General features: G+C 31.8%; 2 protein-coding genes and 1 non-coding gene across 3 annotated transcripts; 1 reads left to right on the top strand and 2 right to left on the bottom strand.

Annotated features, from left to right (window-relative positions):
• Positions 1-12,074: 12,074 nt before the first annotated feature.
• Positions 12,075-12,181, top strand: LOC139886968 (small nucleolar RNA R71). Its single transcript, XR_011772824.1, has one exon. It is a non-coding gene; the product is annotated as a small nucleolar RNA R71 (small nucleolar RNA).
• A 22,364-nt stretch (positions 12,182-34,545) lies between these two features.
• LOC139867408 (zinc finger CCCH domain-containing protein 24) lies at positions 34,546-40,076 on the bottom strand. The gene is made up of 14 exons (XM_071855777.1): positions 39,562-40,076; positions 39,315-39,407; positions 38,994-39,233; positions 38,487-38,559; positions 38,230-38,362; positions 37,977-38,130; positions 37,811-37,885; positions 37,600-37,722; positions 37,189-37,359; positions 36,497-36,631; positions 35,802-35,897; positions 35,492-35,713; positions 35,040-35,083; positions 34,546-34,956 (listed from the first exon to the last, which is right to left on the bottom strand). Exons 1-14 carry the CDS (start codon positions 40,057-40,059, stop codon positions 34,707-34,709), a joined length of 2,307 nt encoding a protein of 768 aa, XP_071711878.1. The 5' UTR covers positions 40,060-40,076; the 3' UTR covers positions 34,546-34,706.
• An 8,011-nt stretch (positions 40,077-48,087) lies between these two features.
• Positions 48,088-57,687, bottom strand: LOC139867417 (zinc finger CCCH domain-containing protein 24-like). The gene is made up of 16 exons (XM_071855786.1): positions 57,109-57,687; positions 56,845-56,937; positions 56,476-56,742; positions 55,357-55,429; positions 55,111-55,243; positions 54,857-55,010; positions 54,682-54,765; positions 52,117-52,239; positions 51,418-51,585; positions 50,788-50,922; positions 50,528-50,623; positions 50,184-50,354; positions 49,633-49,676; positions 49,298-49,543; positions 48,961-49,047; positions 48,088-48,860 (listed from the first exon to the last, which is right to left on the bottom strand). The coding sequence occupies exons 1-16, from the start codon at positions 57,604-57,606 to the stop codon at positions 48,434-48,436; spliced, it is 2,799 nt and encodes a 932-aa protein (XP_071711887.1). The 5' UTR covers positions 57,607-57,687; the 3' UTR covers positions 48,088-48,433.
• Positions 57,688-72,089: the final 14,402 nt, after the last annotated feature.

Below are 72,089 nucleotides of genomic sequence, written 5' to 3' on the forward strand. Positions count from 1 at the left end.
TACATTATACATACGATACATGTATAAGCATTATAGATGATAAGTATATATATCAAAGAATGTTACGTATAGTTATCGTTTTGAAAACTTAAGTTAGTAGTTTCAAAATATACTTATAACTCATTGTCATTAGTACACAATGAGATGTTAAACCATCCTTAGATCATGTTAAATATATATAAATACATATATATACATAAACATATAATTATCGTATGTTATATAGTTCGTGATATCATCGGTCATATTGGACGGTCAAACGTTGTGTAAAACTCTTTTCAAAAACACAAGTCTTAACAATTTGGATTGCTTATCATGTTGGTATGGTTTAATTTATGTAAATATTAATCTCATAAGTATAATTTGGTCGGAAAATTCTGGGTCATTACAGTACCTACCCGTTAAAGAAATTTCGTCCCCGAAATTTGATAGAGGTTGTTATGGATAACAATAAGAAGGTTTTCATGACAAATATAAGGTGATAATGGAGTTTTATCATCATTGAGTAATGTAGATAAAACGATTCGATTATGCGAAGAATATAAATGAGACTATCGTAAAAGAGTGAGATGAGTAAAATATATTCGTCTTAACTGATGACGTAGTTATGATTGATTTCCGGGATTTAAGGAATTTAAAGAGAATCTTACGTAATAAAATTTGGTCCTTTGGTGATTAAGGAAATCAAGATCTTCTTTGATTATATGCAATAATCTGTTTCGATTGCTCTGTCAGATATTTCACTATAAATTCACCCCTTCATTTCCTTATTTTCCACGACTCACACCTTCTATTCTTTCTCCCTTGATTCTTACTTTAAAGCATTCATCAATATGCTCCATCCAGTCCTGATTCTTGATATACTCCTAACTTTTATATCTGTCATTCTTCTTTTTCATCTACCACCAGAAGAATCTATTTACTTCTACTATAATCTTGTGTTTATAGTGTTTCTAATTCTCCCGTGTCTCTATATTGATATCTGTATCGATATACACGGTTTGTAATTTCGGGGTTATTATCGAAGTTTATATTCTTCATTATTTTTCGGAGCTTCATACTTTCGTTTTCTCTTCCCGACTTTGAGTCAAGCGAGTAATGGTCCGGAATTCGTAGATATGAAATTCAGAATGAACATAGCTAATGCTCTAAGAAGAAAATGGTAATAGAACGATTTTGATTTGTTAAATTACCAGAATACCCTGGAGAAGACCGAGTCATCCAGAAAAATATTCTCTTGATATGTTTAGAGATTAGATAGAATGTAAGAGTCGTGTAAATGGCACATGATGACGGTACTGTGAATCATCATGCTTCATTAGAAACTCAGCATGACTTACTGTAATATAATGACGTTGATCAAGTGTTATTATATTATACTAATCCATGCTTCAGTTCCTAACACTACTTCAAAATATTCATATTTTAAACTCGAAGGTTTCAGAATTTAGAAACTAACACAGTTTCTTTTATGTTGCAGATATTACGAAGAGATAAATGATCTCAGATAAGAATAGTTGTGAAAATATCGCCAGAAATATGGAGGATATTTATAATAGAACATACGAGAATATCTTAGAATTTCTAATATCAATGGATGATGAAGAAGATTTGTCTGTGAAGGTTTAGAATGAGAAATAAGATGTTTGCTAACGATTTCAGCAGGCACAGAATCATTTGGATTCTTTGAAGGCAAACTTATTCTTTGTGATTTATCCACGGCTTTCTTCATAGTTTCACATAATCCGCTTTTCGGTACTAAATTTTCTATCGAGCGTTTCTAACACTCCTTTCTTTATCATCAAACTTTTGGCCATTAAGATCATCTACAACATGCTGCTTCGTCAGCATTTTCAAAGTTAACTGATCTGGGTCATCGGTTATCAACCGAGGTAGTTTCAGGAGAATTGTGTTTTTAGAATGATTAATCGCTGATGGTAATATTGTGGAATATAAAAGGTTCCCCAGTAACAATAAAGAGTACGCATATATATCGCGGTTATAATAAAGTTGTTTCGGATGAAAAGTCGGAGTTGACTTGCTGGAGCTGTGACAAAATTAGCTACTTTGGAAAGGGATTGCAAAACGATCTTCGGTAATAACAATGTCAAAGGAACTAGAACAGATACATGTCAAACGTTTACTCAGTTTTCGAGGGTTTTTCAGGTGCATAACTATATGCATCAATCTTTTCTTCCGTAGATGAAGTGCGGTTGGTTTATCCTCTCGATTGAGGTGTTTTTAAGAATCATGATAGATTTGAACGCTGATTGTAATCGTCGAGATACAATGAGGTTTAAGATGAAATCAAGTGGCAATCTTGAAGAAATGTTTAGTTTCATATGTTATAATCAATATTTTAATTCATTTTAATTGTCCAATGTCATTAGTCCACAGTCGATAGTCCACAGTAACAGTCCAATAATTCATATATAGTTTAATATATAATATACGAATTAATTAATACGTGTCGTGACCCGTATACCTCTCAGACTCGATCACAACTCAAACTATATATATTATTGTAGAATCAACCTCAACCCTGTATAGAGAACTCGATCATTACTGCATATAGAGTGTCTATGGTGATTCTAAATAATATATATAGATGCGTCGATATGATATGTCAAAACATTGTATACGTGTCCCGATATTTAAAGTGCGTAAAATAATTACAGAAATTAAATGACGATAAATAAAAGTGCGATAATTAAATTGCGATAAATAAACTGCGATAAATAAAATGTAATCAGTTAGCTAGGAATAGTTAGCTGGAACAGTTAGCGTGGATTATTTACAAAATTTTTCATAGTTAATTTGTTTGTTTCTAACAGATTTTATTTTGTCATATGTTTTCTTCATATGCCACTTGTTGGATTCTGGGAAGTCAAAATCTAAATATGAAATTGAATGAAAATGGTTATTCTATGGTGAATGGATACGTATATCGGTAGTTGTAAGTAGGATAGTAAATGACTGTTGAATCAGCTTCGATGAATGTACAATGTAACTTATTAAGATGAAATCTAATTATTCCTCGGGTATTACCTACCCGTTAAAAAAAAAAATTTCACCATTAATATTTTGTACAAAAGAACTTTTAATTACAATCTTTATGAAAACATATATACATATATATTTTCTTCAGATGAAATCATGAATTTAACGAGTTAATATGATATTAATCTCTTTTGCTTTTCGGTTTGAGCTAGAATAAGAAATCTCTAAAACTTTTTGAAACCACATATTCTTCGCAGAATATCAATGAAGTTATGGATCAATACTTCATCGTTCATTATTGTTGGTACTCCTTGGTATCTATGGTGCGTATGATGTTGATGTTTGTGGGACAGATTATGATGTCGAGACGTGTGATGCGGATGTTGTTTGTTAGTGGTGATGATGGTATTGTTGATGTTATTGATGGTGGTGCTGATTATGCTGCTGGTGCTGCTGCTGGTGTTTGCAACCTTCGCACCATGTTCTCCAAAGCCGTCACGCGAGCGCGAAGTTCGTTAACTTCTGCTAGTACACCGGGATGATTGGCGGTTGGAGCGAGCGAATGAACAAGATTTGTAATATGGGATAGTATATAATCGTGACGAGATACTCTAGAAATGAGAGAGAAAATGGTGTTTCGAATAGGTTCGCCGGTAAGTGCTTCAGGTTCATCGCCAAGAGGGCAATTTGGTGGATGGAATGGATCACCTTCTTCTTGTCTCCAGTGATTTAGTATATTACGAACCCATCCCCAATTCATCCAGAATAGATGATAGGAAATTGGTTGATCCATTCCAGTGACGCTGCTTTCGGAGCCCGAATGGAAATCCATATCGGCATAACTGTCGGAATCTGAAGAATTCGAACTAGATGCGGAATCCATCTTGTATAATGGGGAAAATGAATTTTTGGTATGGAATAGATTATAGGAGTTAGATTTGGTACTCTTCAATACATAATTTACATATGTATATATAATACCAAAATCCCGTAAATTACGGAGAATCTTTGAAAAGATATCAGTCAAAGTTCGCAATAACAGATATGCTAAGATAAGAATTCGTCTATACACTATCAATGCAGTAAATGCAGTAAAACGTGTCTAGACTTATGAATGATAAGCAGGTAATTTCCTAAGGATGATAAGCAGATAATTTCCAACTAGAAATGATAAGCAAAACTTTTGACATGTAGACACGGTCGAAGTCCATACTCATTAATGCATCCTAACAACTACAAGTTAGACACACTAATGCAAGACCTGGTTCGCTACGACCACCGCTCTGATACCAACTGAAAGGACCCGTCCTAATCCACCTGGACGAAGTCATCAACATTTGGTCCCATTGCGATGATCGGCTCCAAGTAATGTCCTTATATTGAGCAAATGCACAGCGGAAGACTTAATTCGTACCTGAGAATAAACATGCTTTAAAGTGTCAACCAAAAGGTTGGTGAGTTCATAGGTTTATCATAACAATCATTTCAATATGTTAATAGACCACAAGATTTTATAATCATAAACATAATACACTCGCAAGTGTATGTAAAGCATTCTAAGTGGTTGAGCACTTGGTAACCATACTTAACATTTAATCAACGTCGCATATTCCCATTATTATGAAATCTCACTACACCGTACCAAGTGTAGCCTACAAAACGAAGTACTGTGCAACCGTTGAATACTGATCGTCCAGTCCGGTTGGGGTTGTCAGGCCCGATGGATCTATCAACAGGATTCGCGTTTACAATACCCATGTAAATAGTAGTTACCAAGCTACAGGGAAATATGCCAGTGGTACAACTCAACATAGAATATATTTTAAGTACTTGTGTCTATCTCGTAAACATTTATAAAAACAGCGCATGTATTCTCAGCCCAAAAATATATATTGCAAAAGCAATTAAAAAGGGAGCAAATGAAACTCACTTTTGCCTTGAAGGTATTTAATTCGACTTGGTCTCCGATAGATATCACGAACCTAATCATATATATAATATATCAACATATTTTCTTTTTAAGTAATCGTTACATATATATATACTTTTAATACTTTTAATATTTTCTTAGTCCGTAGTTAGCAGTCCGATGTTAGTGGTCCACAATTAGTTGCTTAAATAAAATAAATAAAGACCCCATCATATTCGTATTGATCAGAATTAATCTCGACCCATGGTACCATGTTGTCAAATGACGTGTTGCGTACATAAAGTACCGTGTTGTCAAATGACGTGTTGCGTACAATCATGAGGTCTTATGATTAATCTTCTCGTGTTGTTTACGGGTGGTCCTGAAATATATAAAATCAAATCATAAGTAATTATATATAAAATATCATATTAATTAGAAAAGATATGATTAATTTACTTTTTCTCCAAATATTTTCGTAGCTAAACTAGCTTCGGATACCCAATCTTGTTTTAGTCGTAGTTTCTTCATTACAACTCCGTTTTTGTTGGTTCAACTTGCCACTTCCTTGGATCGAGTCAAATTTTAAGAATATGAACTGAAAATACCTTAATTTGTATTCAAAATCATAGGTTATAGGTCAAACTTTGGTGAAACTTATGAAAGTGATCATTTTCCATCATAAAAATAACATTTAATGATCATTTTTCTAAAAATACTTACACTTTGAGTTAAACCATGAAATTTTTATGTGTTAACATATTCATAAGAAATATAATTTTTCCAGAATATTAACTTCCAATTCAAAGTTCAAGATGGTTTTTAATTATCCAACCCAAAACAGCCCCCGGTTGCACTCCGACGACGTAGATTCAGTTTTTAAGATGTTCTTTGTAAAACCAAGTTATATCTTGTCAGGTTAGCATATCATTATGATATATTACAGGTCTTGAAGTGTTTTAAAAGTCAAGTTAGAAGGATCTATTTAGTTTGCGAACAAGTTTGAAATCATTCAAACTATGTTCTTGTTGTTAAAATTTTATACCACAAAATAAGATAACTATATGAATATGAATTGAATAAGATTATGAACAAGGTTACTACCTCAAGTTACTTGGACCAAGTTACTGCAAAATATAAGAAATAATCTTGGAATCAAAGAGTGGTGGAGTTAGATCAAAAGGTTAGAAGTAAACTTCTTCAAATGGGTGGTTATTTTGATATGTTCTTGAAAGAGTTTTCTTATGGTGTTTAAGGCTTGTAATTGAAGCTAAATGATGGGGAAAATGCTTGGAGATGATCAAGTATGAAGTTAGGAGTATTTTGAGAGAGAAATGAGGGTGTAGGTATGAGAAAATGGAGTGAAGAAATGGTGTTCATTTATAAAAACGTTTTTAGTTTATAAAGAAAGAAAAGGATTCCTAATTTTGTTTTCTTACTAATAATTCATACTACTTGACAAATTCTAGTTACCTCATATCTAGGGCAGTAATAATGTTGATTAGGATGTTGATTTGATGTGTATATACCAATAGTAAATACGTATAGAAGCTGGGTATGATACGGGTACATATAGCCTAGATATACGTATAGAAATCTTGAGGAAACGGAACGAGAATTCAAATATAGCTATATTTTGTGAATATTCTTATATTGTTTTATGTATTTAAGTCCTTAAAAGTGATTAAATACATTATATATATGATACATGTATAAGCATTATAGATGATAAGTATATATATCAAAGAATGTTACGTATAGTTATCGTTTTGAAAACTTAAGTTAGTAGTTTCAAAATATACTTATAACTCATTGTCATTAGTACACAATGAGATGTTAAACCATCCTTAGATCATGTTAAATATATATAAATACATATATATACATAAACATATAATTATCGTATGTTATATAGTTCGTGATATCATCGATCATATTGGACGGTCAAACGTTGTGTAAAACTCTTTTCAAAAACACAAGTCTCAACAATTTGGATTGCTTATCATGTTGGTATGGTTTAATTTATGTAAATATTAATCTCATAAGTATAATTTGGTTGGAAAATTCCGGGTCATTACAACTTGCTCCTAAATCTGCGAGTCCATTATACATAGCACCATCGTTAAGCAAGCAAGAAATGATAAATTCACCTGGGTCTCCTACTTTAGTAAGTAGAGTTGGTTTGTTACCCTTTTCCAAGTGATCTTTTCTTGGTTCTTTCACTTCTACTTGAACTTCTTGTTCACATTTTTCTTCATTTCTTGGAATGGGAGGTTTGTATAAGAATTCTTCTTCATCACTCCAATTTGAAGCTTCCCCGTCTTCTAATTTTGGTTTTTCATATGTTGTTGACAGCATATTTATGTTTTCATTCTGAGGGTTTTCTTGGGTGGTGAAATTATGATTGACTTCATTGTCAACTTCCATCGGACCATGTATGTAATGTTTAACTCTGTGACCATATACCTTAAATTCAATCCCATTTTAATTTATTAACTCTATTGTTCTGTATGGGAAAACTCTTTTGACTATGAATGGTCCAGACCATCTTGATTTCAATTTTCCAGGAAATAACTTGAATCGTGAATTGAAAAGAAGAACTCTGTCTCCTTCTTTAAATTCTTTTGAACTTCTGATTCTTTTATCATGCCATTTCTTCGTTCTTTCCTTATAGATTAACGAATTTTCGTATGCTTCATGTCTTAATTCTTCTAATTCGTTTAGTTGACTTAACCGTAGACGTCCGGCTTCATGTAAATCAAGATTACACGTCTTCAAAGCCCAAAATGCTTTGTGTTCAATTTCTACTGGAAGATGACATGCTTTTTCATAAACGAGTTTAAAAGGTGTGGTTCCAATTGGAGTTTTGTAGGCTGTTCTAAAACCCCAGAGTGCATCCTCCAATTTTATGGACCATTCCTTCGGATTTGATCCTACGGTTTTCTCTAGAATACGTTTTAAAACTCGGTTGGTATTTTCAACTTGTCCACTTGTCTGTGGATGATAAGCAGTGGAGATTTTATGAGTTACTCCATATCTTTTGAGAACTTTCTCAAGTTGATTATTTCAAAAATGAGTACCCCGATCACTTATTAAAGCTTTTGGTGTTCCGAACCTTTCAAAAAGACGTTTTAAAAAGTTGACTACAACTCGTGCATCGTTAGTTGGGAGAGCTTGTGCTTCCGCCCATTTAGATACATAATCAATGGCTACGAGAATGTATAGATTATTATGAGATTTTGGAAATGGACCCATAAAATCAATACCCCAAATGTCAAATACTTCACATACTTTAATGACTTTTTTTGGCATTTCATCAAGTTGACTTATTTTTCCGGCCCTTTGACAAGTATCACAGGATTTGCAAAGAAGGTGTGCGTCTTTGAAAATCGTAGGCCAATAGAATCCAGCATCGTAAACTTTTCTTGCTGTGAGTTGAGGCCCATAATGCCCTCCTGTTGGTCCTGTGTGACAATGGTTTAAGATTTGACTAGCTTCATCTCCGAATACACATCGGCGTATTATTCCATCAGGACAACTTTTAAACAAATGTGGATCTTCCCAGAAATAGTGTTTTATATCACTAAAGAATTTCTTTCATTTTTGGTACGATAATCCTTTTTCAAGGAATCCACATACTAAGTAGTTTGCATAGTCTGCAAACCATGGAATTTCATTATAATCTATCTTCAATAGATATTCATCAGGAAAGTTGTCTTATATGGCCGATTCATTTAGAACTTCTAATTCGGGATTTTCAAGACGAGAAAGATGATCAGCGGCGAGATTTTCTGCTCCCTTTTTATCTCGGATTTCAATATCGAACTCTTGTAAGAGTAAGATCCAACGGATTAATCATGGTTTAGCATCTTGTTTCGAAAATAGGTATCTAAGAGCAGAATGGTCAGTATAGACCACCGTTTTAGCTAGAACGAGATATGAATGAAATTTGTCAAAAGCAAAGACAATAGCAAGGAGTTCTTTTTCAGTAGTTGTATAATTCATTTGTGCTCCTTGTAACGTCTTACTAGCATAATATATAGGTTGAAATCGTTTTTCAATCCTTTGTCCTAAAACGGCTCCCATTGCAAAATCACTTGCATCGCACATTAGTTCAAACGGTATATTCCAATTTGGAGTTATCATGATCGGCGCATTAGTGAGTTTTTCTTTAAGAATATTAAAAGATTTGATGCATTCATCTAAAAAGATGAATGGAGCATCCTTTTCTAGTAGTTTATTCATAGGAGTGGCAATTTTAGAAAAATATTTTATGAAACGTCGGTAAAAACCGGCATGTCCTAGAAAACTCCTAACTCCTCTAACATTGGTGGGATGTGGAAGTTTAGCGATTACATCTACTTTAGCTCTATCCACTTCAATTCCTTCCTTTGAAATTTTATGTCCAAGAACGATGCCTTCTTTAACCAAGAAATGGCATTTCTCCCAATTAAGAACTAGATTTGATTGTTCGCATCTAATAAGCATTCGTTCAAGATTAACTAGACATGTTTCAAAAGTATCACCGAAGACTGAAAAGTCATCCATGAAAACTTCCATGCATTCTTCTATCATGTCGTGAAAAATCGCCATCATGCACCTTTGAAAGGTTGCAGGGGCGTTGCAAAGTCCAAATGGCATGCGTTTGTAAGCAAAAGTACCATAAGGGCACGTGAACGTGGTTTTCTCTTGATCCTCGGGTGCTATTAGAATTTGAAAGTATCCGGAAAAACCATCAAGAAAACAATAGTAACTAATTCCGGCTAATCTTTCCAACATTTGATCAATGAAAGGTAAGGGAAAGTGATCTTTTCTGGTGGCGTCATCTAATTTTCTATAATCAATATAAACACGCCATCCTGTTACAGTCCTAGTAGGAATAAGCTCATTTTTCTCATTTATGATGACAGTCATGCCACCCTTCTTAGGCACACATTGAACTGGGCTTACCCATAGACTATCAGAGATTGGATAAATTAAACCTGCATCTAGCAGTTTAATAATTTCTTTTTTAACAACATCTTGCATATTAGGATTTAGTCTTCGTTGGCGTTGCACATACATTTTATGACCTTCTTCCATAAGGATTTTATGTGTGCAATACGAAGGACTTATTCCTTTAATATCATGAATCTTCCATGCAATAGCTGGTTTATGAGCTTTTAACACAGAAATGAGTTGAGATTTTTCATTTTTAGTAAGAGAAGACGATATTATTACAGGTAATTCAGATTCACCATGTAGATAAGCGTATTCCAAATGGTTTGGAAGTGGTTTTAACTCTAATATCGGTGGTTCTTCTATCGATGATTTATATCGATATCTGTTTTCTTCTTTTAGCATTTGAATTTCTTCTGTTTTTGGTTCATATCCATTAGCCATAAGTGTAGCTAACATTTCAGTTTCATCAATTGGTTCAGTTCCTTCTCCTAAAGAACATTCTCTTGTTCCTTGTAATTCTGGAAATTCTTCTAACAATTCTGCATGTGAATCTATAGTTTGAATATAATAACATGTATCATCTGCAGATTGCGATTGTTGCATGGCTCTATCAACAGAAAAGGTAACACTCTCGTCCTCTATAATTAGGGTCAATTTCTTACCAAACACGTCTATTATTACTTTGGCCGTGTTTAAGAATGGTCTTCCTAATATGAGAGGAACTCGAGAATCTTCTTCCATGTCCAAAATAACAAAATCTACTGAAAATACTAAAGTACCAACTTTAACTAGCATGTTCTCCATTATCCCTCTAGGATATTTTACTGATCGATCAGCTAGTTGTATGCTTATTCGTGTTGGTTTCAATTCTCCAAGGTCTAGTTTAGCGTATAGTGAATATGGCATTAAATTTATACTAGCACCTAAGTCTGCCAATGCTTCTATTGAACTAAGACTACCCAGAAAACATGAAATTGTGAAACTTCCTAGATCTGATAATTTTTCTAGTATCTTATTCAACAGCACTACAGAACAATTTGCATTCATAGTAACAGCCGAGAGTTCTTCCATTTTCTTTCTATTTGTGATTAAATCTTTCAAGAATTTAGCATATCTTGGCATTCCTGAAATCACATCAATGAAAGGAAGATTTACATTTATTTGTTTAAACATATCCAAAAATTTGGATTGCTTGGCTTCAAGTCTCTCTTTTCTCATTTTACTTGGGTAAGGAAGTGGTGGTTGGTATGGTTTAACATAAGGTTTTACCTTAACTGTATTATCTTCATTAACCTTTTCAACTACCGATTCTGTTTCCTTATCTTGCTCAGACTGTGGTTCTTGTAGAGTAGGAATAGAGTCATCAGAAATTACAGGCATTTCAGGTGGTTTAAGTGTAATACCACTTCTTGTGGTAATAGCTTTAGCTGTTTCATTCCGGGGGTTAGCATTTGTATCACTAGGTAGGCTTCCTGGTTTCCTTTAACCTATTAACCTTGCTAGGTTGCTTACTTCTTGTTAATTTTGAATAGAAGCTTGTTGATTTCTAAATACTTGAGCATTTTGTTCATTGGTTTGTTTCTGGGATGTGAAAAACTGCGTTTGAGATTCAACTAGCTTCGTCATCATATCTTCTAAATTTGGCTTTTTATCATCGGTTTGTGGTGGTTTGTTTTAAAAAATAGGTCTTTGCTGATTGTAAGTATTATTGGATACTTGTTAATTGCTAGGACCTTGTTGGTTGTTGTATGGAACATTTCGGTTATAATTCTGGTTTTGATTGTAGATCGGTCTTGGCGGTTGATAATTATTCTGATAACTATTTCCAGGCCTTTGGTTTATGTATGAAACATTCTCTCTTTGTTCCATTGTTAGTTCAATACTGAGACAATCTTTTGTCAAATGTGGTCCTCCACACTGCTCACAACTAATTCTTATTGAGTGAATATCTTTAGTCATCTTTTCCATTCGTCTCTCGACAGTATCTATCTTTGCAGAAATGGAATCAAAGTCATGGCTAGAATCGGCTCTAGCTGCTTTAGATGATCTAACGCTATCTTTTTCTTGGTGCCAATCATGTGAGTGGGAAGCAGTGTTATCAATAATTTTGTAAGCGTCAGTTGCTGTTTTCTTCATAATGGAACCACCAGCTGCTATATCAATGTCTTTTCGTGCAGTGATGTCACATCCTTGGTAGAATATTTGTACTATTTGACAGGTGTCTAAACCATGTTGCGGACATCCTCTCAATAACTTTCCAAATCTTGTCCATGCTTCATATAAAGTTTCATTTGGCTTTTGTGTGAACGTAACAATTTCTCCTTGAAGTCTCACGGCTTTAGATGTCGGAAAGAATTGTTTAAGAAATTTTTCAACTAAAACGTCCCATGTATCAATCGCCCCTTCACGTAATGATTCTAACAAATCTTTGGCTTCTCCCTTTAAAGTCCAGGGAAATAACATGAGATATATCTGTTCATCCTCAACTTCTCGGATTTTAAATAAAGTACAGATCCTATTAAATGTACGAAGATGTTCGTTTGGATCTTCCTTCGGTGCACAACTAAATTGGCATTGATTAATTACCATGTGTAGGATTTGTCCTTTGATTTCATAATCTGGCGCATTAATGTCTGGTTGAGTAATTGCATGACCTTGGCCAGTGCGTTTAGCTCTCATTCGGTCTTCAATACTTAGAGGTTCCAGATTTTCCATGATTGAATTTGTTGAATCTGAATCACTATAGGATTCTGATTTAATGGGTTCTTATTCGACAATCTCCGTTTGAATGATTGGTGGTTCCGGAGGAAAGATTAATGGTTCAGGATCTCTGAATTGTCCCTGAATATCCTCCGGATTCTCAATTGTGAGGTCGGGTTCAAAAAATGGATTATCGGAAATTTGAATTGGAGTACTTGGTCGACTAGATGACGATTCTAAAGAAAAATCAACGGCGACAATATTGGCTAGATGTCTTGATCTAGTTACAGGTGGTGAACGTCCAAAAGGTGGTGAACGTTTTGCTCGGTGCATTCACTGAATATCCTATTAGTTATAAAAATTAAAAATTATATAAGTTATCAAATTAATAGACTTTTCTGATTTTGCCCACGTTTCGAATAGCCAATAGATGCAGCAGGTAGCCAGGACCCTTTAAATCGGAAGCCCACAACTCGCCACTAACAAATCCAACTATTACTACGAACCAGAAAATTTAGGATGTCTATCAATTTAACCGCTTAAAATAATTTTTCGTTGAAATTTAAAGAAATTTAGAGAAGAAATAGAAAATCTATGTCCTAAAAACTAGAGCGTCGAGAAATAAGAAAGAAAAAGAGCGCGTCGAAAAACGTCGAAAAATAAAAGATCGAAAAATAATAGGCGTCGAAACTTAAAAGTCTAAAAATATTAAAGCTTAAAAGAAATTCTATATCCAAAACAGCAATTACTTAAAAAGGTATTAAAATATAAAAACGGCGTCGCAAAAATCTAAAGCACCTAAATCTTATTCTAAAGAAAAAGCACTTAAGGGATTTTACGGCAAACCCTAAAAATCTAGAAATAAAAATAACTATGGCAAAAACTATGACTTAAAACTAAATACGAGCGAAAAAATATAAAAATTACAATAAAATAAATAAAAAGATACAAAATATAAAAATAAACTTAAAGTTATAAAAAGTACAATTTTTATAAAGATATTATTTTATATTATTTATTTTATAAAACTATTACTTTTATATATTTATAAAACTAATTAAACTAAAAAATACAAACTAAATAATAAAACTAAACTAAATAATAAAATAAATATAACCTAATTAGGGTTTAAAAATAATAATAAATAAAAATACTCCGTAATTAATGCGAAATTAGGTCAAAGATGGCGTGTCAGAACCTGTCATGCGGTCGCATGAGTATTTGCCTATGGATCAATGCGATCGCATGGCCCAAATATTCAGGTTACAAATTGGGATGCTATAGTGTAGCCCGATTCTTTTTTTTTTCTGTTTTAAATTTATACAAAATATATATAAATCAATCAAAAACTTAATTTAAAAAAAAAAACTAAAATAAAGAAACTTTAATATTTTATATATATTTAACAAACTCTTAAAAATATATAAATTTTTATTTTTCTTTTCTTTTTATATTTTCATAAAAAAAAATTTATATTTTTAAAAACGAAAATTTTTACAAAATAAAAAAAACTTAACAAAATTTTAATAAAAATCTTTTTTTTATAACGTTTCGCTTCCGGCGTTTATGTTGTTCCCCGGTAGCGGCGCTAAAAATACTTGATGTGCGTAGAGGTGTATACAAAATAGTTATATTTTTACTACGAAAAACTATTAAATACGATACAATTTTACACAAGTTATTTATTTATTTTTAGAGTGGATATACCTAAACCTTGCTACAACACTTATAGGCAGTGCACCTAATCGTACAGTAGTGTAGTTTTTAGTAAGTCCGGTTCGTTCCACAGGGAGACTTAGCCAAGTTTAACGCTATATAAAAAATATATATATAAGTAGTATTATTATAATAAAAGGGGGTTTTTACCGTTTAATGACCGGTTTGTCGATTTTAAAACTTTAGTCGCAGTTAAAACCTAATGTAAAATATCAAAAATAAATACAACTTAATTTAAAGCGTAAAGTAAATAATGATAATGGAATTGCGATAAATAAAATGACAATAAATAAAGTGCGATAATTAGAAAGTACGATAATTAAAAGTGCAATTAAATACAATGACGGTAAATAAAAGTGCGATAATTAAAAGTGCAATTAAATATGGAATATATAAATTATGCTTATTTAAACTTCCGTAATCATGATGTTCGACATGTTGTTTTTAGTTTATTCCCATGGGTTAATTGTCCTTTGTCCTGGATTATTTGATATGTCCATACAGATTTGTCCATAATAGTCCATCAGTCATAATCATAAAGTGCGGAAGTCTTCGTCAAATTATTCTTATTCCCGAAGTCAAATATTCCAACTAATTGGGGATTCGAATTGTAACAAGGTTTTAATACTTTGTTTAATGAATACACCAGGTTATCGACTGCGTGTAAATCAAGGTTTTAATACTTTGTTAACAATTACACCAATTACCCTTGAATGTAATCCACCCCTGTTTCGACAAGTCTATTAACTATTAATCCAGTTCCGTGTCCGGTAAAATGAACAATTATTGGTATTTATAGATATCCCGCCCACCGTGCCCAGTCAAGCGTATGTGGTTATATATAAATACGTCAAATTATAAGTCTATATATTAAATTAACGAGGTATCATTTAGTTAATATAAAGCCCATTAATAGCCCATAGTCTAATTTCCACAAGTGTCGTTCTTTTATCCAAACCCCAATTATGGTCCAAAGCCCAATTACCCCATTTTAGTATTTAGCCCAACATCACGATTACTTCGACATTAAATAAACATAATAATAACTTAGCTACGAGACATTAATTTAAAAAGGTTGAACATAACTTACAATGATTAATAATAGCGTAGCGTTACACGGACAGAATTTCGAATTACACCCTTACAATATTCGCTAACATACCCTTATTATTAGAATTTATAATTAAAATTAAAATTATAATATATATATATATATATATATATATATATATATATATATATATATATATATATATATATATATATATATATATATACGTTTGAGTAAGAAGAAGAAAAAGATGGATATATTCGACCGAATTCGTTGCTTTTTATAGGATGTGGCCTGGTACTATTCACCATGCGATCGCATGGGTTTTTCACCTTCAGGCCATGCGATAGCATGGCCTATTTTTCCTGCTCAGGTGAGTTTGGCTCCTAGCTTGCCGACAATTTTAATAAATAATATAATATATAAATAATTTATAAGAATTATTTACATATTATATTATATTTATATGTATAGTTGACTTGTAATTTTTAGTCCGTTGCGTCGAGCGTTGAGAGTTGACTCTAGTCCCAGTTCTGGATTTTCGAACGTCCTTGCGTATAATTTAATATCTTGTATTTTGCGTTTTGCGACTTGTACTCTTGTAATTTTGAGACGTTTCTTATCAATAATTTGAACCTCTTTGATTATACTTTGTACTTTTGAGCTTTTTGGTCGTTTGGGTCTTCAATTCGTCGAATCTGTCTTTTGTCTTCACCTTTTATTATTTAAACGAATATTATTTGTAAATAGAACAATTGCAACTAAAAGTTTGTCTTTCTTGAGGGATAATGATATGAAATATATGTTCGTTTTTAGCATTATCACTCTTACAACATGTAAATATTAGTTACCAAGCTATTAGGAAAAAATATGCAAATTGGTACAACTCAACGTAGAATATGTTTTTAGTACTTGTGTCCATTTCATAAAACAGTTATAGAACAGCACATGTATTCTCAGCCCAAAAATATATATATAAAAAGGGAGTAATGAAACTCACCTAATGTATTTTGTAGTAAAAATACATATGACTATATTGAACAAATGCAGGGTTGGCCTCGGATTCACGAACCTATATCATTTATATATATTAAAACATATAAACGTAATCGAACAAGTTTAGATGTTATTATTAGTGATATAATCTTTATATTATTAATTTATATATTTCATTATTACTATATAAAAATATAACTTTTGTTATGTTATATGTATCAAATATTTTACATGTACATATTTCATTTGTTTGTTAAAATAGTAATTATATTAATACTATAATAATATTAGTAGTGATTAAAATACTGATAATGATAATACTAGTGTTAATAATAATGATAATAATATTAATGATTTTATTAATAATAATATTAATGATAGTTTTTAATTATAAAGGAAATCTTGTTATATATGAAATTTTCATTACAAATGTTAATCTTAATACTAATAATAATAAGAATGACAATAATAATAATAGTAATAGTAATAATAATGATAATGATAATAGTAATGCTAAATGATAATACATAATCATATATCAACAAGAATTAATAATATTAGTAATACTAATAAAAATGATGATATTAATAGTAGTAATAATAATAATAATAATAATTATAATTATAATTCTAGTAATATTAACAATAATAATAATAAAAAATAATAGTATGATAATAATCTACCTTCAAAGCTTTTCCCTAAAAAAAAAATTGGCAGAGACCGGGCTCGAACCCGCAACCTTTCGCTCACCCCAAACACTCCTAAACCGTCCAACTGCTTCTGCTTTTCTATTTTGAACTTGTGAATTAATTTATTTAATCTGGGTTCTGATTAACCTCATCTTCTTCAATATTTTAAATTGATCAGAGACCAAATCAAACCTATCCACAACTTAACTAAATGCTTTAAGTTCTTCAATAGAAATAGAAACGATTCATGGGTTTGATTTTTCATTAACAGAAACCAAAAAAAAAAAATCAAAACGGCCTGAAGAAACACGACCTTAGAACTCAACATCAAACTCGATTTTTAAAAGCGTTTTAGATCATGAGTTCAACATGAAATAGGTTGTAATTCACTCCTAGAAACTTTTTAAATCGTCAATTGATTCAGAAACACTAACACGAATTCAAATTTCACGAAGAACAGAAGTTTGACTTTTAGAAACTGAAACTTTGACCTCAAAATTTGTTCTCGATAGAAAGAATTGGGGTTTAAGATTTTGCATATGGACTGAGTAAAGGATTTCTGACATAACGGCATTTTTACATTTTGAAAAATGATTCGATTTGGAGCTGTTAAATAAAATGAACAAGAACAGAGCTATTTGACGAGTTTCTTTATATTTTTTTCATTAATTTCTTTTCTCCTCCTTCTTGAATTGCAGTCCAGGTTTTATAGGGCGTAATTGGTATTAAAACAGTCACAAGGTTCAATTATATTTGTTTTGTAGTTTGGATTTGTCGACACAAAATTTTCATCAGGTAAAAAAATATATATATAAAATATAAAGATGAATATGACTATTAACGAATTTTGTTTGTATTTTGGGTTTGAGATTCGTTCAGTACCAATCTTACAGACAGGATTCCCAATTTAAAACAGTTTGATTAATACCCATAACAAGATTTTACAAAATGTTTGCTTTTTATGGTTTTATAGAATAAAAATTAATAATTAATAAATCTATTAATAATATTAATAATAATTATATTAATAGTAATAAATTATATTGATACTAATAATTATACTAATTTTATTATTACTGATAATAATAATAATAGATGGTATTAATTTCTAATAATAAATACTATAATAATAATAATATTTATACAACATTAATATTCAATTTTAATTTTAATAATAAAAAATGAAACTAGTAATAATAAAAATAACAATAATATTAATGATATTAATATCATTATAATACTTAATAAGAATAATGACATTAACAATTTTAAATAAGATGATAATTTTAATAATCAAATTATTAATAATACTTTTAATAATCCTAATAATAATTAGATTTATATTTAATTTTTTTGTGTTTTGTTGTTTTTTTTTTTCTAAAAACAATGATACTAATAGTAATAATAATAATAATAATGCTAATATTAACATTTTTCTTTAATCCGATTAAAAGTATTAAAAATATTAATAACTATATTTTAATCTATAGTTACTTTTACAATTTATTAATTGTGTCATATATACTTATAATATATAATAATTTATTAAATTTTTAATATTTATAATTTACAATATATCTAATATTACTTATGTTTATATTTATTTATGTCTATTTATTTATTTATTTACACACGATTGTTCGTGAATCGTCGAGAGCAGTAGAAGGGTAAATGTAAGCATAAATATAATTTCAAAATTTTGAGATTCAACATTACAGACTTTGCTTATTGTCGAAATCATGTAAAAATTAAGTTTAAATTTGGTCTGAAATTTCCGGGTCGTCACAAACACCCATGACCATTCCGCTATTTTCATTTTTCTGATTTAACACCCTATCAATTAATTAAAACCCGTATTCTTTTCCGTTGATTTTCTTCTTCATCACACCAAAACAACTAGTGGACCAGAAAAACCCATTCCACAATAACAATAACAAATTAAGGTTTGAATTAATATTATAAACGATCTGTAATGGATACGTTTGTTCAGTTAATAAAAAAAATGAATAAAATAAAAATTAAAATAAAAGGTCTACTGTAAACGAAGAACATAAATGACTTCATTTGTGATTTTGAATTTAAGGCAGTTTTAGATTGAAGTTATAAAATGAAATTGATAGTAAATCGTTCCTAAAAGCTTTTTGAATCAACAACAATTCGAATTTTGCCAAGAACAAATTCTTTGACTTTTTATTTTGAAACTTTGACCTCAAAATTCGTTCTTGGTTTTGAAAATTAATACTTGAAACTTTACAGAAAGATCACATAGACGATTCCTAACAAAGTTGCATTTTTACATTTTGAAAAACAATTCGAATTCAAGTTTTTGACAAAATAATGAACGAACAGAGCAGGTATCTGTGTTCTTCATTTTCTTCTGTTTAATTTTGATAAATTGGGTTTGTTAACTTGCTAATTGATAATGGTTGATGAAAGAGCTTAGTGAGTTAAATAATAACACTGAACAATTTGATTGTTTTATAGCCTAACTAGTTGATAGTCAATTTTTGATCAGGTACGAAGGAATAATAAAAAAATATAAAAGATGATTACGACTCTCAACAGATTTTGTTTGTGTTATGAATTGAGATTCGTTCAGTGAAATCTTACAGACAGGATTAACAATCTAGAACAGTTTGATTGATACATATAACAAGATCGTACGAGTTGTTGATTTTTATAGTTTTATATAATAAATACAAATAATTAATAAATATATTACTAATAATAATAATTATATTAATAATTAATAATGATAAATTATAATGATACTAATAATCGTAATAATAATAGTAATAATTTGTATTATTTTCTAATAATAATCATAATGTTAATAATGATAATAATAATAATAATAATAATAATATTTTTGATAAAGATGGAGATAATAATTTTAAAGAATAATAATAATAATAATAATAATAATAATAATAATAATAATAATAATAATAATAATAATAATAATAATAATAATAATAATAATAATAATAGCTAAAAATGACAAAAATTATAATTTACCACTAAGTATAATAATAATTATAGTAATACTAATATTAGTAATAATTGTATCAAATTTTATATCTTTTTAATAATATTAATAATACTATTAATATTAATATAAATCTTTATTTTTAATGAAAGTACTATTAATATTAATATGGCAATTATATTTTTATCTTTTAGTAAAGTTAATATGATGATATTACATATTATTAAGTATATAATCTTTAATAACATCTAATATACATAATAACACATATTGATTATTTAATACTTATTTTTTTTATATATTGTAATATACATATAATATTAATTAGGTATAGAAACCATATATATATATATATATATATATATATATATATATATATATATATATATATATATATATATATATATATATATATATATATATATATATATATATATTCATTTTGATAGCAGCTTAATTATTCGGTATATTATTTTGTATCCTATTTTTACATATTTAATTCTAATGTTTAAATTATATTTTTATTTCAAACTATTACATATACTTACATTTATATATATATATTTATTTACAAACAATTGTTCGTGAATCATCGGGAGTAGTCGAAGGGTAATTGAATATATGAACATAGTTCCAAAATTTTCAAGACTCAACATTACAGATTTTGCTTATCGTTTCGGAATCATGTAAAGATTAAGTTTAAATTTGATCGGAAATTTCCGGTCGTCACACTTTCTAGCTTTGTAATCTTATAACTTGTGTGAAAAGGATACAAGCTCTCTAGCTTAGGGTTCCATCACTTCATTTGATTAAGATTGTGTTCATACTTGTTTGATTTAAGTAAAGTTTGTAGCTTTAGTTGTAAATAGAACTTGTATTTGTGTTAAGACTAAGGATATGATGTAACCTTGGTTCATCATCCATCCAAGACTCTTAAATGAGTTGTGTTCTTACTTGGTCTTAACATATTGTGTGTGGATGGTTGAATCTTGGTCAAATTGATGCTAACCCATCAAAGAGTTGTACACTTGAAGCTCACAAGCATCAAGGATGAAAACCGTGATGAGCATCAAGCACCAAGAACCCCAACGGAGCACTTCTTTGCTGTTTTTGGGGATCTGCTCAGATTCCTGGACTTCTTGAAAATTAATTTTCAGTTAGTTCGTTTTGAGTAGATGAATTTTCGTTTAGGCCTCGTCTTAATCCGATATACGGTTTAGGATTTATAGCCCTCCGAAAGTCACTACGCATTTGTAACGTTGTGCTGAAATTTCTGACCTACTTGCACTTAAACCGTCGCCACGGTCAAACGAAGACGAGTTAGGTTCTGAAAATTGGTCAGCGGTTAGAGGACTCATATACGGAGCCATAGCCACTGACTACGCATCTTTTCGTTTTGTATAGAGGTCGTAGCAGCTGACCGAAGTCAGCCTATTGTTTCGATCTCTATTCTTGTCAAACTTACTTAGCTTTTATGATGATGAATGATGATGATGATGACACTTAAACTTAATTTATTCACTTTTAAACCTTTGGGAACAATATACTGACCTAGTGACCTTTGACTTAGGTTGACGACCTTTCGGACCGACTTACTACTTGCATACTTTCATTATCGACTTTACCGCTTTTATCACTGTGAGTTATAGCTTCCCTTTTTACTTATACTATTTTTGAGACTGAGAATACATGCGCTTTTTATGCTTTACTTACTTTACACGAGTACTTAAACTTTACATATGTGTGGGTTATATAACGGCATAAACTTTTCCCTTAGCACGGTAACGTTTAGTCATTGGTTTTTGAACGCGAATCTTAGATATGGATCCATAGGGTTTGACATCCCCACTCGGGCTAGTCGCGCTAGCATTTAACGGGTGTTTAATATTTCGAGGACATACGCACTCGCCAAGGGTACTTTTAGGGGGTATTATTATTACGTTAAGTTAGTTACCGGGTGGCCACGGACAAGCATATACTTTTCATACTGTTTTGAATATGATAACTCGTGGTCTACATTACTTTACTGATTACAAACTATAGCTCACCAACATTCGTGTTGACTTTTAAGCGTGTATTTCTCAGGTGCTTAGACGATGATGCTTCCGCTGTTAGACGTGCTGTCTTGTTGTTATAGACTTGCTGTTATGGACCTGCTGTGTTAGATTTCCGCTGCATTACTTAGAGATGTCTCAATCATGAAACTTTTATCTTGCATTCGTAACTTATGTTATTTTCAAATAATGGCTTTGTAATGACCTCTGTGTCACGTTATCTTTTGTAAACGCTATCTTTTTATGAATGCAAAACTGGTTTTCAAACAGCATATAGTAATTGACCGTGTAAAGATCCTGTTGTTGACGAATCGTACACGATAGTTTTGTAGGGGGCGTCACAATAATGGCCTAAACCTTGGCCGTGAACTCGGAGTCCTCGCTCGTACCTCCGTTCATTCTATAAAACGGAAATAAGTTAAACAACGAAACAAACGGAAACCACATACATATACCAAACCGCCCCATCTTGCTCAACACTCGTCGTACATTGCTTGTTTGACACGATTTGCACCCGTAACAATGGTAGTTAGTCATTATTACGCGAGCACGTCGCATTAACTTGCTAATACAACGTATATATCGCTTGATGATTGCAAACACAATACAAAATAATTAACACAAAGTTAGTTCACCTAAGCATAGGCACTAACTACACCCGGTCCGACCCATCTCCTACAAGTCCCGCATAAACGCATACACAAATAAAGTCTAAGTCTAGGCACCTATCTCAAGTCGCCTAAATTCCTTAGACCAACCTCGATTACCGAAACACGACATATTTTTTATTATAAATAAACAGTAATTTGGCCTGGAGGATTGCACGGTGCGCGCAGGGTTGCGCGGCGCGCATTAAAGCATGGAACCAGGTCAGTAATAATTCCAGGGGCCAAGCATCTGAACTCCCCCATTTGCGTGGCGTGCCCCCGTATGTGCGGAACGCGTTAGTATATAGAACGGGCTGTTTGCCATTTTCACACATAAAAGCCAAAACTTCCCAAACCGCATTCTTACATCGTTAATTCATTTACGACCAAATATAATTTACATAATTTCAAAGATTAGAGTTTACAAAAAGGGGTACGATGACCCATAATCACCAATATGTTTTCGACCCACGAGTTTAATTACGAAACAAAAGACGAGCATGGTGTTTGGGGTTAAACTACCCAAAACCTAGGTCAAAACGCAAAAGCCACCACTATCATATCAAAAGCGGGAAATCTCTAATCCAAACAAATACCCTTGCCTTTGTCCACGCTGGAGCCTAAAAAGGTAAACAACGAGAGGGTAAGCAAAACGCTTAGTGAATGCAATAATTATACATATACATATATAATATACCTACTTGCAAACACTTACACATTACCGCATACACGCTAGCAACTAAATAGCATACCATTGCAAAGTATAACGCTAAGTCTCCAAACCACGAGCTAGCACAATTATTGGCATATAATCCAAACAATATAATATGTCATACTACTACACAAAATCATGGTTAACCAATCATTTAAGGAGATGGTGCTCGCAAAAGACCATCGGAGTTCGCAACATCCATTAGTGTACTTAACACCGCGTATCACTAACCCCCCGAGTGGTGTCTTAACACCGCGACTAACCCACCCTCTATGACAAAGTGGTGTCTTAACACCGCGACTAACCCACATGTCATTAAATCCCGGAGTGGTGTCTTAACACCGCGACTAAACCAGTCGTTACGTATTATGTGGTGTCTTAACACCGCGACTACCCCACATTTCATTAATTCCCGGAGTGGTGTCTTAACACCGCGACTAACCCACTCGTTACATAGAATGTGATGTCTTAACACCACGACTACCCTACATTCCGCGCCACAAATAAATACATTACCTAAAAAGCTATTGACAAGAGTGAATTCTCAACATTGATTGGCTACTATGATATAATCTCCAACTTCATTGGCTATAACACTGTTCACTTTTCACCTTTCTTTTCTTACACGTGCCAACATATTAGAATTGTTATCACTAAAGCTACCTACATGTGTCACCTCTTTAATGGCTTTAGGGTTGACAGATTTCTTCAAACCTGGCACGTGCATCAACAATTTACTACTTCAACCTGCTCCCTACCCACTCACCCTCCTATGCTGCTCCCATATCTAAAGTTTTTCATGTTCTTCTTGGTTTTTTACGGTTGCTAACTTAACTTCCTCTTCTTCATCAATAACGAACCTAACAGGTTACCAACCTCTTTCCTTTTTATTTCTTTTTTTTTTTTTTTTGGGCTTACACTTCATCTATATTTCATATATTGTTGGGTTTTAAATTTGATATTTTTGTTATTTTTTCTCCTTCGGTTTTTTTTTTTTTTATTTGGCAAAAAACATCTACTTTTGATATTTCTGTTATTTTTTGCTCCTTCAGGTTTCAACATCTTATTTTGGTAAGACATTAATTATGGCAATTTTTAGTTCTTAATTTTTTTTCTATCATTAATAAAAGCTTTCGATACAATTTAGTAGTAGTTTCTTTTGTTCTTGGTTAACAAAAAAATGTTATAGTGGTCGTTGCTATATTCTCCACCATCGAATGCCATGAGTCACCGCTAAAACATAATTTGAAGAAAGAAATGGTGTTACATTCACCGGGCCTACCTTTATGCATCATATCTTCTGCTTCCATGATTCCATAGAATGTAAATGGTCAGGTTGATGGAACTACTTACGGTCGACGAGCCTCACCACTTACGAAAGAAAATAACAATATTTTTGGCAGCCTATATTTTTATTTGGTGTGGATTTAACATATTTTTTCCAAGTTGGTTGTTACTCGAAAGATAACACCAAATTTTTTGTTTTTGTTCGAAGTTGGTTGTTACGGTGACGGATCTAAAATATTTGAAGGTTATGATGCATTGGGTAGAAAAATGTGGTGATTGGAGTTATGAAAAAGATTAGAGCAAAATGTGCAAGAGATAATGTTGATGTAAATGTAAAGGTGTAAAGATTGAAGTAGAAATCATCCCGAGGAGTTTGGACTATGGAGATGTACATACTCACATCCACATATTAATTTGGGTTAGGTGTTCCAGTACACATATCTCGAAACTCTATATAATTACTCAATTTAACCTTATTTTAGTATAATATAAGACAGCATCCTAATCCTATTCTATAATATTTTCATATTTTTAATTTAAAAGACGAGAAATAGTTCCCGGTTTCTAAAATCATACTGTAGAAGCGGATGGGTGTGTTTAAATTTAATTCAGCATCATCATCCCTCCCTCACATAAAGCATGCTGAATACATCCAATGTGTCAGACTCACAATCCCATGTTTTTTCCAATCGCGACGTGTCTTCATTCTCTGAATTTTTTTTTTTTTCATCCTCCGTTCCACATTAATTTTCATCGAACCCTCTCCATTTTTTTCATCTCCTTCAACCTCCTGTCTGCTAATTTCGCCGCACACCATTTCATAATGATTGATAAACCTTAAATTACTGCACGGCGTGTCTCCTTCGTTACTAATTTAATCGTGATTCAATTAGTACCCATTTGTTTCAATTCGTCCCATCAAACCCTAATTTAACTGATTTCCCAAAAAAAACAAATGCCGGCACCCTCATTACACCTTTCTATCAAGCTTCATGTTGATTTTTCATGAATCTTGATGATGATTTTACAGAAATCCGAATACAGGTAAGTTACTATTTTGTTTATGTTTTCTTCTTCTCCGCATCAATTCTGATCGGATGTTTTTCAGATTAATCGATGCACTTCATCAATTAGGGTTCCGATTTGGTTTCATCCCCAATTCATCAATCAATTCGGATGATCCATTCAATTCGATTTAGGTACGTAATTTTAAAAATTATTATTACTCTTAGTAACAGAAGTATTCTTAAATTGTCTGATTTAGTATTTTGATTTTTTTAAAATCGTTTTTGAAAAGTATTATTTACATTCATATTAATGTATGTTTATTTATTTATATGTATATATTTGTTTCAAAAATTGTTGCATCAAGTAATGTTTCGTATTCGTTTTGTTATTTTGCAACAGGTCAATATTAATACTTTTTAAAGATTCATGGATTTGTTTGATTTGGTTACTTCAAGAATTGCTAATTGCTTTGGAGTTGATGATGCAAAAACCTGATTGTTATGATCATGAGGAAGGCAATTACAGGTACATTTTGTCAAAAAATAATTTAGGTGATAATATTTTAAGCATTGATGGAAAAAATCAATATGAACCAAATTTGCATACTAGGTAGAGTTTGACTATTGCTTATGACCAATTAAGATGTATCAAAATCTAAAGAAATTGTAATATACTATGAATCAGTGTATGAATTTAGGTTTAAAGTTTTTCTTTTTAGGATAAATTCGTTGTTTTGGTTACAAATATTGAATCTAGGGTTAAGTTAAGGTCTAGAAAATGGTTAGGTAAACATAATATGTGCAAAGTTTGAATCAATGACTAGACAACAATTATTAGAAGTATGATAAATGACGTATACTTCTATGTTTAAACTACTTTATTATTGTAAATAAAGGTAATTAGAATTAGTGAATGTTTTGCATTAAGTGATTTAGGTTGAAATAACTAAAAAAATGTACACACTAAAATGGACGGGATCCCATTGGGTTAACCCATCATTTCTCTCTGATTTTTTAAGTTTATATTGTAAAAATGTATCAATTGTGATTACAGCAACCTAGCTATTGCACATCAATAATAATAATAATAGGTTTAATATGCTTTATGGTCTGAAGTTACGCTCTCAGTGGCTTTTAATCTCTTACTATTTGAAATGCTTCAATTTAGCTATTTTTTGCTTCCCATTAGAGATGAAACATTTTTATTCACTGGTCTGGTTTGATGAGTTGCTGGAATGGTACTCATGATATTTCTCCAGACTAACCCCAAAAGGTTTCAATACTTCTATTTTAATTACTTTTTTTATCATTATTATTTGTGCTATAATGTTTTTGTATGCTCAAAATGGGATTCGTTCGACCACTTTTGACCATTTTCCTTTTACTAATAATCTTTTTTAAAGAAAATAATTAATTCAAATGACCCATTGAGAAGTAAATGGGTGAAAATGGTCACCAGTAAGAGTTATCATCCTACTAATTAAGTAATAGTTGTTGTATCTTCTTTTTTACTAACATGTCCCGTTTGTAACTGATCAAATCAATCGCACTTAAAATATTATATTTTTAATATTTCAATGTAATGATTTTTACTTCCATACACTTTTTCAGGTGAATTAAAGGTGGTAATGATTGAAAAGTTGGAGATACGATAAAGATAGTGTCAATTTCACTCATATGATGCCTATACAAATGTTCAAATATGCAGAATTATCTCGGATTGATTGCTTTGGCTCGAGGTTTGCATGTCATAATAGAAGATGGCAAAGATACATGCTCGATGGAATTCATTCTCAAAAATGGTCAGGTAACTAAAACAATATCCAAGATAGAGGTATTTACCACTTGTCATAATGGGTCAAAGTTACCCATTCTTACTACATTATTTACTTTGTTGTACTATGTAGCCGAAAGAAAGGAGATATATTGCTGGTGCTTAAATGGGTTCCTATTACAATTTAGTGATCTTTACTTTTTGTTTTATTGAATTCTTTGTAGAAAAATAGCAGCTTGATGGTTACTACTGTTACAAGCCATATTGTTTAAATTTAATCTAAATTATCTTGAGTTTAGTTAACTGAGCTGTCATTGGAATTAATTTTAGATTCTGCTTTTCTTATGTTCGCCTAATGAACGAGTTGTGATGTTCTTGAAATCTTAATAGTGCTGGCGCTCCTTCCACGCTTGCTTTAAATAGCCTACCTATCAGAGGTGTGGCAATTATAGCCGATGGTGTTACCGAATCTGACATAAAGAGTGGATTTTCTATCCAAGGTCAAACAACCAGGTTCAGATTATGGCTATATGTGGCATTTCTTCATCATTTTGAAAAACAAAGGTCAATAATGTAGTTTTTATCTAAAACATTTAATTAAAGAAACGTAACGGGGAATTGGAATATAGGTTCGAAAGTTGTGCACATATTATCTTATAATTCATTCAACCTTTTTACACTTTTTATTCAAAAAAAGTTTTTATTTTTATTTTTTTATTATCATAATTTATGTGGATTACTATTACGAAACTCAATACATGGAAAAATATTTGTCTGCCAGTTAACTTGGCATACCTTTTTTTGACTAATATCAAAAAGAGAATTTTTCAAGCCACAGACTTCCCTCTGCCCAAATGGGCACCTGTAACTTCCACAGATGTCTAAGTTTAAAATGGCCTTGTGTCACTAGGAAATATGGTGGATGAATTGTGAGGTGCCTTCGACTTTCTTTGTTTTTTTCAATTAAGAATTTTGAAAGGCCTATTCAAGGGGAAGGTGGAATTTGTAGTGCTACAAAAGAGTTTTTTGAAATCTTTGCGTGTTGCCTGTGACAAAGCTGGATCTCATCTGTTTTTTGATGAGGTAAATATTAAGTCATTATTGGTTGTTTGGTAATAATATATAGTTCTTCAATTTTAACTTAGTTCTAATCACGGTCTATGAGGTACATTTACGTTTCCATGTTTATGGTACTAAAAAATTAAAATTAATGCTAGCGGTGACAAAATGGGCTGGTCAAAAAGTGATTTTTGATTCATTATAAGGCGCATTGGGTTGGCTTGGCTTGCCTTGGGTTGATTCAGCCTTTGTCTTTTTTATTGCTTCACAAGTAGATAATGTATTCGATATGACTTTCAAACTATACTTAGTAGTCATTTATATTTACCCTAAATCTCCATATCAATAATTTCTTATTGTTGTTCAAGTGCTAGCTATCTTGTCTAATTAATATTAATACTGTAATTAATAACCATCATAATATAAGAGTATTTAGTTATCTATCTACTTTTTACTTATTTATTATGTATGTTTTTCTAATTAGTATCTTATTCTTGCGTATGTGCATATCAATCTTTTAGTATAAAATTTTGAAGATCAAAATGCTCATGTTTCTAAATGTTACATGGCAAATAAACTACTTTTTCAGCCGGAGGAAACGAGCCGAGAGTTGGACGTCTACCTATAGTATTGATTTGTGGTTGTAGAGTTACTACACAATGGGATCAGGGATAATTGTTGAGAACCAATCCTAACCAGCAACTTGCACAAGGTCAACTAAAGAATGTCATCAAGACGTATACTCTGCATGCTGTTCTTGAATTTCAAAATAAACCTTTATGGCACAAACAATATTTGGTGAGGTATTTGTTTCAACTACTACATTTTTTCGAGTGGTATTTTGAGTAACCGGTCAAGCTATTAGAAATTTATATAGAATGTGGCAACTTTATAAGTTAGAACTTGGGATTTTGGTTGACCCAAGTCACTATTGTACTATTAGATTTTTGTATGTCATATTTGGTTAAGAATTTTTTTCTGAAGAGGTTGCGAACATTGAGATCATTATAAACGACATAAACTTCTATACCTAAGTTGCATCAAGCTTTGAGATCATTATAAACGACATAATACCGCCTGTTTATTTTATTCTTTTTCGATTGTTAGGTTTGCATTGATAAAAATTGTTAGGTTTGCATTGATAAAGGCCTTTCATTATTCCAATATCGATTACTACATAGGCTATTGGGTTATAGAAAAAATTATATGAACTTGAAATGTGATTTAGAAACAATACCTTAACTGAAACTATAAGTAAATATCTGCTGTAGGTGATGCAAAGCCATACTATTGTACAACTTTGTAAATTATGTTGCTTTTATCTGCTAAAAATGTATGTTACTACATTGTTGGTGAAAAATGTCTCATTGAATTCTGAAGAAGCAAACGTTTATTTGTTATGTTAAAAAGCTTGATGCAACGCACGGGCTCTTAAAGACAAACAGAAGTATAGTTTGGTTGGTATTTTGAACCCAAAAAGTCAAAGGGTTAAGTGTATGGTTATGGACTTGAATGTTGAATATGGGAAGAATTGGTTGCTGCCTTTCAATTATGTCAAAGGAAATAGAATTATTGAGGATTGGATGTCCTACACATGTGATGCTATGCACTTAAAGGTCCATTGGTTGATTCAAACAGTTAGTTTGTTTTATTATCAAGAATTATTTATTAGTTTGATGTGGATGGGATAATGTCAAAACTTCGTTATGCTTTAACACTTAGTCTTTTAAGGGCCACCCGTGCAACGCACGGGCTCTTAAAGGCTAGTATCCTATAATCCAAAACATTTCCAGTTTTTGTTTGATGTTTTGTTTTGCTTTATTTAAGTAACTTGCACCACATGTAAATGTATTAATTTATTTATTTATTCATTTTGGAGTTGTGCTTTAGTAAAAAAATTTTATTTTTTATTTATCTGCTCCATATTATTTACGATCTTAAAATCAAATAAGTTGGTTACTATAAAAGTAACAAGATAAAATCTAATAGGGAGTATCTTCTATCTATAGTTTCTATTAAAATCCTAAAATGATGATATCATTATTAGGCTAATTCCTTTGTTAAGAAAAAATCAAAAATAAAAAGAATAAAATCTAAGCATGGTGGGTGATGTCATTAATTTAAATAATTTTGAATTAAAATTAAATCTTATTAATTAATTATTATTATTAAATCTTATTAATTAATTATTATTATTATTAAATCTTATTAATAATTATTTTAATTATTAAAATTAAATAATTTTGAATTATTTTAATTAATTATTTTGAATTGAGTACGAGAAGGTATAAAAGCTAGGCAGAAGGAAACAAGTTCTAAACTTATATTTTAATTTACACTTTTAAAATAAAATGACAATCAATATTATCTCTTATGATTGGATGTGGATTGTTTAATATCATTTTAGGTGTTTGATGAAATGTCGGACTCTGTAGTTCCACGGGTCATTAAACTAAATAACTTTAGCATTTACGTTCACTTAATACCTAAAACATATCATTAATACCTAAAACATATCATTAAATTGTTTCGTTTAAACAAACCCGTGGTTCCACGGGTCATTTAACTAGTATGTAGATAAAACTTTAAATATAGTGTTATCGTTCTATTAACTCATACTACACATAATTTAAATAAGTAATTGTTTGACTTCAAGGTAATTAGTTATTGTTTGCTATTTTCATTTAATATAAAGTTGACAATATTATCGATAAACTGTACAAGAGCATATTACAGCGAACAGTACAAGATTTTTTTGCGTATCATATCATGATATACTTACGGTAATCGACTTTGCACTATTGATAACATAGTATAGTAGTAGCATTTTTTTTCCCCTTTTCTTAAAAAAAAAAAAAAACGACATTCGCTAACAGCTCTATCTCAAGTTAAAAACAATTTTTTTTACAAACTTCACATAATATACTTATAAAAGATTTTATATAACTATATATGATATGACGACCAATAGGTAACGTACGAACATGAGAGTGCAGGATAGGAGGAGAAAATTAATGTTATACTTCGTATCTGCTTTATTGAAGTTAAATTTAGAAGTAGCAACCAAAGAGCTATTGGTCTAGCGGTATCGGGGTGGCCCTTCCAACCACGAGGTTGAGGGTTGAAATCCTGTTTGAGACAATTTGTGTATATATTTCGTGGTTAATTTGTGAATGTGGTGTGTGTGAGTTTGACTTTCAAAAAAGTACTTTAAACAAACATGAATTGAAATATATATATATATATATATATATATATATATATATATATATATATATATATATATATATATATATATATATATATATATAGTCAATAAATAAAAAGTGAAATAGTGGTATCACGTTAATCTCTAGCGTAGCGGAGACCTAACTCTTTTGTTATATACATACATGCATAATTATTCCACTCACCTTAACGCCTTCGGTGAATGATAAACCAAGCTCGCAACTTCAAAATAACGTACCTATTACATTATGCATATATATCATTCATACATTCAAGTTGGTCAACCAACTCACTCGCCACCCAAGTGTCATTTTGACCCATAGTGCAAATGTGACCCATTTGCACCTATTAATTCTAACACTAGGTCGGGATTATGTCAAACCCTTAACATCAATTCGATTATGGTCTTAATACACTTTTTAACACAAGGTTATCGTATTTTCACACTCATTAAACAACTTAGGTCATCAAAGACTCATTTGACCCATTTTAAGGTTAACACACCCATTTGGTTAATATCTAGGTGTGCTAGTAATTAACTAACCAATTAAGACTCATAAACCACAATCATCACCTTGAAACCGTAGGTTAGTCATTCTTGAGTCCTCATGACTCAATCTTACCCAAAAACCCCCCCAATCACTAACATTGGGTTTTATGTTCATCACTAACCCAAACCCTAACCCTTAAACTAATTAAGTCAAGATTAGGACTTACCACCGCAATCAAAATGTAGCTAGAGACTAGATGAACAACTTTAACACTCGAGCTTAAACACGAATCGAGCTTCTTCCTTCTTGATTTGAGCATTCTCACACTAGAAATCTCTCCCTCTCTAAACTTGAAGTGGAAGGAAAAAGTAAATGAAAATGGAGTAATGACACCCACCAAACTAATCTTGGTGCCTTTAACTCGTCCCACATGTGAAAATACCAAATTACCCCTTTAAAATATCTAGAAAAACAGAATGAGATGTCAGCTCAATCTGCACGCCGCGCAGCCCAACGCGCGTCGCACATTACTTCAGTCCCGAATTTCTCAGCCATTTTGAATATATACAATATGTACAAACCGGTCTCGGGTCTTACAACTATGGGCAGGATCAGTGGGAAAGTAACCAATTGGGGGGAAGCAAAAAAAAAATTTCGTTTTTTTGGAATTTTTTTTCAGGCATCAAGATCACACGAAAATATGAACATTTAAAAAATGCATTTCGTGATGAATGTTATTATTTAGGCGGGAAAACGATCGACAAAAATAACATTCAAGATAATATTGATCGTGAAGAATGTTAACGTTTTTTTTCTTCATGTTTTGTGAAGTAAAATTTAGCCCCATTTAGAGTTTAGGGTATAGGGTTTAGGGTTTTGGGTTTAATCCCTAAACCCAAAACACTAAACCCTAAACCCTAAACTCTAAACTGTTCATGTTAAAAACTCAATCTAAATCCTAAATCTAAACCCTAAATTTCTAAACCCTAATATCTAAACCCTATAAACCCTAATATCTAAACCCTAATATCTAAAACCTCAACATACGCTCGAAAAACACGATAATTATTATATATTAATTCTTCGAGCGTTTTTCCGCCAAAATAAAAGCATTTATCACAAACTGTCTTTATAAAATGTTCATATTTTCATCCAATCTATAATGTTCGTGAACAAAGTTTTTTCAAAAAACACAACAAATAAAAATAAAAATTTTACTTCCCCCCGCTTCCTCTCGATTGGTTACTTCCCTCTTGATCCTACCACTATATATATATATATATATATATATATATATATATATATATATATATATATATATATATATATATATATATATATATATATATATATATATATATATAGTCAAAGTTCAAACGAGAACTAAAAAAATAGCAAGAACTGCGAGAACCATTATAAGGATTTTCACATGTGAGTAGGTTTAATCACATATAAATGTTGATGAAGAATAAGATTGAACAAAAAATAGTTTGAAAAAACCTATAATTTAACTACATAATCAAATATATAATATCTCGTTCACATGTACAGATGTGTTTGTGTAACATACGAATATTTCATATAATCCACAATTGAACATATAATTTGTGGTTGTGAACATTTCTTTGCCAATAATATGAACATTAGATAACAGTTATATACAAGTTATACACAACTTGTTGAATATAAATGCATATAAACCATATAATTAAATAGTTCTAGCCCTTTTTGTGGTTCTCGTTTGAACCTACGTTAGTCAACGTCCGACTCGACCGACTAGTCGTTTCAAAGTCCCGACCAACATGTCTGGTATGGAAAAACCTTATGTACTTATCCAACCTTGACCGTAACTATTTATTAGAAGAAGAAAAGAAGTTTACTTTTAATTTTATGGCGTCTCAATTTTATTTTTAATTCTATTTTACTATTTTTTAAAAATTAAAAAAATTGCCTACTTATCGGATGGAGGTCCACTCGAAAGCAATTTCTTTATCCATCGAATAGAGAGATGACTTTCTCTACTTTTGAAAGTGTTTTAGGAAATGACTTGTTTTATTTCTCGGATAGGTCGGATAGGAGAAGTATTGTCTACATCTCATCTACCCATACGCCACTAATGTGATATTAGGTTTTTTTTTTTTGTTGTAAGAAAAGAAGTTTACTCTTCCAACATTTATCACCCATCATGGAGAACATTTTTCCAAAAATACGATTCATGGCTTTGGAATTGCAAAACTGTGAGATAGAGGTGGGAAAAAAATATCCTTATATGCATCTCATTATATGGTATCCATTTTTCACCACAGAAAACCAAACTTTTAGAGGGCAAAATAGAATATGCACTGCCAAGGTCTACCAAAAAATCAGACAGGTGCAACAAGTAACATAAATAATGTCTATTTTGATGTTCATTGAAATTGTTACAAAAAGTGTATTCCGAACAAAATTGAATCTGTTTACCTCTCAAGAAGCATTACAAGTTCACAATGAGGAGTGTGAGGAAAAAGATCAACAGCCATCGCTTTAATTGGTTGAAATGGTTCTGAAATCGGCATCGATTTGGCTCTATGGCGAGCCAAACTAGCGCCGCTCATATGTTTTTTCCATCCCTGACTCTTATTGTTTCCTTTTTCATTTTTATCAGAAGATGGAGTGCAAAGTTCAATAGCATTTGCCATTAAGCTCTCGGGATTGCATGAAATATAACTACGCAAATGGAAAAAAGTTAATTATTAAAAGAAAAACGTGTCACGTGGAATATAAAGAATGGTAAAAAGTTAGAAACTTACACAAGTCTCTTTAAACCCGAATGAGTTCTAAGTGCTTTAATCACCTGCAATCGATGTATCCAAAAAGGGTTATAACAAACTGCTTCAAAACTGATTATTTATAGGTAAAGTATAAGTACTTATTTTTCCCTTTTTAAGTACTTCTTATCTGCATTTACTCACAAAAACATGTTTTAGGTTCAGACTTCAGATGCAATTCTATTAGCATTTATACATAATTATTATATTAAGAATAAAGAAAATATAAATTAACCAGCATATGTTCAAGATATACATCAATGGTGTCATGTTGTGCATAATGTCTGTTTGGTTTCTTTATAAACTATTAGCTACTTAAATAATAAAAGTAGCTAGGTACTCAACAACTAATAATCTGATTATTTCAACTTAAAAAAACATAAGCACATCCAAAAGCCCCGTATATTTCAATAACGAAAGTAGGGAAAACTTACGGTGGGATGAAGTCCAACACGAGGAGGGTCCACAATGGCGACAACGTTATCAAAATGATGAATCTTGTTAAGTTTCTTGATATCTTCTTTGTTACCCTCGGACTCATCTTTAACGTCTTCGTTAGTACTTATCTCTTCTTTAATACCAATAGCAGCATCATTGTTTTCATCTTGATTTGTTGTTAAGTACTCTTTTAATAGAGATCCCATAACATCCTCTGCCTGTAATGTACAAACATATAAAATTTTGTCTAGAAGAATATATATTTAAGTCTGTTCAGTTTCACATTATTAACTACATTTTCCTCACCTTTGAGCAGACAAAACGGCAATTCATTATGCCATTTATTTCAGCATTTCTATTTGCATCAGCTACTGCAGACGCATTCATTTCAATGCCAACAACCTGATTAAACAGACATTTCGAAAGCAATTAAGTGATTGTTTTAAATCAAAATCAGATAAGACAATCACTTATAAACGAGTTGCAAAAACTAATGTTTGCATGTGGTTCTAATATATGAAACTGTAAAATTTACTTAAATCAGTATTTAGAATGTTGACACTTATGATTATTAAAAGCACTTATATGCCTAAGATATTGTTAACCTACTTGTTTCTATTGATTATTCCTTAGAAAATAAACAGATAAGCAGTTTTCAGAGAAGTGTTCAGAATTGTTGATTTATTAAAATTAAAAATTAAAAATATATACTATAAACAGATAAACACTTGCATAAGCACTCCTAAACATCCCTGTTTGACGATTAGTTTTGTTAATATTTGGTACGTGACTAACTATTTGACCCCTATATATTCTGACAATAAAAACAAAGATTTATCCTCGTGATTTGAAGCCGTAATAATTAGATTATCGGTTTCCAAATGCAAATTCAAACACACATTATGTATATAAATGGTGATTTTGAATAATAATAGTTCATGGTTCATTTTCCACATTTTAAAACCATCAGTTAAGGATTTTAAAAGGTGAGAGCAAATTACCATTCCAACACGGTGGGCTAACGTAAGGCCAATTGTTCCGGTACCACAGCATACATCAAAAAGCAATGTGTTGGGTCCCAAACCCGCCCAATCCCCAGCAAGCGAGTACAGTTTTTCTGCTGCAAGTGTATTCACCTGCAAGATTAAGTTTACACAAATTTAGAAATCTCTGGTTTAAAAAGAGATGGCATAATTACAAAGGCATCAATCTCAATGTGATTACTTATAAATGATAGTTTTGGGTTGTGTTTTGTCTCAAATGGGTCAAATTGAAAAATTAAAAGGGAAAAAAAGGCTAATGATATATTCACCACTTAAATTACTACATCCACCAAACATACGCACTATTTAGTTGTGTAGTACAAACTATTAATGCATAGTTTATGGTGGATGAAGTAATTTCAGTGGTGGGAAAATCAACTCGAAAAAAAAGGTCAAAAATGTAGGAAATCACCCGAAAGTCTTTATGCATACAACTCACTGATGATTCTTTATAAGAATTAGATTTAGATTATTATTCAAAAATTGGTAAACAGGCGTTTTTGGGGTCAAGCCAATATGACCTGTGCCAAAAATTACCAGATTCAACCACAACTTGTTTAACCAACCCGACCAACCCGCCCTATTTACTCATCTTCATGCCTATGTAGTAGCTTTATGTAAAGAAAAAGGCTATAAATTAAGTACAGTACTTGAAAAAAGGCTGTTGGGGATATACAAAACTGAAGATTGTTTATATAGTCTCGAATTCTAGCTTCTGCATCAACTTCAGAATTGTCCACAGATTTACTCTCAGCCTTTGTTAGTGACAGTGAGCGCATTGGTGCATCAGCTGGTGCTACATTCGATACCCCTTGATGATCCTGTATAAAATATAAAATATAAAATTTAAAAGATTCTTACTTTATTTTCTGAGGTTGACACGTTGGCGGGTTTTTTTTTGTGTGAAATATTGACATTAGACGGGGCTTTTTCGTCAAGAAAATCTTGAAAATGTATGATATTTTGGATTTTATCTGTTGTTGGTGCGTTAAAATTAAAATTTGAAGGTTATTTTGTTACTTGAGCTTTTAAAAAGAGTTAATCAAGTGATTAGTTGATACCTGAACAGCAAGTACTTTAAGAGGCAAAGAAGGTGAATTTATAGAAGCTCCCACCACAATAGCTTCAGCCATCTTCTTAAGTTCAGCATCAACAAGTTCTTTATCGAAGCCTGCTGAAGAAATCTGCAAATAAAAATCATAAAAACTATTTGTCTGTATTATATATATCTAAAAGAGCATGTCCAATTGAAAAAAAAAAAAAAAAGACAACCTGAACCATAAGCAAGACCTCTGCAATGTTTGTTTCTCCCTCGGTGATATTGCCAGGTGTCCTTCCTTCTCGAACCTAGTTATATGATAGTATGTGAACATGGTTATTAGACAACAAAAAATGAACCAAAATGCACCTTTAGCAAAATAAAAAGATCAGTTCTTACAGTTAGTTGACGCCAAAATCCGGAATTATTCATCCTATTCCATATAGGAAAGGTTGAATTTTGTAAAAAATTCTGGAATATTTCAGCATACTTGCAGCCAATTTTGGAAACATTTGGACAATCAGTAGGTTCTTCAACTGCTGTCACCCCCTCCCTAATTCATTTAATCAAATAATAATAACGTTAAATTGTGAGCTAAAAATTAGAGAAAAAAAGAATAACCAACTCAGGTCAAATGATATACAAAAAAAACCTGAAATTTCCAAGCAAAAAACCAACAGTAGGTTTTCCCTGTAGAGAATATCCGATAGAAAATTCGCATTTGTTACGATATCCATTTACAAGTGGTGATTCAATTATACCCTCTAGTTTGCAAGCAAGACCACCTGCAAAAATTAAAAAATACAGTTTTTTTTTATATTTATTTTAAGTATATCTCCTTAAAGAGAGATCTTGAAGGTTTAAATGAGAAAAGATGGTGAATCTTATTGTGTTCGATTAAGTAGGCACCTATTTCCCTGGATTTAAGTATCCAATCTGGTTGTGAGACTCCATCGGGACAAGCTTTGCGTGCATTTCGAGCCTACATTGAGTCAGTGGCCATCGTTAACAAAAAAATACGAAAATCTTCATAACAAATCCTAATGGTTGGATAAAAAAAGAAATTTTTAGAGTGCAGTTACTTGCAAAAAAAGTAAGCAGACAGATATAGAAAATAAGAAGAAATATTATAAGAACTTTTAAAAACTCTACTATATATTTTTTCAGCTATTTTTCTTATCCATAGATAAAAAAAAAAAAAAAAAAAACTCATGTCTTCGAAACTGGAAATGAAATATCGTTAAAATGCTTCGAATATCCACCTATTTTCTAGTGATTGAAAAGAACATTTCACGTTTTATCCCAAAACAAAGATCATCCGTTAAGAGCACTCTTCTGCAACTAAGTGCAACCCTATTGATACCCAAACTATGCTATTACGTATTCAAATGAGAAACAAATGCAAGAGTTGCTTACAAGTTTTTTCAAGATTTGCGTGATATTCTTCTTCTTTTGTTCCAACTGATCTTCATAAGACATATGTGCAAGTGGAGTAACAGCATCACGCGCACTTCTACCACTTCCAGGAGTAGATTCATCATTACCTAACTCTGAATTATCCGAAAGCATTTTTGGTTTCACATTCCTATCGAAAGATCTCGGATTAGCATCCACTATCTTTAAATTTTTATTTCGAAACGGTTTCCCCTGCAGCTTCTGTTATAACAACAATTAACGTTACAGACCGTAATTACAAAAGATAATATCTCAAATTTTCATTATTCACAAAGATAATACCTCAACTGCAACTTTTACTTGCTCTTCTGTTTCGAAAGTTACAAATGCTACTAACATTCCTTTCCTTGTTTTCGCTGATTTATATTCAATCCCCTACATATAATAACACATTTGATTAGATTACACAACAATTCAAAAGTGCATTTATCAGTTTTGTAAAATATCAATAAAAATAAGTTCACCTAAACTCCATTTAAATATATACATACAATAATTGAATAAAACTATAAATTTCAAAAAACCATACCTCCTCATTTAAAAAGTTGGTTAAATCATCAGAAGTCCATTTAACTGGAAGATTAATCAAACACTTATCAAGTGCAGATTCAGTGCATTCTTCTTCCGTTACCGTCTCCGTCACCATGACGTCATCAGCACCTTCATTATCCAATTTCAACTTCTTCGCTTTCTCGGAAGTAGGGTCCCAAGTATTATCGGGTCGGATCCTGAGCTCCGACTCTCCGTGAGCAAACTTGCAGGTGTCTCCATGACTACACGCAGCTCCGGTTCGTCTAAAATAAGAACATAAACTCGTTTTCCATAGAGGATTGACTGAACCGGTTTTTTCATCCGGTTCCGGTTCGGATTCGGTTCGCTTACGTTTCTCACCTTGTTGAGAAGCTAGGGATGCTTGAGAGACATTTAGCTCGTTTTCCGGTGGTGTTGGTTGGCCTACGCCGGTCAACGTTGAGTCATTGGTGGTTTCAATGGCGATTGACGGACTATTTAGATTTTCAGTAGTCATATTATCGTTACAATTTGGGGGTTTAGGGTTTAGGTAGCACCGGTATATGTTTTGGTTTTATGAGTACGGAGTATTTAGTAAGAACTGTACTTTTTTGCGCTTTAAAAAGTTATCTAAGCTTGGTACGATTTTTGGATCATACAGAGTGGTAGGTTATTTTTTTACAGTAATTTTTTTAAGAAGTTTTAAAATCTTTTAAACTCTAATAAATGGGAATTGGTGATAACGATTACTAGTATTTTTTAAATGTTTTAAACAACTTAATTATATGACTTTGATTAGTTATATAAAAAAAATTAAACAATGAGAATTTAGTAAGTTTTATATTAGTTGGTTTTCCGAATTTTTTTTAATCCAATATCTTTTTGAGTCGTATCTTATCTATACATATATACATATATATACATATATACATATACATATACATATATATATAAAGCGCATCCCTTTAATCCTACGTGTCAATTTCTCATTAATCTGAATTAAATAAATCCTACGTGTCATTCTATCAATCAATCCTAAATACAGAACTATACGTGTCGTTTTATTATTAACAATTAAATAATTAAATAGATCTTAAAAAGACTTTAATTTTGGTAAGTAAATTAAAGGATGGTACGTAATAGGTTGAAATTTACGAAAGTCAAAGATATTTACAAATGGGGATGATTCTCACACACTGTTTTTTGATCCTTACACACCCTTTTACCCTATTATTAGGGAGGAGTTCAAGTAAATTGGTGTGTGAGGATCAAAAAACAGTGTGTGAGAATCATCACCCATTTACAAATTGATATCTATTCCATAATAATATAATAATAGAATAATAAATATTCCTAATATATTGATTCTTGATAACAGATTATATATTATATAAAAATTCAATTGATATATATTCGTCTACTGTGTTAGTTGTAGATGTATGGGCATGTATATAATAGGTCTTTTTGGATTATTATAATCAATATCAATAAAGTCAATAATAGATTCTAATTTAAGGTACAAACACACACTACAACAAAATAGGCAATTATACACACTTATTAATGCATTTGGTCACATTTTAAAGTATGTACAAAAATGAAGTTCACACTCGATTAAAGTGTGGAGGAATTGAGCGCAGCAAAAGTACCGACACATTAAAGTGTGAGATTACTTGAATAATGTTCACACTTCTAGTTGTGAATATATGAGTTAATTGTTCACACTTACATTTGTGAAATTGTAACAAAGTTGTTCACACTTGTAATTGTGGATTTACGAGTTAATTGTTCACACTTACGATCGTGAAATTGTAACAAAGTTGTTCACTCTACCAAGTGTGACAAAAAACTTCACGCTAACAACTGTGACATTTTATGTTATTTATTCACAATTTTCACACATTTATAAGTGTGAGGTTTTCATTTGTTCAGAATTTTTAAAATTAGGATTTTTATGGAATGGTTCAGATACGTATATTTACTTTCAGTTACGCACAGTTTTATATTTTTTATTTATATTTATATAATAATAAAATAAAACAAGTAATCCAACCAGTTGGAACATAAGTTAATTTATAATTTAAAAGTAAACAAGCAGTCGGTTCAAAATTTATTACATATACCAACACTTCTATTACATATACATATATGTATCTATTAGATATTCAAACTTGAAATCTATAAGTCTCATTAAACCACTTGCCATTGCACTTGAAATCTAAAACTCTCTTCTGCATATCTGAAACATATAAAAATATCATGAGAAGCACTGTAAATCAGGACAATTTGAACTTATTATAACTATCTACACAGTGTGAAATGTATATATTGGGAAACTGCTTGTTTCCCATTTAATTTCACACCTGCCCAGCTATATTTTAATCATTATATACATTGTAAAATCATACTAATACGTTATGATCACCCGCTACATTAATCAAGGATTCTAGAACCCCAAACGTAAAGCAATACACTAAGCCACATGACTAAATGATCTAAAATCAAGCTATTCTGTGATGGTCACTTGCTTACAAGGTATCTTACAGACTTGAAGTTTATAACCACACTATTAGACCCAAAGATATGATACTCCATATAATTTTCTATGTGGGAAATATGTCCCATCTTGCTCGATTTTGTACGCTTAATTCTAAAAGCCCAAACAGGTAAGGTTGAAAATTCTAGCAAGGAAAGGGATTGAATGCAGCAAAACCTAACCAGAAAATGTATACTTAGTGCATAAAACCTTTTTCAACGTAATGAAATTAATATCACAAAAAATTTACGATTCTATTTGTTGTTGATTATTTTAAACCATTCTGACTCCAACTACCACATACTTGACTCCAAAGTCCAAACCAACCAAAATCATGAGAGATATATCACTCACCACCAATGGCCCAACAAGGTTCAAGTTGTACCGACCCTTGTAGAATAAGATGCAACATATAGTGTACTGCCATTTAGCACAACCAAAGTTGTAACAACCATGCATACCCACCATACACTTAGCACAATCAAAGAAAACTAATATAAACTGCAAAAATAGACATTGAGTAACTAAAAATCATCAACTTACCAACATTAGCACGCTGTTGCTTCCTTCCAGTACCACGAGGCCTCCCTCTCTTCTTTTCCGGTGTCAGTGTATTTGGATCAATTTGGTTTACCTTCTTACACAGTAATAAAACATATATACTAAAACATGTATAATCAACTATTAAAGTTGGTTCTCCATGCCTTGTAGATTTATAAACTTAAACCATTGAGTTCGTCATCCATCATTCGCCTATTGTGCTCTATTACATAATGATTATTATGACAAATTAATCAACTATTATGAAATATAAATAGTAGCATACCTCCTCCAGATGATGTTGAACTGCATAATCATATTGTGCTCTTGCATGAACACTATAGAAGAAAACAGAAGGTAACACGTGTCATTAATTTACTTAAAATACACATCCATATATCTAACTATCTACTGTGTCAATAACACCTAAAAATCTAAGCAATTAACTAATTTCATCAAGTCAGATTGCGTTGCAAACTAGTTGAGTCGATTGTGAATAACATGTTAAAAGCATTATATAAGTATGCATTTTTATTTCCAGTAGTACCTTATAAACAATAACAGAAATTAAAAACTCTAGGTCATTTTTCCAACCTGGTAGCAAGATCAGACCAAAAACCTAACGATTCATGTCAACAAACTTCAATGAAGCAAACAAATTAACTCAAAACCTTAATGAAATCATAAGAACTTATTTGACAAAAAAGTCAGTACGTCATTGTATAAGAATCAATAATATTTCTAAAATAATGATGATCAAGTAACTCATAAGCCTTTGCGGTTTTCACACAGTTTTTCGGTTATAGATCTGGATATTTATTCAGATGACTGCCAAAAAACACAATTAAGTTCAATAATTATCAATCAACCAAAAGTTATTGAACTTACTGTTTCAAGGATAGCTTGTAGCAAGCTCGTCGACTTTCAGATGCATTCAAACTTTGCGTATCCCTAATTAATTAAGTGAATTGAGTTAAAAATTACGTCAGTTTTACAGTTAATAGTTGCTTCCAAACCTCAACAGGACAATTGTGTTTGCGTGTAATCGATTTCAAACCTCAATCGTACAATTGCGTTAGCGTACATTCGATGTCAAACCCTAACACATCATTAAGAGCAGCGTCGAATTATGATGATTAGATAAGAGAAAAGAAATTGCGATGTCAAAACTTACAGCAGAATTGCGATTGCGAATGTGGATTGCGATTGAGTTGATTTAGGTTTCTAGGATTTGAGATTTAAACGTGCCATTTGAGAGACACAGGGCATAAAAAGGAAAATTCCGTTTGATAAAATACTCTTCAAAATCTCACGTGAATTTCACATTGGATTAATAGTGTATTTTATATTATTTATATATTTTCTTATTACAAAAATTGAAATTGAAATTGAAATTGAAATCTGAACTCTGAAATTTAAGTTTAAAAGCGTGAGCTTTTTCTACTTAGGGTATGTTTGACAAAACTAGCTGGAAGCTTCAAGCGTTTAGTTGCAGACGTTTAGCTGAAAGCGTTTAGCTGCAAGCGTTTAGTTGAAAGCGTTTAGCTGAAGCTTTTTAAATGTATTTAATTGTTTGACAAAGTAGCTGGAACTGTTATAAAATAAGTAAAATGACAAAAATGGACACTAGAAAAAATATATGGAACTTTGTTATTCAAATTATTTTTAACAAAAAAATATATGGAACTTTGTTATTCAAATTATTATTAACAAAAAAATAATGGGTCACGTAACATTCATGTTTAGTTTTTCTATAGAAGTTTCATATCCTCACATTGCATCAATTTTTAAATTATCAATTTAGCATCAGCTATAAATAATGACGGTGTGAACTAGTATCTTATGTGGCTACCAAGTACTACGTGGGATTGTAAGGTTATTAAACGTGGGAGTATCCTAGAGTATTGGAAAGGGTATTTGAGTAATTCAAAAACAAAAAGCTCTTAACAATTCTTAAACGCTTGTGGACATAGCGTTTAAAAATTGGAGATTTTTTTCATCCCTAAAAGCTAGAAGCTCCTAAACCAAACGAAGCTTTTAATTAGTTAGAAGCTTTTTCATAAAAATTAAAAGCTAAAAGCTTCAAAAAGCTCTGAAAAGCTCAGTGCCAAACATGGCCTTAAATTAGATTTAAAGAAAATCAAAATTCAACATATAGAAGCGTATACTTTATTTCCTTCAAAATAAGGACTAAATAACCTATATTAAGATTATGATATACACATAAAATCGTGGTCATTTGCTAAATACAAGTAAACGAATTTTCATGCTTTAAAACGTGAAAAATATACATATTTGAAGACATTTAAAAATGTGTGTAAATTACATTACATATTACATACACTCTTGAATGTAAGTTTTTTATAACGACGTCTATAAGCGTGAACTTATTAGTCAGTTTTCTATTTTAACACTTATAAATGTATATGCTTTTCTACGCTCTAATAAATGTGAAAAAAGAGTTCACATTTTCATCAAGCGTGAATTAAAAAGTGTGGAGAATCAACAATTTTGTTGTAGTGACATACATATCTCGATGTAAAATAAAAATTACTATAAATCACTTAGAGTGTGTTTAAACAATCTTATTTTATTATGAAAATAATTGTGTTACTAACAAAACGAAAATTAACAAACTTCGTAATGTTTTGATAAATTTGTTGTTTAATGACTTTTATCTATCATGTTATATATTCTCATACAACCTAATATGTCTCCTTTCATAAATTTAGATCAATAGCGAGAATATATAACATACTTTAAAGTCACGGGCTAATAAAATGATTGTTTCTTATAATTTCGCAAGAATATATAACATACCTTCAAATCACGGGCTCATAAAACTTTAGATAAATTCAAGAATATATAACATATTCTCAAATTACATGCTCATAAATTTTATTGTATCTTATAATTGATATTATCTTTAGTGTTTATGTTTTCGTATAACGCACGCGCTCAAAAACCTAGTATATCTTATATATCTAATATCTAATACTCCGTATAAAAAAAGTCTTATTTAAAAAATTATTATTATTATTATTATTATTATTATTATTATTATTAATTATTAATACTATTATTATTATTGTTGTTACTACTTTTTTTTTTTGGCAAAAAACAATGAAACTTGTATACGAACGAGAAAAACTAGCCATCAAAATGATGGCTAGACCCATTATAATTTAGCCCCTCTCAATATCTATCCATTACATAGTAGGATAAGAGGCTGAAATAAAATTACAACATCAACGTAGAAATAAAGAGTTAAACGCTAAACATTTAACCCATGGACTATGCCTACTACTACTTACTTTTTTTGTCTCGAATTAAATGTCCTTACAAATTTCTCTTAATTTAAGATAGGGGAGTGAATTATCCATTTTGCCCAAAATTAATAACAATTCTAATTTAATTAATATTTCATTTTCATGAATAAATTGTTATATTAATTGTTGCCTTTTATAAAAGGGTAAAAGTGTAATTAAACAATCAAAGAACAAAGCACATCGAACTCGACATCCACTTTCTCTGGAGAAAATTTTCAGTCAGCGAGGTCTGCATTCTGCATGTCCTTGCTCGGTTCCAAGTAGCCGACATTTTCACAAAAGAGCTACCAAGACTATTATTTGAAGGGTTTAAATCTAGTTTAGGCATTTGATCACCGATAGCTAAAACTGCGGGAGAGTAATAGTCAATAGTCAACGTTATATATATGTTAAGTATTTTAGCAAATCTTTGATTAGTTAGTCATACGTATCACTTCCTAATATGTTGGAAGCTTTGTTATAATATCCAAAAATATATGATGTATCTGGTGTATATATGTACCGTGTTATTTAAATGAAAATCATAAAGAATTATTACTCCTTTATAAATGTAGTAAGAGTACCCAACAGTGACAGACTTTCTCCCCAGGACTAGCTGTCACATCAACGCCACATATGTACTTCTTTTCGAGGACTAATTCAGGACTAAACACTAGCAACAATGACATACTTACTCAAATAATTTGAGACCTACTATATTAATTAATTAATTAAATGCACAAGTAAAAAAGTAAAAAGTATCACACATTTTACCATACTCCTCCACCATACTCCTCTAGTCCTCCGTCCAACAACATTTCTCAGGAAGACATTCAATTGGACGAAAACTAGGGTGGCCCCATGGGCGGATGCCTGGACGCCACGCTGCCATCAGCGTTCAAGTGGACATACTTTGAGAATTTTATGGGAATGGCTTTTCATTTTAAATATCAGGACATACTCTAATTAAACAAATTAATATTAATATTAATATAATTATTGTGAATGTTAATATAAACATTGAATGCTACTTCATTGAATTTTATGAGAGGTCATCATATTTACTTGTGCAAATCTTATTGGGGGATATGGATCGCTAGGAATGATGTGGCGTTTAACGGGGTATATATGTGTTGGGCCGCTTTAGTAGTTCGCATAAAGTTGAAGGTGTTCGGATGGCTAGTAAATTCGAAGAAATGCGCGAGTCGCCAGTTCTATGTGTGGAAGACAGAACCATGGTTACTAATGTAATAGTGCTACTGTAATGTTTGCTTACATTGATAGTGTTTGTATTTTTATCTTTTTGGCATATGCATGCTTGTAAGGTTGAATTTGATGCAAGGCTTCGCAGTGTTTTGGGCTTTCCAAGTGGACTAAATGCTTTGCAAGTCCAAATTGCCTAGTATGTAATTTGTAGTTTTTCACTTTGTGAAAAATTTCTATCAATACAATTTCATCCTTTTGCCAAAAAAATAAATAAATAAATAAAAATAAAAATAAAATTTACTTGTGCAAATGGAGTTGATGTTTTTGGAGCGATAGATGTTGGAGCTTGCTTGGTTGGGGTAGGCAAGTTCGAGGAGTTCGTTCACATTTCGCGTAAACTTTGAATAGAAGCTTGGTGATTATCCTGTAATTGAGTGATCTGCGACTGCATATTCTCATTGGCCTTAGTTTGGTTCAGTTTGGTTTTCAATGAAAACAAGTAATAAAAAAATAATTAAATAATAAATAAATCTGTGAAATTACTTGCCTGTTTTGGCTGCTGCCTATTTTTACCACCAATGGTTGTTACAAATATATGCTCTGTCTCGGCCCCATTGCCATCAAAAAGAATTGCAGGCTCCATTTCCCTGGATGTAACAAACGGTAAATTTGTGTTTAATGGTTGCAATATATAAGTATATTATTATAAAATCAATCAACGGATCATAATATAAAGCTGCAAGTTATACTTCCTAGCTGAATTCGTAAAAATGAAAGCCATTCCCATGTTATCTGGTACATAAAATTCTCAAAGTATAAATACTACAATAAAATTATATTTAAAATGAAAAGCCATTCCAATGCTATCTGGTAACCAACTTAACCATTATATCAGGACATACTCTAATTAAACAAAATAAAAGTGACATTCACAATAATTAATATTAATATATAAACATAAAAATCATAAAATACCTACTCGCTTCATTGAATTTGTTTAATCAGGTTAATTAAAAGAAATTCCTCAACTTCATTGAATTCCAACCCAAAATTAATATTAATATAAACATAAAATACCTACTCGCTCAAACGCAAAATAATTATCAAACTTCTATCCAAAATCTTGAGCGTAATATTACTGAGCTTTTTGAGCTAGTGAATCCAAAAGAAACACTCGGAATCCAAAAGAAACACTCGCATTCGGACCGAAAGACCAAATTTCGCGAGCAAATGAGATGAGTTCAAACCATTCATCCTCTTCTATTGAACCTGCAGATCTTCCTAAAGTTGATATGAATAAACTACTGATCCGATGATTCATCGGTTTCTTCAACTTCTTCGTTCATCGACCCCAAGTGCTTCATCATCTCGCGTCTGATCGCCTCCTTTTGCCTTGCTATTATTTCCCTGTCAGCTTCAGTCATATCAATCGCCAAACATCTCATTTGCGATTCAACTCTCTTTTGGTGATAATACATTTTTTTTTCTTGGTTTACAGTAGTAAAGTTTTGTTGAACCGACATATGTAGCAATTCTCGAGATGAATCTTTTCTTGAAGGCGCAGAATCCGACATCACTTTCCTTGCCTTTCTAGGCGTTTCAGATGGACGATCACAACCATATAATTCTTCGTTTGGGTTTCGTTCGTCGATCAGGTTTCGGTCCTCATCGTCTTTGTTCAAGCCAAATGCTTCCATGTGCACTTCTTCCACAACCGGCTCAAGTCTCCTATATAGAGGTTAAAATTAATTATCAAAAAAATAATTATATAACAAATATAACTATATCCGTTTGTAACGGATATAATTTGAAAATTATACGCTCCAACCGTTTGAATCTCGGGTTCCGGTCTTCATCGTCTTTGTTCAAGTCAAATGCTTCTATGTGCTCTTCTTCCACAACCGGCTCACGTCTCCTATATAGAGGTTAAAATTAAGTATTAAAAAAATAATTAAATAATAAATATAACTATATCCGTTTCTAACGGATATAATTTAAAAATTACACACTCCAACCGTTTGGTCCGAGTCTGTTTGAGTCAAGTCAAAGTCGGTCGGTCTGAGTACTACAGGGGCAACAAAAGAGTAACATAAATAAGGTCAATTCTAGATTGTGTGATGTTTTTTGAACAAGTTATAAAAAGTGTATTCCGAACAAAATTTTACCTCTCAAAAAGCATTACAAGTTCACAATGAGGAGTGTGAGGAAAAAGATCAACAGCCATGGCTTTAATTGGTTGAAATGGTTCTGAAATCGGCATTGATTTGGCTCTATGTCGAGACAAACTAGCGCCCCTCATATGTGTCGATCCCTGACTCTTATTATTCCCTTTTTCATTGTTATCAGAAGAAGATGGAGTGCAAAGCTCAGTAGCATTTGCCATTATGCTCTCGGGATTGCATGAAATATAGCTGATTAATCAAATGGGGAAAAAATTAATTATTTAAGAGGAAAATCTGTCACGTGGAATATAAAGGATGGTAAATATTAAAAAACTTACACAAGTCTATTTAAACCCGAATGAGTTCTAAGAGCTTTAATCACCTGCAATCACCGTATCAAAATGGGGTTATAAAAATCTGCAGCAAAACTTATTATTTACAGATGAAGTATAGATGTATAACAGTATAAGTACTTATTTTCCGTTTATAACTACTTCTTATCTGCATTTCCTGTTAATATTTTTTCAAAAAGATGTTTTAGGTTCTGATGCTATTCTATTAGCAATTTATACATAATTTTAATTTAAGAATCAAGAAAAATAATTTAGTCAGCATATCTTAAAAATAAATCAATGGTGTCATGGTGTGGCATAAGGTCTGTTTTGGTTTCTTTGATAAATTAGTAGCTACTTAAATAATAAAAGTAGCTAGGTACGCAACAACTAATTATTTGATTATTTCAACTTTGAAAAACATAAACACGTCCAAAAACTACCATCAACTCATTATCTTTTCCCTGATTATCAGATTCTGATAACGTAAGTCACATATTCATTTTCAAAAAGCCCATTTCCACTATATTTCAATAACAAAAGTAGAGAACACTCACGGTGGGATGAAGTCCAACACGAGGAGGATCCACAATGGCGACAACATTATCAAAACGCTGAATCTTGTTAAGTTTCTTGATATCTTCTTTAATACCATTAGCAGCATCATTGTTTTCATCTTGATTTGTTGTCAGGTATTCTTTTAATAGAGATCCCATTACATCCTCTACCTGTAATGTACACCCATATTAAATTTTATTTACAATATATATATATATATATATATATATATATATATATATATATATATATATATATATATATATATATATATATATATATATATATATATATATATATATAAGTCTGTTTACTTTGACAGATTAAATGACATTTTCCACACCTTTGAGCAGACAAAACGGCAATTCTTTATGCCATTTATTTCAGCATTTCTATTTGCATCAGCTACTGCAGACGCATTCAATTCAATGCCAACAACCTAATTAAAACATTGCAAATTATAACTATTATATCATTCAGCACAGTGATAAACAGACATTTGAAAATACAAATGGTGATCTCAGATATTAATAGTTGATGGTTTATGTTCCACATTTTAAAACCATCAGTGATAGTAGATTTTAGTGGGTTCAAGCAGATTACCATTCCAACACGGTGGGCTAACGTAAGGCCAATTGTTCCGGTACCACAGCATACATCAAATAGCAATGTGTTGGGTCCCAAACCCGCCCAATCCCCAGCAAGCGAATACAGTTTTTCTGCTGCAAGTGTATTCACCTACAAGATTAAGTTTCCACAATTCAGAAATCTCTGGTTTAAAAGACATAGAATAACAGCAAGGGCATCAATTTCAATGTGCTTACTTATGAATAATAGATTTGGGTTGCGTTTTTGTCTCAAGTGGGTACAATGATATATATATATATATATATATATATATATATATATATATATATATATATATATATATATATATATATATATATATATATATATATATATATATATATATATATATATATATATATATATATAAGGTCAAATATGTAGAGAGTCAACCAAAAGTCCTTACACATACAACTCACTGATGAATCTTTATGAGAATTAGATTATTACTCATAACTAAAGACGTTTTGGGGTCAAGCCAATATGACCTGTGCCAAAAATTACCAGACTCAACCATAACCAAACAACCCGCCCGATTTACTCATCTTCATATGCCTAAGTAGTAGCTGTATGTGAATTAAAAAGACTGTAAAGCAGGTACAGTACTTGAAAAAAGGCTGTTGGCGATATACAAAACCGAAGATTGTTTATATAGTCTTGGATCCTTGCTTTTGCAGTTTCAGAATCCCACAAGGGTTTACTCCCAGCCTTTGTAAGTGACAGCAAACGCATTGGTGCAGCAGCTGATGCTACATTGGATACCCATCGATGATCCTGTATGTATAATATACGAATTTCAAAACCATGATGACAAGTTCCAACTCACCAACTGAAATAAACTGAAAACGACGGACATAACTATTAACAAGCAACTACATTGTATTATTGTAGGGCTCAATCCCAAAGTGAGAGTGGAAATCATTAGTAGCCCACAAAATCTCATAGATGTGCAACGATATGATTTTTAAGGAAAAATTAACATTTTCAAAAGATCACCAACGATTTCTTTTCACGAAATAGCACTGTATTTCACAAGAGCATTTCAAAATCAACAAAAATAAAAAATAAAAAAAAAGAAGAATTTCTTAAAAGATGCTTACCATCTTTTATGTAGTTTGACACTTTGGCGAGTTTTTTTGTTGTGAAATGTTGACATTCGACGGGGTTTTTTCAAGTAAATTTTGTAAATTTATGATAATTTGCAAATTTATATGTCGGTTTTGCGTTAAACTTAACATTTGGATGTAACTTTATTGATTGGAATTCTAAAAAGAGTCAATTAAGTGAATGGCTTAGAAGTTATACCTGAACAGCAAGTACTGTAAGAGGCAAAGAAGGTGAATTTGTGGAAGCTCCTAACACAATAGCTTCAGCCATCTTCTCAAGTTCAATGTCAACAGCTCCTTTATCGAAGCCTGCTCTAGAAATCTGCGTATAAAATTTGTAACATACAGGTACCTTAGATTTAAACAAAAGTGACTTGATTTAACAACTATTTCTCTGTATTTTTTGGCTAAAGACTATTCCTCTGTAATATATATATATATATATATATATATATATATATATATATATATATATATATATATATATATATATATATATATATATATATATATATATATATATATATATATATAGTGGTAGTCAAGGGGGAAGTAACCAATCGGGGGAAGTGGGGGGAAGCAAATTTTTTTTTTTTTTCGTTTTTTGAAAAAACTTTGTTCACAAACATTATAGATTAGATGAAAATATGAATATTTAATAAAGACACTTTGTGATAAATGTTTTTATTTTGGCGGGAAAACGCTCGAAGAGTTAATATGTAACAATTATCGTGTTTTTTGAGCGTATGTTGAGGTTTTAGATATTAGGGTTTATAGGGTTTAGATATTAGGGTTTAGAAATTTAGAGTTTAGAAATTTAGAGTTCAGGGTTTAGATTTAGGGTTTAGATTTAGGATTTAGATTGAGTTTTTAACACGAACGGTTTATAGCTTAGGGTTTAGGGTACTTCGTGATGAATGTTATTATTTAGGCGGGAAAACGATCGACAAAAATAACATTCAAGATAATATTGATCGTGAAGAATGTTAACGTTTTTTTTTTTTTTTTTTCATGTTTTGTGAAGTAAAATTTAGCCCGATTTAGAGTTTAGGGTTTAAAGTTTTGGGTTTAGTCCCTAAACCCAAAACCCTACCTAAACCCAAAACACTAAACCCTAAACTCTAAATCGGGCTAAATTTTACTTCACAAAACATGGAAAAAAAAACGTTAACATTCAAGATAATATTAATCAATATTATCTTGAATGTTATTTTTGTCGATCGTTTTCCCGCGTAAATAATAACATTCATCGCGAAGTGTCTTTTCTAAATGTTCATATTTTCGTGTGATCTTGATGCCTGAAAAAAAAAATTCCAAAAAAACGAAAAAAAATAAAAAAAAAATATTGCTTCCCCCCGCTTGGTTACTTCCCCATTGATCCTGCCCCTATATATATATATATATATATATATATATATATATATATATATATATATATATATATATATATATATATATATATATATATATATGGAGAAGATCTAGCGCTAAGCACCCCCTTTGGGGATAAGGGGATAAGCGAATTTGACTTTTTTATATATTTAAAATTAGAGTCTGATGTATAATAACCAAAGCTAATGAAAAATTGACTAATGACTGATGAAAAATAATGTTTAGGGTTTAGTAATTAGTGTTTAGAAATTAGGGTTTAGATTGAGTTTTTAACACGAACAGTTTAGAGTTTAGGGTTTAGGGACTAAACCCAAAGCATTAAACCCTAAAGGCCTAAACTCTAAATCGGGCTAAATTTATAATTAAAAAAAAAAAAAAAAAAAAACTCACATAAAGTTAACATACACAGCATATGTATGATAAGCTGCTGTAAAAAAATTGTATTTTTTTTTAATCTAAACAATGAATACTAACCCCAAAAATTAAAAAATCTAAAATCTAATCTTAAAGATATAAAAAAACAACTTTACTTTACCCTTATCCCAAAAAAGGTGCTTATCCCTTGATCTCTCCCCTATATATATATATATATATATATATATATATATATATATATAGGGGAGAGATCAAGGGATAAGCACCTGTAAATCGGGCTAGGGGGGTCTTGGAGATAAGGGGATAAGTGATTTTGTGATTTTTATATCTTTAGTTCTACAGCTCTGATTTAAAAAATAAATCTGGTATCAATTTTCATCGTGTAGATTCAGTAAAAAAATAAATTTTTTTTACTGGCTTGTTAACTTACATCTGATGTATGTTACCAGCTGTTCATATACCAGTTCATATACCAGATGCATAATAAAAAAAAATAAAAAATGACTTTTGATTAATGAAAAACAGTGTTTAGGGTTTAGTAATTAGGGTTTAGAAATTAGGGTTTAGGGTTTAGAATGAGTTTTTAATACAAACGGTTTAGAGTTGAGGGGTTAGGGTTTAAGATTTATGGACTAAACCCCAACCCCTAAACCTTAAACTCTAAATCGGGCTAAATTTTAAACAAAAAAAAAAAACTCAAAACAGGTTAACATACATCAGATGTATGATAAGCTACTTCCAAAATTAAAAAAAAAAAAAAAAAAAAAAAAACTTTTATTTCCTTGAATCTACACAATGAATACTATTCCCAGAAATTTTTATTTTTTAAATTGGAGCTGTAGAACTAAAGATATTAAAAATCAAAATCACTTATCCCCTCATCCCCAAAAAGGTGCTTATCCCTTAACACCCCCCCCCCCAACATATATATATATATATATATATATATATATATATATACATGTCAACAATTTCAAAAAATACAGTAAACCACAACCTGAACCATAAGCAAGACCTCTGCAATGTTTGTTTCACTTGACTGTCGATCAGCAATATTGCCAGGTGCCCTTCCTTCCCGAACCTAGTTATATGATAGTATGTCAACATGGTTATTAGACAACAAAAAATGAACCAAAATGCACCTTTAGCAAAATAAAAAGATCAGTTCTTACTGTTAGTTGACGCCAAAATCCAGAATTATTCATCCTATTCCATATAGGAAAGGTTGAATTTTGTAAAAAATTCTGGAATATTTCGGCATACTTGCAACCAATTTTGGAAACATTTGGACAATCAGAAGGTTCTTCAACTGCTGTCACCCCCTCCCTAATTCACATAATCATTATAATAATGTCATTAATTCCTGAGCAAAAAATTAGAGCAAAAAAAAAAAAATAACCAACTCAGATCAATTGATAAAAAAAACCTGAAATTTCCAAGCAAAAAACCAACTGTAGGTTTTCCCTGGAGAGAATATCCGATAGAAAATTCACATCTGTTACGATATCCATTTACAAGTGGTGATTCAATTATACCCTCTAGTTTGCAAGCAAGACCACCTACAACCATTAAAAAACAGGTGCCTTATTTTAAATTTATCTCTTTTAAAAAAACATCTTGAAGGTTTAGATAAGAAGATGGTGAATCTTATTGTGTTCGATTAAGTAGGCACCTATATCCCTCGATTTAGTTATCCAATCTGGTTGTGAGACACCATCAGGACAAGCTTTGCGTGCATTTCGAGCCTACATTGAGTCAGTAGCCATCGTTAGTTAAAATATTGAAATATCTTTCACAACAAATCCTAATGGTCGAATAAAAAGAGATATTTTTAGAGTGCAGTTTGTTGCGAAGAAATAAATAGACAAATAAATAAATAACTGAAGAAGATATCTTATAAAAGAAAATCAGCACTTCTAAAACCTCTACTTTTTCAACTATTTTCTTTTGTGTAGATAAAAAAAAAACTTATGTCTTCGAAACTGGAAAATGAAATATCATCAAACATGTTTCGATATTCATGTATATTCTAGAGATAGAAAAAACATTTCACATTTAATGATACGCATACGCAACTAACAAACACCATACAAAACTAGTCAAACTACAAAACGAAAAATGACATAACAAATGCATACAAAACACAAGTGCTTATCCCGCATGCATATGCGGAATACGCATATAAGTCCTGACCAGCATACTAGATATTACAATATCTATACGCTAAATGACGAAACAAGGGTATAGCCGCGCTTTCTATGCGCCTATACCATTGGATGCGTTCCCTTTTGACTTGGTCTTACGTTTGCCTTGTCAATCAAGTAAACGATAAGATCAAACCTTTATTCGGTTTCCTTGATTCGCGTAAGTTGGTTATGGAATGGATTACAATTAAATGAGAATAGAATCCTATTCAGACCCTAATTGCTAGCCTATAAATACATGACTCTAAAACCCTAAGGAACGCGACGTTTTCATACGTAAAATAAGCATACTACATTAAAAGAATAAGCATTCTTGCAATCATCACGATAGATTTTCAGGTATGTTCTATCAACTATGAATCCTTCATGTCTTATGGCCACTGTCGAAGGTTCGAATCTCGTTTGTCCTTAAACCCCATTATTGCACTCAAGCGTAGGTTCACCCTAACTGTTAAAATATGTTTCATCAACATTTTATGCCAAAATGAAGATCATTCATTAAGAACACTCTTCTGCAACTAAGTGCAAACCAGACTATGCTATGCTATTATGTATTAAAGTGATAAACAAATGCAAAAATTGCCTACAAGTTTTTTCAAGATTTGCATGATATTTTTCTTCTTTTGTTCCAGCTGATCTTCATAAGACATATGAGCAAGTGGAGTCACAGCATCACGTGCACTTCTACCACTTTCAGGCGTAGAATCGTCATTAACCAAGTCTCCATCTCCACCTTTGTTACCTAACTCTGAATTATCCGAAACCATTTTTGGTTTCACATTTCTATCAAAAGATCTCGGATTAGCATCCATGATCTTTAGATTTTTATTCCGAAATGGTTTTCCCTGCAGCTTCTGTTATAATGACGATTAGCATCACAAACCGAAATTACCCCATCTATCTATTAATTTTGACAAAATAATATCTCAATTTTTCATTAATCACAAAAATAATACCTCAACTGCAACTTTAACCTGCTTTTCTGTTTCGAAAGTTACAAACGCTACAAACATTCCTTTCTTTGTTTTAGCTGACTTATATTCAATCCCCTACATAAAACACATTTGATTAGATTACACAACAATTCAAAAGTGCATTTATCAGTTTTGTAAAATTTCAATGAGCTCGTAATCCAAAAAAAAAGCTTACCTAAAATCCATTTATATCTATATATGCGAGTACATTCATAAATAAAACTATAAACTTACAAAACATCACACCTCTTCATTTAGAAATTCATTTAATTTCTTAGAAGTCCATTTAACTGGAAGATTAATCAAACACTTATCAAGTGCAGATTCAGTGCATTCTTCTTCCGTTACCGTCTCCGTCACCATGACGTCATCATCACCGTTATTATCCGATTTCAACTTCTTCGCTTTCTCGGAAGTAGGGTCCCAAGTATTATCGGGTCGGATCCTGAGCTCTAACTCTCCGTGAGCATACCGGCAGGTGTCTCCATGACTACACGCAGCTCCGGTTCGTCTAAAATAAGAACATAAACTCGTTTTCCATAGAGGATTGACTGAACCGGTTATTTCATCCGGTTCCGGTTCGGATTCGGTTCGCTTACGTTTCTCACCTTGTTGTGAAGCTGGGGATGCTTGAGAGACATTTAGCTCGTTTTCCGGTGGTGTTGGTTGACCTACGCCGGTCAACGTTGAGTCATTGGTGGTTTCAATGGCGATTGACGGACTATTTAGGTTTTCAGTAGTCATATTATCGTCACAATTTGGGGTTTAATTTTTGCGCTTTAAAAAAAGTGATCGAAGCTTGGTACGGTTTTTAGATCATACAGAGTGGTAATGCAATATTGATTATTTTTAAGAATAAGGGGAGTTGGTGATAATGCAATATTGATACTTCTCAGTTCTCACTTTTATAAAATACTAGCTGGTGACTTAATAAAAGAAAGTGTAAATGTAAAAATATTATCCCACCTCAAAGTTAAACACAAAATATGGATTTGTTAAAAAAACAAAATTATCACAATGAGTAAACTCAGTAAATAGAATTCTGCCATATGAATGACAATTACAGAATTGATTCATTTGTGGCTTAAACAACTTAGAATATTAATTGTTGTAAACATGATTCAGATAAAAAGCACGTTCTTTAAAGCACGTTCTTTAATTATGTAACTGATTAAACATTCTTTGTCATGCTTTGTTGGAAATTAATATAACTTTCACCCACAAATAATTTTTATGAGTGCGAGTGGTTCAAAAGTTGAAAGTGGTTGGTCATTGTTTACTGGTTGTCACCTCATTATTTATATAACAATTCATAAAATTGGGAGTAGTGGGATAATAGTAGGAAATGGTTGGATACATAAGGGTATCTATAACTAAGAACCGAAGCAAGTTTTCAACACTCAATTTAACAAGAGAAAAACATGCATACAATTCTTTTGAGAGATTGTGAGTATACTTGTTCACAGAGGCGAAGCCAGGATTTGAGAATAAGGGAGGCGGCCGATAATTAAATTTCAATAATAAGAATTTCATATGTCACATCGCAAGAGACTGAGAGTTTATTTATTACTAAATAAAACGAAATCATTTTAAATAAAATTAAGTATGAGTTATAGTAATACTTCACAAATTAATTAATTAAAGCTAATGTTCAAGAAAACATATTAATTCATGTGACATCGATTTGTAGTCACGTTGGGTAACCTATTAGTAATAATTTGATTAAAACGATCGCAAATATTATTCTTTTTGGACACATGTTTAACCTATGATCATTAAATAAACTCATACTAAGCAATTATGTAATTCAGATATAATTTATGATTAAAATTCAAATAAACACAAAAACTGTAAAAGGTAGAAGGTTTTTCATATTCGGGTTACCGGGATGGCAGGAGGCAGGTAATTCGACCTCATACTTTAATGTATTGTAGCCCAGGATTACTCTATCCTTTTCAACTCATTCCTGACCACTACTAAATATTTTTTATAGACATGATTCGAACATGAGACCTCTTGCAAGAAACTCGGACTATTTTGTGATATTAAAAAATTAATAATAATAACCCTAAATATTAATAGGTTATAGTAATATCCATAAACAAAATATGTATAGTCAGTACGAGTTCGATCTATATGAAAGATATAAATCAGTTATAATATATAAACAACACTAAAAAAAACAATAAATAAAAATTCAACTCGCAAGATATATAATGTTATTGACTTTTTGCGTTGCTATTTTTTTTTATTTTAGTTTTTTTCGTCGCAGTTACACAGAAGTAATTACGGAGTAATAAGTGTCCCGCACCTAATATTTTATGACTTCGGGGTATTTTTTTCAACATAAAATTGAGGTATGAACCTTTTTATTACCGGGCCAAATTAATAAACTAAAAAATGTAAATGAAATACAAATTTTAAAAGGACCAATCACATTAAAGTGGCTACAATAAATAACTCAAAGTTAGATACGGAGTAATTTTTTTTTTTTTAAAGGCAAGCTTGCATCGCGTATCATTTATTTTAACGACACTCATCATTTGCACACACACACGCGCTTTCGGGCAGAAAACCCGAACCACACTCTGAGGATCCGACCCTTAAACCATTCCGAGGGGCAGGCGGGCCGGACCTTAGTCCCGGAGCGGGTCGGTAAAACCTTCCATTTGGGCCACCTTCAAGGAATATATTTCAATTCCTAGAGCGGGTGACGAGGTTCGAACCCGAGACCTCTAGCCCTGCGAGTACACAAGTGTAACCGCGGTACCGCTGGATCGAAGATCCGTTGGTAGATACGGAGTAATATTAATTCAATGTTTGTGGCTAAATTGGGGTAGGCATGGCATAGATGACCACTCGCGGGTAACGGGTACGGGTTCTATATACCCGCGACCCGCCCGTCAGGTTTCTTTTTTGTACGTTGAGACCCGTTATCCGCTTAAGGGTAAAAACTTTTCGCCCATGCTCGTGACCCGCGGATACCCGCGGATACCCGTGACCCGCGGGTAACCCGCGGGTAATAATAATATACAAAGCTTTATTAGAAAATCCAAATAATTTTATTAATTATAAAACCATATGTACAAGCTATATGTATAATGACTTGAAAATTAAGTTTTTTACTTGTATATAATATTATATTTTTAATCATTATTCAAATACTCGTAAAATAGTTTTTAAATTTAATAAATGTAAGTATTAATTCGTGAGTAAATTAAAAAAAGTCTCATGTATTCACGGGTCGAGTTTTACACGCAACGGGTAGTATATACACGCAACCCGCCCGCGACCCGTCGGCGGGTATAAATTTTTACCCATACCCGTACCCGCGGGTATGATTTAATGATTTTACCCGCCCATCGCGGATCGGGTACCCGCGAGTCACGGGTTTTTTCTCGCCCATTGCCATCCCTACATAAGCCCCTCTATTGCCTCCGCCCCTGTTTATTCAAGTGGAACATAGCAAATCGTTGAAGGAACTTAGACCGTGATACTGTAAAAGCTTTCCATTTGTGATTGCTTTCCCGACCGGTAATTTAAACGTCGATCCTATTCGCTTCCGCCGTATAATTTCTGGTATGTCTAGAAACTATCTAAATACAACATTGGTACAAGAGCTATGATGTTTATTTTCAGGTTAACATGCTAAGCTTTCTGCATGATGTTGCATGAATTATATTTGTTTTATTGTTGACTCAGATCGCATGTTTAACATGGTTTACAAAATTGTTAAAGGCTTGATATATAGCTTCTATATTAATATTCAGTACCAAACTCGTTGTTTGATAACCTTGATTTCTTGGTTATATATATATATATATATATATATATATATATATATATATATATATATATATATATATATAGTGGTATGATCAAGAGGGAAGTAACCAATCGGGGGGAAGCAAATTTTTTTTTTTTCGTTTTTTGAAAAAACTTTGTTCACGAACATTATAGATGGGATGAAAATAAGAACATTTAGTAGAGACACTTTGTGATAAATGTTTTTATTTTGGCGGGAAAACGCTCGAAGAAGTAATATATAACAATTATCGTGTTTTTCGAGCGTATGTTGAGGTTTTAGCTATTGGGGTTTAGATATTAGGGTTTATAGGGTTTAGATATTAGGGTTTAGAAATTTAGGGTTTAGGGTTTAGATTTAGGGTTTAGATTTAGGATTTAGATTGAGTTTTTAACACGAACGGTTTAGAGTTTAGGGTTTAGGGTTTAGGGTTTGGTGTTTTGGGTTTATGGAATAAACCCAAAACACCAAACTCTAAACCCTAAACCCTAAACCATAAACCATAAACTCTAAATCGGGCTAAATTTTACTTCACAACACATGAAGAAAAAAACGTTCATATTCTTCACGAACAATATTATCTTGAATGTTATTTTTGTCGATCGTTTTCCCGCCTAAATAATAACATTCATCACGAAGTGTCTCTTCTAAATGTTCATATTTTCGTGTGATCTTGATGCCGGAAAAAAAAATTCCAAAAAAAACGAAAAATTTTTTTTGCTTCCCCCCGCTTTCCCCCGATTGGTTACTTCCCCATTGATCCTGCCCATATATATATATGTATATGTATATATATATATATATATATATATATATATATATATATATATATATATATATATATATATATTTTTTATTTAAAATAATATTAATTTGTTGTGAAGTTTTTTTTTCTTAGGTAGAAAAATCTCAAACTAAACAATTTTTGTGTAACTCCTAAATGTGACGTTTGGTGGTAGCATGAATTATATCCCCCACTTTACTAACTTTTTTTTTTTAAAATAAAACCCGAACGTTAAAAGAAGCAACTTTCACAAAATGAACAACCCTTCAATGTTATGTCGAAAAAAATTCTTTTTTACAAAATAGATCAAGACTTTTTTTAACTCGCATTCAAAACGGAGCCCCGACGCGAAGCGAGGGCTCCACAACTAGTTATATCTATATTACCAATATCTTTATTTAAAAGGAATTAAATCAACATTTCCATGATCATTGAGTGGCGATCTGTAATATAAATGGTCTACGCATGTATTATTTGTTACCAAAGTTATTTATATTACGTGTACATATGGTGATATGTATGGTATTGTATTATGGAAGATGGACGCTTCGAATTTTATGTAACTCACGAAGTGTTTTTTTTAATGGTTAATTGTTGAGAAATACTAGTGTCTTGTTAATAAGATATTGTATCATTTACTTTTGTATGAACGTTAAACATCTCTTATATTAACTTTTATTATCTATAAAATTTTGACTTATAGACATTATGAGTTAATAATAGCATGATTGATTTTTTAACTGATACTGAGTAATGAAAAGTACACATTGCTAGTGACATATTTTTTGTTATGTTTCCGTAACATTCATCAAGCATGCCTTAGTTTAAAATCTCGTACATATTTTTTGTTATTTTTTGTTATGTATCATTTATTGCATAGATCATTGTTTATGAGAACATTCATATGAATTGATATGTTTGAAATATGGTATCGAAAAGTCGTGCCAATTCGGATTTATAATCTTGTATATATTATTGTGTTAATGACAGTTTCATAATAGGTTTTATAGATGATAATTGGAAACATAGTGACCTTTTTCTCTATAGCCTATGATGGACTATTATTTAATAAAATAATATAGTTGCAAGATGATTGCATAATTGGATGGATATACCTAACCTTGTATAATTGTCTTGAATATAGAACTTTTGTGTTCAATCATGGCTTTTCCATCAAAGAACATTGTTGCTGAACTTAACAAGGGTGTTAAGTTGAATGGTGACAACTATAAAATATGGAGCATGAAACTCGAATATGTGTTGGAAGAGCAAGAGGCTCTTGTTGCTCTTACTCAATCAATGGAAGTACCTGAGGTGGGTGATACGAAACAACATAAAAGGGATGCTGAAGGGTACATCACTTGGAAACGTAAGAACACCATTGCTCGCATTACGTTGCTGAGCAGCATGGATGATGACATCATGCGTGATTTTTGCAAGTATGAACTAGCAAAAGATATGTGGAAAGCATTGGCTGACAAGTTTGGTGCAACCTCGGTGACCAAACTAAGATCTCTCACTATCAAGTTTGACCAATATAAAAAGAAGTCTGATCATACCATGAAAAAGCATGTCAGACAAATGTCAAACACGATAAGTGAATTGAGAAACGCAGGTCATGTTCTTACTGATGAACAACAGGTTCAAGCTATGATCCGTTCCTTGCCTCAAAGTTGGGAGCAAATGAAAATGCATCTCACACATAATGAGAACATCAAGACTTTTGAGGACTGTGCGCGCCATTTAGAGCTAGAAGAAGATCGGATTGAGGCCAGTAAGTCAATCACTGAGGTGAATATGGCGACAAGCTCAAAAAATGCTTTTGGGCATAAGCGCAAGTTTCATCACCATAAGGGTAAAGAAACTTATAAGTCCAACAAAAGGCCAAACACCAATCATCGTGGCAAGGGAACACGCCCCTCCAAGAAAGTAAACATTGCAAAAGTAAAATGCTACAATTGTAGCAACAAAGGGCATTTTGCTCGTGATTGTCTCGAGCCTAAAAAGGTATATTCTTACGATGCTTATGTTAGCAAACTTTGTGTTGCTAGTTCTGTTTTCTTAACTGAATCTCAACCTTTGTTGATTGTAGACTCAGGAGCAACAGACCATGTAGCTAAGGACAAAGACACCTTTGTAGAATTTCGACGAGTTTCTCATGGAGCTATGTGGATTTATGTGGGAAACAACTCAAGAGTTCCAGTTGAAGGGATCGGGTCATGCAAGTTAGTCATGCGTGAAGGACGAACCCTAATCCTACATGATGTTTTATATGCTCCTCAAATTCGTCGAAATTTGATTTCTGTTTTGGTTTTGTTAAGACTTGGTTTTCATTAGTACTTTCATGATAATGTTGTTGAATTGTCTTTGGGAACAAACTCTTATGGTTTTGGTTATGTCCTTAACGGTTTATCGTAATGGATGTTGATTATCTTAATAATAAACCATGTTTTTCCTTAGTTGCATCTTCTAATAAGTTTGATAATGATGTAAACAATTGGCATGCTAGACTTGGTCATATCGGCCAATTAAGAATGAATGGATTAGCTAGAGATGGTTTACTGGCTAATATTGATAAAGTGGAATTGTCCACTTGTGAGCATTGTCTGGCAGGAAAAACTGCGAGAAAACCATTTGGAAAAGGAATTCGTGCCGATTTTCCATTGCAATTAATACATTCGGATAAATGTGGTCCTATGAATGTTCGAGTAAGGCATGGAGCGTATTATTTCATCACATTCATTGATGATTATTCTCGATTCGGTTACGTCTACTTGATCTCTCACAAATCCGAAGCGTTGGATTATTTTCAAAGTTATATGAATTTTGTTGAGAATCAATTAGAACGTAAGATTAAAGCATTAAGAACCGATCGAGGACGTGAATACCTATCTGATTCGTTCAAAGCTCTATGTGATGCTGAAGGTATTCAACGTCAATTAACTACTCCTAGGACTCCGCAACAAAATGGTGTTGCAGAAAGGCGGAATAGAACGCTTCTTGAAATGGTTAGGTCAATGATGGCACAAGCAAATTTGCCTATCACCTTTTGGGGTGATGCTTTGTTAACTGCCATATTTGTACTTAATCGTGTGCCTTCAAAATCAGTAACTTCCACACCATATGAGTTATGGACAGGTCGCAAACCTGACTTGAATATGTTAAGACCTTGGGATTGTGCAGCGTATACTTTGGATTCCTTACAAAAATATGGAAAATTAGGTCCAAGAGGAAAGAAATGTGTTTTCATAAGATACTCTGAACAATCAAAAGGTTATGTGTTTTTGGGTGAACACGAAAGTGGGAGCATAACTGAATTTGAATCTCGAGATGTTACATTCTTGGAAAACGTGTTTCTGAAACAAGGGGATCTTGATAAAGATTGGTCTTTATTTTAGACTACAGAATTACCTCATTTGAGTGGGAGAGATTTGAGGAGTGAAGATGAAGAATTTGTTTCTTTGAATTTAACTCCTCAACCTATTGCGAATGATGATAATCCTGATTCTAGTGGGAACAATACGGCAAACCAATAACAAGTTTTCAAAGAATCGCAACCCGTTGCCAGCGAACATAATTCTGATCCAAGTGGGAGCAATTTGGTAAACCAAGAATTTGTTTCAATGGATAACCAACCACGACGAAGTAGTCGTCAAAGTAAACCTCCACTTCGGTATGAGATCGAAGATGGTTATACTTTTATGGTTCAACTAGAAGAGGATGAACCAAGAAATATAAATGAAGCTCTCACTTGTCCTGCAAAGAATGAATGGTTCAAGGCAATGGAAGAAGAGATGGAGTCTATGAGATCCAACAACGTTTGGTAATTGGTTGAGCTTCCAAAAGGAAGAAAAGCCATAGGAAGTAAGTGGATTCTCAAAATAAAGCGTAAAGCTGATGGTAGTATTGAAAGATACAAAGCTCGAATTGTGGCAAAAGGCTACAATCAACAAAAAGGGATTGACTATGATGAAACGTTTTCACCTGTTGTAAGACTCACATCAATTCGTTTGATTCTAGCAATAGTGGCAAGTATGAACCTTGAGTTACATCAAATGGATGTAAAGACTGTTTTTCTCAATGGAAATTTAGTTGAAGAAATCTATATGGAACGCCGACGGGTTTCATTAAAGAAGGCCACGAACATAAGGTTTGTAGATTGCTTAAATCAATATATGGCCTCAAGCAGTCATCAAGACAATGGTATATACATTTTCACAATGTGATCACGTCACATGGCTTCTATTGGTCCCTTGATTAACAACATGAGTATTGTAGAGAGGGGGAATGAATACAATTTCCTTTAATTAACTAACCAATTAAACACAGTTTAGTATTCAAGCATGTAATTTAAATAGAGTCAAATGTAATTTTTCAACTGTTATTCTTTATTGATTAAATCACAAAGAATTACAACTATCCTTGGCGGAATGATAGTTGGTTGATACAGATTTACCTAAGTATAGCTATGAGGATAAACTTAAAGCTATTACAAAAGATACAATTTGAGCTATGAAATAATCAAAAGATACAATTTGAGCACTAGAAGGCTATCTGTCTCTATCTTTATCTTTTTCTAGTTCATCACCAGATACCTCTTCTTCTTTCACTTTCCAGGCAGCCCAGGCTTCAGGAAATAGGATAGGTAGCTCAGCAGGGTCATAAACTGGAACATGAGGGGGTAGAATGATGGGATCTCTTCTGTGTGGGCCTTCACCAGTAGATTTCTTTCTTTTAGGCTTTTGAGAAAGTACTTCTTCTACGTTCACTACTGGTGCATTCCCAAATCTTGTTGCTTTGTTGAAGAGTTCTTGGAGTTCAGGCTTCAGTGTATCTTTAATACCACTTTTACCCTTACCAATGAAGTACTCCAATATCTCCATCCATTCACTGAATCCGAAGGTTCTTAATTCAGTGTAGTCTACCCTCTCTTGAATGTTATTTTCCCTGCTGATACTGAAAGCTCTTTTTGTGCCTCTGTGCACTTTGATGATCTTGATGGGATTGGATCTCCTGGTCAGCACATCACTATACTTGCTCCTATAATAATGATCAGATAACTCTATTATTCGTTTAGTTTCTATAGGGGCATTAGCAGGTGCTTTCTGATAATGCTAAAAACTAACATATATTTCATAGCATTATTCCTCAAGAAAGACAAGCTTTTAGTTGCAATTGTCCTATTTACAAGTAATGTTCGTTTAAATAATAAAAGGCGAAGACAAAGACAGATTCGACAAATTGAAGACGCAAAGGTCCAAAAAGCTCAAAAGTACAAAATACAATCAAAGTGGTTCCAATTATTGATAAGAAACGTCTCGAAATTACAAGAGTACAAGATTCAAATCGCAAAGTACAAGATATTAAATTGTACGCAAGGACGTTCGAAAATCCGGGACCGGGACCAGAGTCAACTCTCAACGCTCGACGCAATGGACTAAAAATTACAAGTTAACTATGTATATAAATATAATATAATATATAATTAATTATATAATTTATATATATATTATATTTATATAAAAATCCGTCGGCAAGAAAGGAGCCAAAATGGAGTGAGCTGTAAAATCAAACTCCGCGACTCTCGGAGTTTGAAGAGGAAAAGTGCGGCGAGTCGCGGAGATTCCCTGGACTCAAATCCCTATAAAAGGCAACGCAGTTTGATCATTTTTAATATCATATATCCATCCTCTCTATATCTATACGTAATATTTATATTTATAATTTATATTTTAAATTTAATTTTAATTTTAATTCTAATAATAAGGGTATGTTAGCAAATGTTGTAAGGGTGTAAGTTGAAATTCTGTCCGTGTAACGCTACGCTATTTTTAATCATTGTAAGTTATGTTCAACCTTTTTAATTTAATGTCTCGTAGCTAAGTTATTATTATGCTTATTTAAAACGAAGTAATCATGATGTTGGGCTAATTACTAAAATTGTGGAATTATTATGTTGGGCTAAGTTATTAATGTCTCGTAGCTAAGTTATTATTATGCTTATTTAAAACGAAGTAATCATGATGTTGGGCTAATTACTAAAATTGGGTAATTGGGCTTTGTACCATAATTGGGGTTTGGACAAAAGAACAACACTTGTGGAAATTAGACTATGGGCTATTAATGGGCTTTATATTTGTTTAACTAAATGATAGTTTATTAATTTTAATATAAAGATTTACAATTGGACGTCCCTATAAATAACCATATACACTCAATCGGACATGATGGGCTGGATATTTATATGTACGAATAATCGTTCATTTAACCGGACACGGGAATGGATTAATAGCCACTAGAATTATTAAAACAGGGGTGAAATTATGTACAAGGACACTTGGCATAATTGTTAACAAAGTATTAAAACCTTGGGTTACATGCAGTCGATAACCTGGTGTAATTATTAAACAAAGTATTAAAATCTTGTTACAGTTTAAGTCCCCAATTAGTTGGAATATTTAACTTCGGGTATAAGGATAATTTGACGAGGACACTCGCACTTTATATTTATGACTGATGGACTGTTATGGACAAAAACCAGACGGACATATTAAATAATCCAGGACAAAGGACAATTAACCCATGGGCATAAAACTAAAATCAACATGTCAAACATCATGATTACGGAAGTTTAAATAAGCATAATTCTTTTATTTCATATTTAATTTCCTTTATTTTATATTTAATTGCACTTCTAATTATCACACTTTATTTTATTATTATTGTATTTAATTGCACTTTTAATTATCGTACTTTTTAATTATCGCACTTTTATTTATCGAAATTTCATTATCGTTATTTATTTTACACTTTAAATTAAGTCTTTTATTTATTTAATATTTCACATTTTGTTTTAACTGCGACTAAAGTTTTAAAAATCGACAAACCGGTCATTAAACGGTAAAAACCCCCCTTTATAATAATAATATTACTTATATATATATATTTGTATTTTTATAAATTAAACTAATATAGCGTTAAGCTTTGTTTAAAGATTTTTTTTCCCCTGTGGAACGAACCGGACTTACTAAAAACTACACTACTGTACGATTAGGTACACTGCCTATAAGTGTTGTAGCAAGGTTTAAGTATATCTATTCTATAAATAAATAAATATCTTGTGTAAAATTGTATCGCATTTAATAGTATTTCCTTGTAAAATTTAATAGTATTTTATACCCCTTAGCTTTGACCTCAAGTATTTTTGGCGCCGCTGCCGGGGATCTTAAAATCTAGCTTAAAAGCCGGAAGCGCAACGCTAATATAAAAAAAAAGATTTTTATTTTTAATTTACTTTTATAAAAATACGTTTTTATAAAAATACGTTTTAAATATTCGAAAACATAAAAAGAAAACAAAAATATAAAAATATTTTTAAGAGTTTGTTAAATATTTAAGTTTTATAAAGTTTCTTTATTTTTATTTTATAAAAATATAAGTTTTATTTAAATATTTTGTTTTTATTTAAAATAAAAAAAAAACACAAAAAAAAATAAATATATATAAATCTATTTTTTAGATTGTTATTTATAAAATTATAAAGTATTCTATTTTTATTTTAGTTTTTAAATATAAGTTTTTATTTAAATTATATAAATATTTTATATAAATATTAAAACAGAAAAAAAATATATATATAAATAAATAAAAAACCGAAACTTGTCGAAACCAGCTGTCATCTGAATTTTCATTTCCCGCGACTCGCGGGGTTTGCTAGTACGTGGCACCGCAAGTCACGGAGACACTCTGACACGGGTACACAGAACCCTAATATCGCATTAATTACGGGTTTTTATTTTTATTATTTAAATTTAACCCTAATTAGGTTTAATTATTTTAATTAATTTAGTTTAGTTTATTTATTATTTTGTATTTTTAATTTTAATTAGTTTATAAAATTAATAGTTTTATAAAATAAATAATATAAAAATAATATTTTTATAAAAATTGTACTTTTTAGTATATTTTTATATTTTGTCCCTTTTTATTCGTTTTTAACGTAATATTTGTATTTTTTTCGCTCGTATTTAGTTTTAAATATAGTTTTTGCCATAGTTATTTTTATTTCTAGATTGTTAGGCTTTGCCGTAAAATCCCTTAAGTGCTTTTTCTTTAGACTAAGATTTTGGTGCTTTAGAATTTTGCGACGCCTTTTTAAGTTTTAGTACCTTTTTAAGTTATTTCCATTTGGGATATAGTTTTACTTTTAAGCTTTAATATTTTTAGACGCAACTTTTAATTTTTAGTTTTTAGTTCCTTTTTAAGTTTTAACGCGCTACTTTCTTATTTTTATTTTTCGACGCCTTTTACCTATGTATCAATTATCACTCCAATTAGTAATATCAATTTGCGATTATAATTTTAAGTTAGTGATAGTAATAAGGTTGGGATAGTCGAGTGTTTTTAAGTTTTATAGTCACTCTTTTTCTTTCTTATTTTTCGACGCCTTTTATTTTTCGATCTTTTCTTTTTCGACCTTTTTCGACGCGCTCTTTTTCTTTCTTATTTCTCGCCATTCTAGTTTTAGGACATAGATTTTATTCTACTTCTTATCTAAATTTCTTTAAATTACGAAAATTTATTTTAAGTGGTTAAATTGATAGACATCAAAATTTTCTGGTTCGTAGTAATAGTTGGATTTGTATGTGGACCGGGTTATTGGAGCCAAACAGTGCTCAATTATATTGAGACCAAACAAATCCTGCCCCTCTGCTGCATCTTTTGGCTATTCGAAACGTGGGCAAAATCAGAAAAGTCTATTAATTGGATAACTTATATAATTTTTCTTTCCTTTTAAAAACTAATAGGATATTCAGTGAATGCACCGAGCAAGACGTTCACCACCTTTTGTACGTTCACCACCTGTAACTCGATCAAGACATTTAGCAAATATTACCGCCATTGATTTTTCTTTAGAATCGTCATCCAGTCGACCAAGTACTCCAATTCAAATTTCCGATAATTCATTTTTTGAACCCGACCTCACAATTGAGAATCCGGAGAATATTCAGGGACAATTCATAGATCCTGAACCATTAATTTTTCCTCCGGAACCACCAATCATTCAAACAGAGATTGTTGAGGAACGAACCATTAAATCAGAATCCTTTAGTGATTCCGATTCAACAAATTCAATTATGGAGAATCTGGAACCTTTAAGTATGGAAGACCGAATGAGAGCTAAACGCACTGGACAAGGTCACGCAATTACTCATCCTGACATTAATGCGCCAGATTATGAAATCAAAGGACAAATTCTACACATGGTGACTAATCAATGCCAATTTAGTGGTGCGCCAAAGGAAGATCCAAACGAACATCTTCGTACCTTTAATAGGATCTGCACACTATTTAAAATAAGAGAAGTGGAGGATGAACAGATATATCTCATGTTATTTCCCTGGACTTTAAAGGGAGAAGCCAAAGATTGGTTGGAATCGTTACCTGAAGGGGCGATTGATACATGGGATGTTTTAGTTCAAAAATTTCTTAAACAATTCTTTCCGGCATCTAAAGCCGTAAGACTTCAAGGAGAAATTGTTACGTTCACACAGAAACCAAATGAAACTCTGTATGAGGCGTGGACAAGATTTGGAAAGTTATTAAGAGGATGTCCGCAACATGGTTTAGACACCTGTCAAATAGTACAAATATTCTACCAAGGATGCGACATCACTACAAGAAAAGACATAGACATAGCAGCTGGTGGTTCTATTATGAAGAAAGCCGAAACTGTTGCTTACAAAATTATTGATAACACTGCTTCCCACTCACATGAGTGGCACCAAGAAAAAGATATCGTTAGATCATCTAAAGCAGCTAGAGCCGATTCTAGCCATGACTTAGATTCTATTTCCGCAAAGATAGATGCTGTCGAGAGACGAATGGAAAAGATGACTAAGGATATCCACTCAATATGAATTAGTTGTGAGCAGTGTGGAGGACCACATTTGACAAAAGATTGTCTCAGTATTGAACTAACAATGGAACAAAGAGAGAATATTTCATACATAAACCAAAGGCCTGGAAATAATTATCAGAATAATTATCAACCGCCAAGACCGATTTACAATCAAAACCAGAATTATAACAGAAATGTTCCATACAACAACCAACAAGGTCATAGCAATCAACAAGTATCCAATAATACTTACAACCAGCAAAGGCCTAATTTTCAAAACAAACCACCACAAACCGATGATAAAAAGCCGAATTTAGAAGATATGATGACGAAGCTAGTTGAAACTCAAACGCAGTTTTTCACATCTCAAAAACAAACCAATGAACAAAATTCTCAAGCATTTAGAAATCAACAAGCTTCTATTCAAAATCTGGAACAAGAAGTAAGTAACCTAGCAAGGTTAATAGGTGAAAGAAAACCGGGAAGTTTACCTAGTGATACAAATGCTAACCCCCGGAATGAAACAGCTAAAGCCATTATCACAAGAAGTGGTACAACACTTAAACCACCTGAAATACCTGTAACTTCTGATGAAACTATTCCTACTCCACAAGAACCACAACCTGAGCAAGATAAGGAAATAGAACCGGTAGTTGAAAAGGTTAATGAAGATAATACAATTAAGGCTAAACCTTATGTTAAACCATACCAACCACCACTTCCTTACCCAAGTAAAA

The sequence above is a fragment of the Rutidosis leptorrhynchoides genome, chromosome 1, assembly GCF_046630445.1.
Source record: "Rutidosis leptorrhynchoides isolate AG116_Rl617_1_P2 chromosome 1, CSIRO_AGI_Rlap_v1, whole genome shotgun sequence".
NCBI lineage: Eukaryota > Viridiplantae > Streptophyta > Magnoliopsida > Asterales > Asteraceae > Rutidosis > Rutidosis leptorrhynchoides.

Excerpts from the sequence above, each read along its gene's own strand:
- LOC139867417 (XM_071855786.1), bottom strand. The coding sequence starts at position 57,606 with ATGACTACTGAAAACCTAAATAGTCCGTCAATCGCCATTGAAACCACC. Across the intron at positions 54,766-54,856 it reads GATTTTGGCGTCAACTAACA|GTTCGGGAAGGAAGGGCACC; the intron begins GTAAGAACTGAT and ends TCATATAACTAG. Across the intron at positions 52,240-54,681 it reads AGGTCTTGCTTATGGTTCAG|ATTTCTAGAGCAGGCTTCGA; the intron begins GTTGTGGTTTAC and ends TTTTATACGCAG.
- LOC139867408 (XM_071855777.1), bottom strand. The coding sequence starts at position 40,059 with ATGACTACTGAAAATCTAAATAGTCCGTCAATCGCCATTGAAACCACC. Across the intron at positions 38,131-38,229 it reads TTTTTGCTTGGAAATTTCAG|GGAGGGGGTGACAGCAGTTG; the intron begins GTTTTTTTTGTA and ends TAAATGAATTAG. Across the intron at positions 35,084-35,491 it reads GTGTTGGACTTCATCCCACC|GTGATTAAAGCACTTAGAAC; the intron begins GTAAGTTTTCCC and ends CATCGATTGCAG.